We start from the raw sequence: 72,089 nt of genomic DNA on the forward strand, positions 1-72,089 counted from the left end.
CCATTGGCGATTTGCGAACTTTCAAATAGGTACATAATTCTTTTAATCATCAAATTAAAGTTAATTACATTAGTTGACTGTTATGTAGTTGAAAAAATGGAGATAATAGCAATTAGTTGAAAAGGGTTTTTATATAATTAGACTTAAATTTGATTCATTTTCATATAAAATCATAAAACAAGATGTTTATGAAATTTGATTCATTTATGACACTGATGAAAAAGTTACAAAATTAGTTCTTTCTTTTAAATTCCAATATAAAAGTTTTGCCCAAAACTTTTGCAGAATATCCATGTCCAGAAATAAATTTTGAAAAACAAAACAATATCAAACTTTTTCGCGAACAACTTTTGCAAAAATCCATTTTCAGAAAAAAAAAATTTACATTAATTTGCGAAAACTATTTCATGCGAAATCAGATTGTGTACGAAAAATTTGAAATTTCATTTCACCTAAAATTGAAACTCAAAGTGTTCAAATTTAGAAAAAAAGGAGAAAAATTAAAAATGACCATTTCATGCGTAATCAGATTGTGTAAGAAAATTGCTTTCAAATATAATTGAAAATCAAAGTGTGAACATTTAGAAAATGAGAAAAATTAAAATGATGAAAATTCTTAAATATCAATTTGTGAAAATAGAATTTAGAAGGTAGACAAGGAAAAAAAACTGAAATCATATTATACTTTTCGGTTACAATTTTGGGATCATAGAGAAATTACTAAAATCCATATCAAATACTATTATAAATTACTAAAATGAATAAAACCAAAAAAAAAAAAGAACATGACGATATTTAGTAAAGAACATCATACTAGCATTGATTATAAAAGAACATGCGCATATAAGACTTGAAAAACAAAAAATTATTCAAAATCACAAAAATGAATAACAACATAAAAAGAACATGGAAGAATCTTATTCACAAAATGAAGGTGAACTTAAATACTAACTTGCATTTTTAGTTTGTTTACTACTTAGTATTAGGCCTAAAAATATCATCGCAAGCATCGCGTGTACAAAAGGCTAGTGTAATATGTTGCAAGCTTGCATTGTGTGTAGAGGTTTCTTTGAAACTTATAAATAGTATCTAGTTTGGAGAGCATATGCTTTTTGACTTATTAATGTCATTTTTTTCTAATTTTTAAAAATTCTTTTCATTTAACTTATTTTGACTTAATTATGAAAATTTATGTTCAACTTATTTTGACTTATTTTAAAATAAAAAATTAATATTCATATATGTTAAAATAAGTTTAATTGTGTTCAAAAAATTTCCAATATTATAAAGGTTGTAATAGTTTCAATAATAATAATAATAATAATAATAATAATAATAATAATAATAATAATAATAATAATAATAATAATAATAATAATAATAATAATAATAATAACAATAATAATAATAATAATTTTTAATAAGGGTAATAAATATATTATTTTTTCCTATATATTATATTACAAGCCATATTGTAATCAAACACATGATTAAGAACGACTAAAAAAGAGAAACCACATAAGTCTCGAATTCAAACAAATAACCAAGAATACAAAATAAGTTATAAGTGATAGCTTATTTGATACTAAGAAATCAACAAACATTTTGGCTTTCGAACAAATCAAGAAAAAAAGGAAAATAAAAAATGTCATAATATAACATTGGAGTAATAATGGGGGTAGAATTTATAGCCATATTTATGATTGGGTAATATACATATTGGTTTATACTTTATACCAAGGAAGCGGAGGTGGGGGACTCATCTTGTCACTTTGACGTCACAAATGTGAATCCCGCTATCTACTTATATGTTTGAAAGTAGGAATTTCCTTATATCTCCCTATTCTCAAGCATTGCTGACTTGTGTAATTGGGTTGGCTGACATGCAAGAGGTGCTGATCCAGTAGAGTCCTTGTTCTTACCAAGGGGTCCTCAATAAGGCCCAAAAAAAATACATATTGGTTTATTTCGAAGTAAAAGATGCAAAAAGGCTCATTTAATAAACTCAAAATCTCAAATTTTTTACTTGGTATCAAACTCTTATGCTTATTTTCCTATATATCTCACACTATTGTATTCTTTCTTAGTGTGTGTAAGTTTTTGTCGCACTCTTGTACGTCATATGTTGTTTGTATTTTTCTCAAATTCTTATACTTTTACCCTTATTGGAAACAAAATTTAATTTGGAAAAAGATATTATCGTCTGAAATGTATCTGGGAAGTTCTTATTAGTAAAGTCGACTCTGTATTCATACTTCAATAAATTATTATTAAGGATACATTATTATATTATTGTTATACTATACTCGTATTTCTAAGGGAATTCATATTTTGGTTTTTTCACCAGGTATTTCTGTGATTTTCAAAATTTATGGATTAGCCCTAATTTTAAAAAAATGCACCAGGTACTCTTACTGTTTCAATAAAATGCATGAAATACCCATAATGACTAACGGTGTGAAGTTTTCGTTAGTCATTAACTCTAATTAAACCTAATCCTAACCCTAATTCTAACACCTACCTCTAACCTTAACCTTGAACTCTAACCCTAACCCTCCCGCCACCCTTCCCCCACCCTAGCAGCCCAACCTCCCACCACCGTACCCCACCCTCCCACCACCCTCGGCATCCCCCCTCCCCTAACCCAACCCGCAGCCACCCTCCCTTCACCCCACCCTCCCACCACCCCCGTACTCGCAGCTTCCCCCTCCCCCACCCTTCCACGGCTCCACTCACCCTGTCGAATTCCCCCCTCTCCCCCACCCGCTGTCGAATCCCCCCCTCCCCATCCCGTAGCGGAATTCTGGCTGCGATACAGGTACCCTACTTTTGATCGATTTTCGTCGGAGGTTTGGTCGATTTTGGTCGGAGAAATGAAGAGATGGCTGGTGTTTTGTAGCCCAGTTCGAGGGGGGTGGCGATTCGACAGAGGGTGGGGGATGGGGGATTTGATGGGGGTGGGGGGAGCTACGGGAGGAGGGAGTTGCGGCTACGAGGGTGGTGGGAGGGTGTGGTGAGGGGAAGGCGGTTGCGGGTGACCGGGGGAGGTTAGGACGACTGCGGGGGTGGGGGAAGGGTAGAGGGGGCAGTGGTGGCATTTGGTGCATTCTATTGAAACAGTAAGGGTGCCCGGTGCATTTTTTTTAAATTAGGGCTACCCCATGAATTTTGAAAAACCACAGGGGTTCCTGGTGAAAAAACCCTTCATATTTTTAGTATACGGTTTTTTCACCATATAACTCTGACAAATTTTTTTGCACCATATACCCCCACTTTTCAAAGAATACGTTCACTTACCCTTAATGAATAACGGCGTTAAAATCCATTAGTCATTAACCCCCTAAACCTAATTAACTAACCGAAAAATCTACCCCTAATCACTAATCTAATACCCTAACCCTAACCACCCTCCCACATCATACCCTTTCCCCCGCTGCACCACCACCCCCAACAACCCTCCTCCCCACCACCCACATTCCCCCTCCCCCGCAGCCCCCTTCCCCTCCCCCCTCAGTCCCGCAACCCCCTCCCCCTCCCCTTCCCCCAAATGTCGCACCAGCCCCCCATTCTCTTTGAGCAGACATATGTGAATTCGCGATTTTTGTGGGATTAGTTCGTGTGGTAGGTTCGCGAGTTCAAGGAGGTTGTTGTTGGTTTGTAGTGGTGGCGATTTTTTGGGTGATGTGTGGGTTCATGGTGGTTCAGAGGGTGCTGCGAGGGTTTCAGGAGTGTTGTGAAGGTGGTGTGAGGGTGGTGCAAGGGTTTTAAGAGTGCTGCAAAGGTGATGTGAGGGTTTTAAGAGTGTTGCAAAGGTGGTGTGAGGGTTTCAGGGGTGTTGGAGGGTGGTGCGAGGGTTTTAGGGGTGATGCGAAGGTTAGGGTATTATATTAGGAGTTAGGATTAAAGGGGTATTTAGGAGTTAATTAGGATTAGAGGGGGGATTAAGAGTTAATAACTAACGGTATTTGACTTCCATTAGTCATAAGGGTAGGTTGATGTATTTTTTAAAACGTCGGGGGTACATGGTGAATTTGAAAACTCGCAAGTAGAGATGGCAATGGGTCATGGACCCAACCCAGACACGTTAGGGCCCAACCCATTTATAAGGGTTTGGGTCTGGATTCCGAAAAGCATGGATCAGGTTTGGGTCCGAGTCCACATATGTTAGACCGACACCCGACTCGCAGACCTATTTACATATTAGATTTTTTTTACCTAAACTCTAAGGTTTTATGAGTTGGGATTTTGTGAAGTCGTTAATGTTGTAACTCCATCTAAGACTTGTAACTTTATAAGCTCTAACATTTAAGATTTTATGAGTTAATTTTTAAAATTTTGTTTAGATAATGCTTTAACCATGGATACAGGATCTATATATATTAGGGCAAAAATTTTTAATTACATATATTTAAAAATGTGATGAAAACTCATAACTAAAAAGGACCTATTTAAGACCCAGTTAGAACTCGTGGACCCGCTAAACCTAGCGGATCTCGGTCTGAAAGATCTAGACCCAACGGATGGCGTGGGTCTGTAAAAAACGGGTATGGGTCTAGGTCCAGGTGGACCCCCCCCATTGTTATCCCTACTCGCAAGATTATATGGTGCAAAAAAAATTTGTCAGGAGTATATGGTGAAAAAAATCATACTTTTAACCTATTTTAATTAGAGAATGTGGGCTAAGGTTGATTAAATTATTGTATATCTTTTGCCAAATGAGGAGTATCATAAAGTGAATATAACTTTATAGAACATGCTAAAATGGCAAGTGAGTAGAGCTTCACAGAAGAAAGGAAGTAATGATTAATAGTGATTCTCAACTAAATATATAGATTACTTAATTGAATTAAAATATATAGATTACTTAATTGAATTAAATAGTACTCAACTGATTTTCAAGACTACGTTTTAAATATATGCAACATTGCTTGGAGGACATATCTCCAACACAATAAGGGCTAGAGCTGTCAGTTTGGTTGATAAACTGCTGGTTGAACTGAAATAATTGAAATTTGAACTAATAAACTGAACTGGGATTAACGGTAACTGAAATCAACTGAAAAATGATAAACTGAAACTGAAATAAACTGTAAATAAAAAACCAAAACTGAACTGAAACAAAGTGTAACTGAAAATAACTGTGAAAAACTGAACTGAAACCGAAACTGAACTGAAACCGATTTAAATTGAAATTGTTAGAAACGAATTTCTAACTCTAACAAACTGAATTTACATATTACCTAAATTTATGCTAGTATTCCAATTCACGAAATTTATGATGATAGTATTAATACTCACATAAATTTATGATGATATTATATTATTAATATAAGGTTATGACATTATCGCTATATTTCATGATAAAATGATATATTCAAATCTATTAAACCTTTTATTTTATTTCATTGAAAATTTGAGCCACAACACATTTGAAATAGATCGTATAATAATTTCTCATGACATGATCTTTTTAGAACAAAGATTTTACACATTTACCATTCTACATTAAGATGATTTATATCTACTATCTAAATTAGTCTTTAATTTCACAACATATCCTTCACAAATTGCATATCAAAAACCTTATACTAATATTTAAATAATTTTTATTAATAAACTTCAAGTTGAAAATGTTATCTCAAACCTTTAGGTAGTTTAAATGCTATGGGCTTTAAAGAACATTCACACTAAAATTACTATAAAGAAAAACATTTCAATAAAGAGAGAAAATTAGGACAAAATTTCTAATTTATTTAACCTCTAATATTCATACTTTACAATCTAAACTAGCTATACAAAAATCATAAATTAAATAAATTACAAGAAAGATAAGACTACACTACATCTACTGCCCTTCCATTAGACCAGCTACCTTCCTCTCAAACGCATGCCCCAATCTTCTACTGTTTCTTGCCAATAAAAGAACAAAAACACGATTAGAACACAAATTTTTAAACAACTTGATATAGAAAAAACCACTTGATATAAAAAAATAAAGCAGACAAATTACCTTAACTTACCATTGCCATTGAAAAGATTAATAATATATTCAATGTATTGGGCTCAGATCAGATAACAAAGATTCACAAAACTCGAAAGCCCAACTTTGTTACATGAAAAATATCGTCATCGAGCACCGTCCCAAATTATTCCCATAACGAATCAATTTTAGTGCATCTAGCAAGGAGACCTATGGGCATCTCTTTTATTTAAACCCAAAAATACCCAAAAAAGAAGAGTTCCCAAGCATAGGAATCCAAGGGTCACAACCAAAACTGATAGTTTAGGAAACCATTCGGGACTTTATTCATCAAACTCAATAGATTATAGGGACAACATATCTTTATCGAAAACCAGCTCAAGGGAGAAAGAGTAAATATACCATTACGAATAACCAGCCCAACAAAACAAAATGGGCATATTCATCAAGCTCAACAGAATAACACCACACCGTTAACAAAACCCAAAATACCTCAAAATGGAGAGTTCCAAAGCATAAGAATCCAAGAGTCACAACCAAAACTAATGGTTAAATAAACCATTCAAGAAATTCTTCTTCAAACTCAACAGAGTACAAGGACAACATTATACCAACTTAGATAACCAGCCCAACAAGACAAAAGGGCATACACCTCACGCCAAACAGAACAAACAACCATTATAATCCAATACCATGGCACTGAACCAGCCAACCAATGAAGTAAAAACAGGCCCAACAGAAAAAAAAAAAAGAAAAAGAAAAAAAAAGGGGCTCATTAAAGTCAACACGTTGACAGCTACCATCACCAAAATAGACCATAAAAAGATTATATTTATCACCACTTAGTATCCACCAAAAAAATGAGCAACCAAAAATTGTGAATATCAAGTGTTAGCAACTAACACTTGAGCACATTGATAATAAATAAAACCCACTAATCAGTAAAGTGGGGACACCATTCAACAATCTGGTGATAAATCTAATTTGTCAGAAACATCATCTTTAACAACCTCAAAACACTCATCAACCTCCTCTTCTTTTAAGTATCAAAATAACCAGTTTTGGGTTGTCACGAAAGCCTCAACATTTTTGGGAAGGAGAGATGACCTATATTTGGTCAAAACTCTCCCACCCATGCTGAATGAGGACTCCGAAACAACCGATGTAATAGGGATTACCAAAATATCCTTGGCCATCCTAGACAAAACAAGATATATAGAAGCAGAAGACTGTCAAAACTTAAGGACATCAAAATCAACGTCACTGCGTGGAATCAAGGGTGCATTTAGATATGCATCTACACCACTTTCAGCATTGGAGCCACTATAATTATTGGCCTCGAATTGCTAAAAAAAAAACAGAATAGATATAATAAGACAACTTATTCACAATATTTACAAAACAAAAAAAACTTAATTGAACAAAATAAACACCTGAATCATGCTAGCCATTGTTTGAGTAAATGTAGAACTGGGGTAAGAAGTAGATTAAGAAGTCGTAGAAACATTGTCATATAATTTGTAAAGCTCCACAAATGCATTATAAACAACTTTTACTTTTCTCTCCATTTCAACTCCCACAACCAAACAACCAAACATGCTTTGAACAAACTTCAACTTATAGCAAGGATCAAGCGAAACAGCAATAGAAAGCACAAGAGAATAATCAGCCCAATACTTCTCAAATTTTTTCAACATTTCCTTAGCCATTTCCCTAATACTATCAACTTCATGAACGTGACCTAAATCTAATAATCTTTCAATTGCAATGATATTCTTAAAATATAAATTAGCAGTAGAATATTCAGAACCAGAAAATAAACAGTAATATGGTAAAAAGGCTCAAGAAAATCACAAACATACTTTACAATCTCCCATTCCCCTAGAGTTAGTCTATAATCAAAAGAGGATTCTTTAATAGCAAATAAATCAATAGCCTCTCTAGCTTGGAGAGCCCTCATCATCAATAAATAGGTGGAGTTCCATCTAGTGGGAACATCCAACCTTAACTTCCCCGAAAACGAAATATGAGAATCAACAACACATTGTTCAAATTTTGTCAACCTTGAATCAGATCCATCAATATGATTCACAGCACAACGTAACTTTTTCACACAATCATCAACAACATTCATGCCAGCTTGCACAATCAGATTTAAAACATGGGCACAACATCTCACATGAAAAAACTTACCATTCAAAGGTAAACCAGAATGAGTATGCAAATCATATTTCAACCTAGTTATCATAACATCCATAGAAGTAGCATCATCACATGTCATTGAAAATGTTTTGCCCTCTAACTTCCAATCCTTAACCAACCCCAAAACAAACATATATATATCAATACCTTTATGTGGTGGGGGAAAGTACTTAATATTCAGAATATGGGATTTTAAATTCCAATTATTATCCACATAATGCACTGTCAAAGTAAGATAACCACGAGAAGATACACCAGATGTCCAACAATCACATGTAAAACATACCCTACTATTAACCAAAGACAGAGATGTTTGCAAAGTAGACTTCATATCATTATGTTGTAAATGACAATACTTCAATATTGTATTCCTAGTAATGAGTCTAACATTCGGATTAAGGTAAGAATGCAATTGTCTAAGATTCTCATGCTCAACTATTCTAAGTGAATATGCATGACACATAATAGCTTCGGCAAACATTTTACAATAAGTCTTTTGATCAAACACAAAACACACATCAGGATTTTCAACTTTGTGCTTTAAATAAGCGTGAAACTTTTCAATGTGATTAGAAGCGTTAGAAGTACCATAAGAAGGGTCAGCACAGTATTTAGCAACATTGCAATACTTACAAGTTGCCTGAGGTATAACCTTACCATCTTTACCTTCCACCATGGAGAAAGTGTGATGAGCCCATATGGCTGCCCTACGCTTACCTTCCGGTGGAGACTGCTTTTTCCTTTTTTGTTTGCTTGACACAACAGGAGAAGTCTCAATTGTGGTCCTATTGGACCCAATAGTCTCAATCTCCTCTACAAACAACAATAAAGAAAATCAGAAATGCATAACATAAATAAAACTGAAAATGAAAAAACCTAATACAAAAATATATACCTTGAGAAAAACCAGGTGGATCAAGTGAATCAGGATCCATAATTATGATTCTGGAAAACATTTAGATTCGTCAAGTAACAACCATAAACAAAATTCTAAAAAAAAGCAGATAAATGAAATAAATAAACCTAGGTGAAGTGAGACTAGGGCAGTCTAAACAATAGCAAAGACAAAAGATTCAAAAAAAAAACAAAAAAATGAAATAAATAAGCCTAGGTCAAATGAGACTAGGGCAGTCTAAACAACAGCAAAGACAAAAACTTTAACAAAAAAAACAGATAAAGACATAGGTCAGGTCAGATGGGTCCGGGTCAGGTCAGATGGGTCCGGGTCAGGTCAGATGTGCCATAAAATTATAACCATATAATGTAATTCAAATTTAATAAATTTAATTTCCAATTTATAAATCAAAAAAACCTAAAGTATGATCTAAACATTCGAATCAAATTATGTAAAAAAAAAAAAAACAACAATAACATATGCCATAAAAAACTAAAAACCCTAAAACGTTCAGATCTAAAGCAGAAATAAATATTAAATAAACAACCCCAAAAATGTTCAGATCCAAGACATAGATTATAAAATATCAACTGAATATTCTTTAATATATAAATAAAGCAAAAAGAACATAAAAGTAAAAAACCTTAAACATTCATATCTAAGAAATAATCCTAAAACATTCAGATCTAAGACATATATAAAATATCAACACAAAATTCAATAAATTCTTTAAAAAATAAATAAATTTACAATGACATATGGCATTAAAAATAACATATGGCATAAAAACTCTAAAATGTTCAGAACTAAGCCATAAAACAAATTAAAAAAATCCTAAAACTTTCGGATCTAAGCAATCTAGATAAATTGTCGACAGAAAATTCTATAAAAACAAAAAAAATAATTAAATAGCCATAATATTGCATGAAACATGATGGAAACTTTAAAAACCCTAAAACGTTACAGATCGAAGACATAAAATAAAATAAAAATCTTTCAGATATAAGGCATAAAGAAACCAAAAACGTTCAGATAATATAAAGCATGAAATTTTAACACAAAAAAAGCTAAAACAAGGAATATACATAACCTTCCTTTAAGATTGAAGCCTTCAAACGCTTAGCCGTTAGCCCCACCGTCGTTGTTTCCTCGCCGTTAAATCCGTCGTCGTCGCCAAAAACTCAGCTTCGCTGTCGTCGCTGCGCGCCAGAAAATGTGGAGGAATTTTGTGTAGATTTAGAGATGAGAAAATTGAGAGAATTAGGGCATAAATTTCGACATTGAAATCGAAATTGGAAGAGGATCGTATTTTGATGACAAGATTTTGTTCAAGAGAAAGAGATGAAAAGATTTTGTGTGTGAGAGAGAGACTCAAAGATTTGAGACATGATAAATGAAAAGATTTTGGGTGAAAGGAATTGAGTCTGAGCACCTTGAAGCTCTTGAGTTTGAAGGACTGAATTGAGTCGCCGTTTTAGTTAGGGTTAGGTCAAATAGAGAATGAGGGGAAGAATCTGAATGGGAGTCTTCCATATATAGTGAGGGTCTTCGGCCATTAAGGTTAGGGCAACAGTTGGATTCAATTGAAATGGGCCGACCCATTAATTACATAATATTTTAAACGGTAGAATTTGTTATTTAAGTCTTTAAAACATCATTATTTTAAATTATATTATTATTATTATTATTATTATTATTATTATTATTATTATTATTATTATTATTATTATTATTATTATTATTCAATAACAATTTGTTAGTTGTTGCATACCATGAATTAAAATAACGATTAATTTAAATGGTGTCTTGACTTATTTAATTAAACTTTTGGCTTACATTAATAAATTGATGTTATCTGATAACATATTGTTTTATTTCAATTGTATAACTTTAATGAGTTCATTGACTTAAAACGATCAAATTACATAGACCGTTTTTATGTTCAATAGAGAATACAAAGTATATCATAGTATAAAGTATCTTTAACATAAATGGTCAATGTAAACAGAATACAAATTGTTTCATAATACAAAGTATCTTTACCCTAAACAGTCCATGTAAATCATATACAATACACCAATTAACTTATCGACTTATATCAATATATAGATCTAATGCAATAACAGTAATTCAGTATACTTTGGTCTTGTGCAATAACAAATTGTTTCAATTTGTTTAAGTGTTTAGATGTATTCGCATATATAACGTCTAAACAAATAAGGTATAACAACTTCACTTATCAACTTGTTTTGCTTTAGCAATATGTTTTATATTTGCGACACATAAAGCTCGACCAAGGTTCATTTTGATAGATCATTACCCTTTTCAGTTACATTGTAAGCTTACATTGATACATTATATAATCGAGTATCAACTTGGTTCACTTAAATTAAATATTTGAAATTTAAAATAATTGTAACTTATAAACGATCAACTACATTGGAGTGTTCTTATCTTCATTTATGTCATCGTTTCACATTAATACAATATCTAATAACCTTATACTAACTTGTTCAACTCTTTTTGTTTGTTATATAGTGACCGAATAAGACTAAATAAATCACTAACTAACTAAATGGCTAAGTCTAATGACTCTAATAAATAGTCTAATCATTAATCAGTATGGACTATAGACTTATAAATTATGATTGTTAATTATTAGCTGGTTTGTGCTCACAAAGAAGTGAAGAACAAAAGTATTTTATCTTGATTATCGAATGTCCAACCTTCAAAGTCAAAACTATAATCCGAATTTGATAAATTAGTGATTGATCATTATTCATTAATGATTAATCACTTTAAAGTTTAAATCTTTAATGTATATCAATATACGTATTAATGCATGTTTCGACATGTTATTGAGTTTAACTTAGTCAATAATATATATGTATTTGCCAATAATATATATGTATTTGCCAATAATATAAGTTAAGTCTTAGTTTAGTTTAGTTACTTTTAGCATTGGTAATTTAAGTTTGACATGTTAATTGTTGTAACTTACGATGTTGTAACTTAATAAGTAATCTAAGTACTTACGTAGAATACTATTATTATCTTGAAATAAACTTAGGGTACTGTTTAAATAGATGTTTTGAGTTTCAATATGAATTTAACGTATATACGATTAACTTAAATGGAGTATTGTTAGATTAACCAATCTACTGAGTTACATCATTCTACATTTGTCGCAACTAAATTAGATGCTTTCGGTTCCAAAATGAACTCAACTTAAAGATGATTAACTTAAGTAGAGTACTGTTATTATCTTGAATTAGCTTATCGACTTACATTGATACTCTCATTCCAATAACAATATGTTTCAATTTAAGTAAACGTTTTGAGTTTCAATTACTTTATCGACTTATGTTGATACATTCATCTAATCTAATATCAATTGTAATTTCTTTTAGTTTGGCTAAGATACGTGAGTTTCAAATTGAATATAACTTGTTAACGACTAACTTAAATGGAGTATTATTGTTATATTGATTTCACTTATCGATTCACATAGATACCTTGAGCTAATCCATGATCAACTTATTTTACGTCGATTATAGGCTTTCAATTTTCAAATGCATAGAGCTTAATGACTAATATAGATATATTAATCCATTAAACTAATACAGTAAGAGTAAGACATTAACATAAATTATTCCAAATCATATATATTAGTAATAAAGTACACTTTTACCGATGCCACTTTCATTCACGTTTTTATGAAGTACAACTGTTTTTTTGAGGCAATTGTGGAAGTGCCGACAACACTTATTTGTTGCATTAATTTTTAACCGGACCCGAAAAAACACATGGCCAAAACCGACATGAAGCTCAATTTTTCCCGAACAAATACAAGAGTGCGATTAACTTCTACCCGAACCGATGCGATTATCGCCGAAGTTATGTGGTTTTCGTCAATAACTGAAATAAACCGAAACGAAACTGAAAATAACCGCAACAAATTTCAACTGCTATGGATTCAACCGTTGGTTGGTTTAACTGTTTGTTAAAACTGATTTAAACTGCAACTGAACTGAACTGAAAATGGAAAGGAAAAAAAACGGAATTAAACTGAACTGAAAAGTTTGCTAACTGAACTGAACTGAACTGTTAATTATTTCAACTGATACAAACTGAACTGATATCAACTGAACTGTTTAGTTATAACCATAACTGAATTGTTGAACTGAATTGACACCTCTAATAAGGACCCACATTATTACTTACATTATAAATGTATCTCATTTTTTTTACTACAATAAGATCATACAAGAATGTCTTGTTTTATCCATATTATTTACTTACAATATAAATATGCAAGTTTGTTTACAAAAAACCTCGAGCTTATATGGCAAGGTTTAAACTTTAAACTAGTATTTGAGTCCGGGCGTTGCCCCGGGTGGTATTTTTTCCGAACTTGATATGTATTTTTTTCATTCACATTAAAATAAAATAAAGAAAACTTAACATTTGAAAATTACAAATATAATAATGTGGACATTCAAAGCATAATTAAAAGTTGGTTGAAATGGTAATTATGCTCTATGTAATAGTAAGATGTCATGGGTTCAAATCTTGTTGCAAGCCAATTTAGTTTTTTAGTTGACATGACATATGTACATATTGGACAATTCTAGATTTCTAGTACAGTAGAGGTGTCAAATGGCATGCAGACGTTGTCAGACACGCTTTTTAATATATTTGTATAGATTTGTTTACCTTATGAAGAACAACTATTGGTATCATTAAGGGTATATGCTTTATGATTTTTTTTTTCATGAATTGTTGGAGTAAATTATGTGCCCAATCTCAATAAATTGTCTTCTATATATAATATGGTACCTAACTTGGATCACTCAAAGAATTTTACTTTCTTCGTTAATACTTAGGAGTTAGGATTGATTGAGTTTATATGGAGAAGCAAATTCGATACTTAGGAGTTAGGATTGATACAAAAAACTCAAAAATCTACAATTGGACTAGTTAAAAAAAAAGCCTCAAGGGGAAACGAGCTTCTCTAAGGGACCAAATATTTAAATTGTATTAGTAGATTTATGCATTTAACATGAACAATTTGGTTTTGTATTTTTTCTATGGTTTTTTCTGGCATTTTCTAATGCTTTTATAGAAATTATTAACTATTAAGTACAAAAAATTTATAGGCTTCTTTTATTTTTTTATTAAGTTAAAATGTCAACTTGGTGAAGAAAATAAGTGAAGTGTTAAGTTATCAAAACTAAAAAGATTTGGTTTCAATCATATAGTTAACTCAATTATCAAATAACTATTAACAATGTGTAGTTACTAGGATTCCAACACACAACCTTTGAAATGAATGTGAGAGTTTAATCACTAATCCACTATAATTTCAATGCTTAATAATGTTTCAAAAAAAATAATAATAAAGTCTTATAATTATATGTAATTATAAAGACATAGCAGACAACCAAGGATGTCTTGGCCTAGTAGTTAAGATCGAGGTTTTGCGAATGATAAGTCGAATATCCCTCGCCTTCTTTATACTTTGTATTGTGTTCGTGGCTCATATGGATCAAAAAATAAAGACATAGACAAGTTTTTTGATCTTTAACCCTTTTATTAGATAATAACATTCTATTACCCCAATTCTATCGAAATTTTTATTTTTGTCCCCCAATTTCTTGAAAGTTTGTTTTAAACAACTTATCATGTCATAATGTCATTTTCCAATTTAGCACTAGACATAATTGTAACACTCCGATAATTCTCTCTTTTCCAAAATACGTACTTTTTCAATATAAAACTTAGAGAATCATTAAAGCATTATCGCCCGCGTGATTACGTATCAGCTTATTTAGAATTTTACAGCGGAAAACATATAACTGAACTTTAGAATTAAAATATAATAAATAATGAAATAACTTTAAAACCAAACAACATTGTTAACCTTACTTCAAACCAAACATAAATGTAAATGTATCTACTATAAAACAATAAATAATCAATTTGTTACAAAAGCTCTCCATTCTCAAATCCCCATGTTGCAATATCTGCACATCTGTAGATGTCAATGCACTAAAGAATCTGCTCACCAAGAATGGGTCATCGCAAGATCAATAAGGCAAAGCCATGATCAACACATACAAACAAAGCACGTAATCAGCAAAGCTGGGTAATACATAATATAAATAAATATTCCTAACATGATACTAATAAATATAAGAAGTGATAAATAACAACTTAACAATTTAACAAATCTGCAGATAACTTTTACTGAACTAAACTTTAACAATCTTTTTATTACTTTAATGGACTAGTCATTGGACCAAGTTGTCTCATCTAAAACCAGCCTTCCCTTTAGAAGACGAAATACGGGCGCGACTCCTTATTCCATAATGACGTACGATATCGAGGAACCTTTTAAAATAGGAACGTGATCAATAATCCAATTTCCAGAAAAAATCATGACACGACCACCATGAACCCCAACTCCTGATTGTCCAACTTTATACGTGCGCTAGTCTAAAGTTTATTAATATCCAAATTTCACTTTACATGATTTACCAATTATTACTTGTTATGCTGAGACACAAGCAATACACTTAACATATAATAATCAAACATTCACAACTTTATTTATTTTTACATAGGATTAAATAAGTGATCATACAACTTACAACCTAAGATTATTTCCTTCTTTATTTCGATACTTATTATTTATTGAACCTAGCCAACAACCAACTTACCTTTCAAAGGTAGAAATTATCAACTTACCAATAATGCCCACAGTCCTCATAAAGTAGTGAAAATAATAATGTAAAGGAACACACGATTCAATCATGATCCAACTGATAAATATATTAATTTCTCCATGTGAATTAATAAATAAAGTTCCCAACCAACATGATTGCATCAATCTTCCATACAAACATGATATGAATCTCATAATTAAATCACATACTTAACATGTTCGCACACATGCTTGAAACATGTAAAATTCAATCACATAATAGAAATCGTATATGAACTCACAAAATTCCTATACTTACATAACTTTTCCTCCCTAAAATCATGATACTAAATCAAACAACACATAGGTATATGCGTACCTTGTGTAGAGAAATTGATAGGCCACTTTTAACAACTTTAGAAGTCGCCTATAGAGAAGTCTCCGCCTAAAACAACCAATAAAATTTATAAACAATACTCCAAATGAATTCCAGCAACTTTAATATACTTTAAATTTCCTTTAAAAATCTTTAAAAGTTGTTTATATCATCAAAACTTCGGGTCTGTTCTCTTCGGCATAAAACAGCTGGACTGAACTGAACTGAATTGAACTGAATTGAACTGAACTGAACTGATCTGAACTGATCTGAACTGATCTGAACTGAATTGAACCGAAACGAATAGTGATATGTGAGAGTAAAAGTATTGTCAAGAGCTGAACTGAACTGATCTGAACTGATCTGAATTGAATTGAACTGAACTGAACTGATCTGAACTGAATTGAACTAAACTGAACAGAACTGAACTGAACTGAAAATAAGGTGGGGAGAACAGGCCCTTCAATTACTCATATTCCCTAGCATAGTACTACTATATTAGTCATGAAAACCCATAAAACTCCATTCATAACAATCTTTCTAAAAATTCCAACAACTTATAAGTTATTAAAACTTCCTTTAAACATACTTAAACATGCTTAAATTCATAAGTTAAATCAATTTCATACTACCTCCGTTTCCTAAAGATCTCCCCTCTTTCCGTTTAAGTGCGTTTCCAAAAGATCTGCCTTCATTTACTTTATTCCTTATTTGGAATTTTTCCCCCCCTTTTTACCCTCTCATGTCACTATCATATGTTCCACCATTACATTATTAATTACTTTTACTCCCTTTCTCTCTCCTACTTTGATCCATTTTTATTTGTTTATTTATCTTAACCCCTTTATCTCTCCTACTTTGCCCATCCCACGCAATGGATCTTCCTTGGTATCTGTAGGAACAATAACAAGGAAGATCTTTAGGAAACGGAGGTAGTAGTTTATAACATGCTACTATGATTTTCTAATCTTTAATTACACCCTAAAAATCCATGCTTTGATAATTAAAAATTCAATTTAAACATAATAATCAAATCCGAATTTATGTTCTTTTAATACATAATTTATATAATCATAAATTCATCATTAAAATAGTAAATTAAAGCTTCGAATAATAATTAGTACATAAACAAAACATAAAAACATAATCTTTAATCAAAACTTGAGAAAGAAGAAAAGTAATCAAACCAACACAAGAAGAGAACAAGAGGGAAAGGCGCCGGCAACACCCAGGGCAGCGGCAGTAGCAGCAGGTCGACGGTGGTGTTAGTATTTGATGCGGAGTTATGGTGTTTCTTGGTGAAGAAGAAAGAAGGAAGGAAAGAAAAAAAAAACTCACATGGAAGGAAGAAAGAGAGTGGCCGACTATTGTGAGTGTAAGGAGGAGAGAGAATATTTTTTTGTGGGTAATATATTTGGGCTTAATGATATTTATAGGCAAGCTTTCCTTTTGGGCTTAGGAAAAGGCAATTGGATCATAAGTAGGGATGGCAATGGACAGGTTCTGGGTAGGGTAAGGCTAGACCCATACCCTATTTTTTGAATGCAGACCCATACCCGACCCATACCCATAGGGTAAAGTTTTTAGGACCGGTACCCGTACCTGCAGGGTCCGATAGGATCTGGGTAGGGTCTAGGGTCTAAAATGGGTCCAACATACACAAAAATTCCGTGTATATTATGACATGTATATGTAATCGTTAAGCACAATTTTATATATTAATTTTGCAATTAGCTTCTACTAGTTCTACACTTCTACTTCATTTATAAAAAAACATCACATGCAATTAGTTCTACACTTCTACTTCATTAGTTCGCTGGTGGAGAGTGAGAGATGGAGAGTAGAGTAAGAGAGTAAGAGTAGTGTGAGAGAGATATTGTGAGTCTGATAGACGTGAGATTTGCAGCTAGTAAGTGAGGGAGGGTCATGATTTTAATTTATAGGATCTACTAGAAGTTGGAAACTTATATTTATATCTATATTTATTTTAATTTTAAAAATAAAAAATATATATTTTATTTAGATAGGTCTATGTGTAGGGTCTGGGTATCTGAGGAGTGGACACATACTCTACCCTTACCCGATAGGACCAAGACCCATACCCTACCCTCACCCATAGGGTCCAAAAATTAAGACCCATATCCTAATTTTAGGGTAGGGTCTGGGTAGGGTCTGGGTAGGGTCTTGGATCCATTACCATCCCTAGTCCAATTTAAATTTTTTTTTCAAATCCAATTAATTAATATTTCAAATATTATTCAAAGCATGCCTTAACAAAATATATTTAACTTACTTAAACCTTTAAAATAATTCCTTTGACTTTCAAAATAGTCAACCTTTTAAATAAATAAATTATTTCAAAATAAATTATATATATATATATATATATATATATATTAAAATATATTTAGAAAATTCATAAATTTACGGGGAATTACAATATTATTACGAAAAACTAATAAAATAAAGTATAAAATTTATGAATCTCTATTACATAAGGGAAGGGGGGAGCAATGGTGTCCACTTTTGAAATGCCTATTTTACCCTCTTTCCTTTCTAAACTACAAAAGGAATGTCAATACCAAAATCGGGGTTCTAACAAAGTCACCGGAAATTAGATTTCAACATCACTCAGAAATCACTTATATCAGGAAACTTTACAAATCACTCATAGAATTGAGAAAATCACAAAAAATCACGAAAAACACGAAAATCACTCAAATGATCAGAAACTTTACAAAAGCAAAAAATTAACTTATAAACTAAAACTAATATACTAGGACGTCAATACATACAAAAACATTCATAAAACTCACTTACAAATCATTGTTCTCAAAAATCATCATCTCTATTATCTTTATGATATAAGGGAAGGGAGAGCTATGGTGTCCCCGAATGAAGAGACTATTTTACCCCTTTTCCTTTCTAAATTACAAATTCACTTACAAACCAAAGGGAAATTCAAATAAAAATACTGGAAATAAAATTATAACAATTACTCACAAGTCAATTAAAATCATAAAATTGCATAATTTACATTATATAAATCACTCAAATGAGTAAACTTTACAAAAACCAAAAAATTAACTTACAAACTACAACCAATACACTACAACGTCAATACATACTCACAAAAATTTGACTTGAAGCCCAAGTGTTCACTTTTTTCACAATACTCCCTCCGTTTCCTAAAGATCTTCCCTCTTTCCGTTTAAGTGCGTTTCCAAAAGATCTTCCCTCTTTTACTTTATTCCTTATTTGGATTTTTTTTTCCCTTTTTACCCTCTCATGTCCCTATCATATGGTCCACCATTATATTATTAATTCAATTTACTCCTTTTCTCTCTCCTACTTTGGCCCCCTTTTATTTGTTTATTTATCTTAACCCTTTTCTCTCTCCTACTTTACACACCCCCACACCCCACACGTACAAATGGATCCTCCTTGGTATCTGTAAGAACAGTAACAAAGAAGATCTTTAGGAAACGGAGGGAGTATATGAAGTAGTATACTTAATTCAAAAACCAACTAAAAAATTATAATATTAGAAATCATAGATAAATTCAATAAAATTTCTATTTTGTTCATAGAATTTAACTTTGAAAAGTAAAAAAGAGAGACTGGTGAGAGACTTAAGTGACACAGACTAAACTACTAAATTTTGTAACTAAAAACAATTATACTCTGTATGTTTAATGTCAAATTATGACTTTTACATACGTCGAAAAAAATCGAGTTTTTGTCTTAAAAATATTCAAGCACGCATCGCGTGCAAAAAATGCTAGTAATAATATATTTGATGATTTTAACTTATTTAGAACATATATATATATATAGAGAGAGAGAGTCGGGATCCGGTGAGGATAAAGAGTTATGTGAGAATAAAATAATATATGAGAATAAACTACAACCGTTAGATCATACAAAACCTAACGGCTGCGATTTGCCCAAACCACCAACAACAATACCATTCTTTTCGTGGCAACATTTCAATTGAAGCGTGAACAGTACCTTTCACATGAAGAAATTGAAGACTCATACCTCTCACATCGATCTATTGATTGCAAACAAAAATCTGAAATTTTTCTAAGATCTTACATCAAGTCACTTTTGGTACTGCTCATTCTTTTTGAATTTTCAATCATCATCAGGGACGAAGTAAACCTAATTCATGGAATTTGAATTTTTTAGAATTGATGTACTTGTGTTCTACTCTTAATTCACGGATTCCCTAATTATAAGCTATGTTTCCACATCTTTTATTCGGAAATTAGGTATTTCATAGACTATACTTGATGGTGATGGAATGTTACTGGACTTTTGTTCATGTTCTTCTAGATATATCGTTTTGTTTGTGGTTGTGGTTGTGTACTGCTGAGGAATTTTGTTAAGTGGGTTGCTTTTAAAAAATTTGATTTCTTTGTGTTTTGTTTAGCTGGGTAATGGTACGATTAGATCGATCAGTTCGGCCATGTTCATCATATATTACTATATGTACATCAGTGCACCACTACAAGTACATTAAATCTCAAGGACATTAATAAGGAAATAATAAGTACAAGTTGGGAATTTATATTTGGATAGAAGGAAACCAATTTATTAAATGAAAGAAAATGTTATAGAGGTATTGGAAGAAAAGTGAAATGGGAAGTTTAGAAGAGTAATAGTACACTACAAATGAGGTAGAATAATATCATGGAGGTCTCTTTAAAACATAATAAAATTGTAGGTTCAAGAACGGTAGCCTATCTAGTATCTACGAGCTAGCTAGCTCAATATGCTTCCGTCTTTCTTTTAGAAAAAGTTAGTTAGCACTTTTAGTTAGTTAGCATTACGATGGGGCTATTAGCAAATATTACAAATACCAGGTAACTTTCTGGATAATATCGTCAAATCATTGTGGAGAAGATCGTGCTCATCTTTCTGGATACATGCTTGAAATCAGTTGTTACAGATTATGTCAACATGCTCTGGCGGTTGGCTTCTTGTCTTGTCTCATATACTATCTCCTGGTTTTTTTTTTAACTGGTCTTGTTGATAAATGATGATGCATCTCGGACCAAATGACACTTATTTGTTTTCTCTAAGGCCAACTAAAATATATGATTCTGATAAACCTAGTGAGAGTTGGATTCTTTCATGTATGTCCAACAGTTGATCCAAACTAGACTTTTTTAGGATGTATTGTTATTGAGTGAGAGTTTCAACCTTCCTTTCCCCTGTGATGTATGTACAGGTGGTATGAAGGCCAAAACTATAGATTTAGTAATATGAAATAGCATAAATTCAATCTGAACTTAGTTATGAACTCAATTAGTCGCTTATCTAAATTTTGTCATGTGGAAAGCTTTGTACTAGAAGTGGCACTAGAAGTGGAAAAAGGATAAAGGGAGAGAGGGAGAAGGCAATTGAGCAACATCAAAAGAAAAAGAGGCTATGCAGCGCTTGTGGAGAGCTTGGATACCATGACCTTCGAAATTGTCCGTCAAAGATACCTTCATGATCTAAGGTAACTACAAACTCATTTCTATTATGATTTTATCGATTTCTAGTATGTTTATCGGTCCTTAAATGTTACTTTTACTTGGTTCACATTACTTAAGGTATGATAGAGTGGAGTATGATAAAAAAAACAACTGGTATACTGATGTACATCAGAGATGGCTTGAATGTACATCAGAGATGGCTTGAATGTACGTCACTGATATCTTCAATGTACATCAAAGGACCTATGTTCTGAGATATGTATATCAAAGGACCAATGTTCTGATATCTTCAATGTACATCAAAGGAATATTGACCATATATTCCCACTAATATATAATAAGAAATTTAGTCAAATGTGAAATATTGTTTGTCAATGTGCACATGTTCAAAGTATCCCGTATGAAGCAGGAAGGAAAATAAGCATTCATGTTGCTTACCTATTCAAGAAATTTGACTTCATTGAAACCTGTTGCAATTTCTGAACCCCATAAATATCCTGAAATGTTTTGTGAGAATAATCAGCCAGTTTCCAGAACAATATAACCCAGGGGAAATTGAACACCTGCTGAACCATAAAATTTATCAAGCCATTACCTGAGCTCTATTACGAGACTGCATTAATTTAGAAAGAGAAGACAGCAGTGTTTGATCTTTTTATCAGTTTGGTTTCGGCATAGAATACATCTCCGAGTAGAATGTAGGAGCTTTAGCTAACAGGAGAACTCTTATATTAACTTTGTACTTCCTCCGTTTTTTAATAGTTGTACCATGTTCACTTTTGACACTATTCACATCCTCTACTTTGACCCTCTTGTATTATGTATAGGTAAGGAACATGTCCCGTTATGTATTTTCATGAAATAAACTTTTTCGAATTTTCAGTTATGCTACTAATGCTCAAAGTTGTGCATTTGACATACGTGCCAGATCTTTTGTGGTACAACTATCAAAAAATAAACATTTTTTTCCTTTGGTTTGCTTGCCTAGTCACTTGATCATTATAAAGCCTTTAATGTAATACTTATGAGAAATTTTTGTTCATGAATTGACCTTTTATAAAACAAGAGTTGTTCATATGTAAGTCAGTGTTGGGATTCAGGATAAAGAGGGGTGCAGAGCTAGAGTCCTATCTAGGGAATTTTGTTTGGAGAGTGCCTGCAGCTAGCTTAATTTTCAGTTCACTAGATGATGCTACCAGCTACCTTTATAGAATAGAATATACAGTGGATGAATTGGTATAGGAATGATACTCAAAGCAGATACTAGATAGTATCCACGAACGAGTTACAATATTTAAGATGGCGTTTCTAGCCTCTAGGCTCACGAAGAGTGGTTACACAGTTTATAAGATATGATTAGATTTTGCTGCAATACATTTTTACATTTATGTATAACTAAATTTTACTTTGCTCTTTTCTAAAATTTGTGAGAATGGATTGATTGTTGGGAGACTGTAGTCTTATTTCTTTTGTCATCCCTTTCTTCATTTAGTGACTTAAAACCTTTTAATGTGATTTTTCAGGAATTGCTTAAGAAACTTGACAAGCAGATTTGAGTTCTCTCAAAGGTAAATATTCTTATTGGTTGATAATTTCAGTTCCTTATTTTGATTGCTTTCCTGAACACCTATTCTTAACTTATGAACTTCAAGTAAAAAATTAAGTTTCAACTGCAGAAGATAGCTATATGTATCTTGCTTAATTTTTTCTTCTTATTTTTAGCATATTGAATATCAGATAATGTTTTTATTTTTTCTTCCCCAGTCGAGCTAAGTCACACATGAAGTAGCATGTTCTTTCTTCAATTTTTTTCTTTTGCTTTTACTTGTTTGATTGTAGATACTCATAACCTTATACTCTGTACCATGGTTGTAAGCTTGTAACTAACTTTTTGAAAATTGGTGTTTGACCTTTCGATTTTATTTGGTTCCATTTCACATATGACATCCATCAAGGTAAATGAACTAGATGCATAGTACATAATCAGTTACTATTGTTTAGTTTGCCAACTTTTCTTTTTGCTTGTTTTTCCTTGATAAATTATAAAGTTGATCCCTTAAAAGAAAAGATGATCATTTATTTAGGCATGAGTAAGAGACTAGCAAAAGCCATCCAAAATTTAGCAATGACTGGCCTATAATGTTGCTAATTACCTAATAATATCCACAATATTACGTACAAATCTTTCAGATCCCGGTTTATTACAGTGAGATCACTTTAGTCAAACGAAAAAAATAACATCTTTGAAAGTTTTACAGGAGCCGCAATTTTATTTTCTTCTTTTCTTTGGTTTTACAGTTGCTCAAAATGGATGACATGGAGCAGTGGAAGGCCAAGCTCTTTTCTTGATGCGTATTGATTTTACAGTTGCTATGTAGCATGTAACTACAATTAGGACAAATTTTACTTTTATTAAATGCAACTGCATTTTATTTATAGGCTACAAAGAGAGTATAATTCAAATTTGGTCACTTGTCTCTATTACCAACTTACAGTGTTGTCGTTGAAATTCTTTTTTCGCTAGACAATTAAAGAAGACTATACAAATAGGACATCTTAAAAATGTCTATTTTGAGACATCTTAAAGTACATCACAGATGGATTGAAAGTACATCACGGATGGCTTGAAAGTACATCACGGATTGCTTGAAAGTACACCATTAAAGTATATCACAGATGTAGATTTTTGTGATGAATCTCCTTGATCATTTGTTGTAGAATGGACTGGTACAACCTCGTTAATGATTGTATCGGCATCACTTTTGATTCGGATAGGAAGCAAAATCCTTCCAAGCCCAAAATTTTCGGCCTTTATCTCTGCCTTACGTCTTCTTCTATAGCCTTAGCCTTCCAACAACATAGGATCGGAGCCTTCCTTTCAATTTGCGATCCTATAAATTCCACCCTATCCAAGTAGAATAACTATTGAACAATTAAAATGAATTAGTAATGATAAAAACAGATAGATAATATATATGAATATGACAAAACAACATGTACATCAGATTTCTACAATATATACATCAGATTTCTACAATATGTACATCATACTTCTACTACATATACATCACCAATATCGCTTATTTTAAATATATATATATACACCTTCTATATACACCTTTTCTGGGGAAAAGAATGAAGCAAGCATATATAAACATGATCCCTTGAAAAGCATGATCTAAAAGCGTATTTTATAAATTATACAATAGGGTATATCAAAGTGTCATTACCGTGAGAAATAATAAAGATCCCGTAAAAAACCACTTGGTTTTCTCTTCCAAATCAGGATTGCATCGATTAAACAATCAATTGTATATTGACACCAATCCATCTGACTTATTTCATTTGTGTGCATGAGTGAAAACAAAATCTTGTAGTTGCAAAATTGATTCTTATGCCCATGCAAACACGAGGAAACAACAAAAACCACAAAACTTCTCTTGAAATCATCTTCGGCCCCCAAAGTAAGAATTGTCTCCAGCATTTTTGTAGTTTTAGGCCGGGCATACTTTCTCCAAACCCCATATACTCCTCCATTGTTCCAAAAAAATACTAAATTCTTCATTGTCATCATCCTTCATTGCTTCCTTCACAGCCTTAGGACCCATAGGAAGTCCAAGAGTCACTTGGACATCTTCTCGATCAATCGTGATCTTCCCATCTCGTACATATAGTGTACGACTATATGGGTCAAAGTTCTCAACAAGCCAAAGACTTAGCTTGTTGTTTAGAGCCCCAAAGTCCACATCAAGAAAAACACCAAACCCGATATCTCTTACAGCTTGTCTTTGTTCAGAACTCATATTTTCAATCATAGAGTGAAGTCCAGATGGAGACATACGACTTCCAAACTTACGAACATAATTTTTTCTTTCAACTTCCTCCATTGAAATATGATATACAAAACCAAACCTGGTGAAAATCATATAAACAAATTATATAAACTAAAAACTAACAAGTTGGGGAACACTGAGCTAGCCCATATAATTATATATATATAATAGATATTACAAAACTATCTAAAAGAAGGCAATATTATTCTTATTAGGAGACAATATTAAAGATTGTCCTCAAAATAAAAAGCAATCACTTATTAATTTCTCATTCATATTCTTATCTACAATAATTTAGTAGCTACATCATCATACACCATGAAATTATAAACCATCGTTTACAAGTTCCCCACTCATTTTCTCACTTTCAATCATCTATCAATGTTTATTAAGAAAGCAACAACCCCTTCCCTGCAAACCCGACCTTTAGATCCACCCAAATCATCATCAATACTCACCCTAGTCAACAACATGATTCATGAAACTAAAATTTGTCAAAAGTTATTATCTGGACTTTACTTAGCAATATACAACAGCAAACCCACTTGTAGCAAGTAATTGACATTTCTAGGCAAAAAGATAAGAGCACGCAAGAGTATAGTTCCAAGCTTGATATAGTTCAAACTTGAGTATAGTTGAAACCACATTTTCTCCTTTGTTCACAAAATAAAAATGGGCAGCAGCAGCAGCTAGCAAGCTTTCTACATCATACAACTATTTTCCATGGAATATCAGACCAATATAATTCAGTAGGGGGCCATTTACATTCAGTAGATTCAAATCTTCTATTTTCCATCAATTTATAGTCAATAACACTAATACTACTTGAACAACCATCAAGAGATTCTCAAAATCTTAAACCCATCAAATCACATCAAGCAAACCACCACCACCACCACCACCACCACCACCACCACCAACAACAACAACAACAACAACAACAACAACAACACCACCACCAATGAACCGCCCGTCGAAAATGAGACCCCAGTTTAATATAATTCAGGATTAATAAATGCAATCATCTACGAAATTAAGCTTAAAAAATCCTAAAATCATGAGTTTAATAAAATTCAGGATTAATAAATGCAATCATCTACGAAATTAAGCTTAAAAAATCCTAAAATCACGTTACGAAACCCTCAAATTCGACAAATTACTAAAAAATTAAGCTTCAAAATTCCAAAAAATTACCACTTTAAATATTTTTGGATCTGCAATGGAGAACATGCAATCTTGTTCGAGCTTTAATTGGGGTTAAATTGCTGGTTTTGGATGTTGTTGAAGCTTCAATCATGGATGAAAATCGCGAGCTTCAATTGGGAATGTCGAAGAAGTTGCATGAAATTTTGGGATTCGGTGGGTTTTTTTTCGGGATTAATGAGCTACAGTAGATGGGAGTGATCTTGTTTTCTTTTGTTTAATGAAATGTCAACTGTTAGATGAGAGTGATCTAAGGGTAGAGATCTATTCTCACATAATTAAGTATTCTCACATAACTATGGTATTCTCACATGAGCCTAAATCTATATATATATATATATATATATATATATATATATATATATATATATATATATATATATATATATATATATATAATATATTATGTATATATATATATAAAGGAGGAACTTTTCGAGAGCATAGAGCGCGCCACATAGGACTGACATGTCATCAATTTTTTATTATTTTTTTTTTACAAAAATAGAGTTCTTCATAGATTTAAATACATATAAGGAGTTTTGGATAAGCGAAAATTAGAGTTTCGTGTTGAATGAACAACTTAAAATATTATATTATGTAATTTGTATATAACTTTTGCTACATAATTCGGAATATTATAATTTTTGTACCATTGGATAGTGCTCGAAATATGCTTCGAAATATGATCCATATACAATATAGTTCTACAAATTATGAATAGAGCACGCCACGTAGCATTACCATGTCATCAATTATTTTTTTTTATTTTTTTTGCAAAAATAGAGTTCTACATAGATTTAAATACATATAAGGCTTCGGATAAGCGAGATAGAATTTCGTGTTGAATGAACAACGTAAATTATTATATTATATAATTTGTGTATAACTTTTGCTACGTAATTCGGAATATTATAATTTTTTTACCATTGGATAGTGCTCGAAATATGCTCTGAAATAAGATCTATATATAATATAGTTCTACAACTTATGAATAGAGAGTACCACGTAGGATTATCATGTCATTAGTTTTTATTTTAAATATAATAAAAAATAGAGTTCTACACATATTTAAATATATAAAAGGAGTTTTGAATAGGGATAAATTTACGTTTAGTTTTGAATAAACAACCTAAATTATTATATTATGTAAATAGAATATAATTTTTGCTACCTAATTCAAACATTATCATCTTTTACAATTGGAAAGTGCTTGAAATATGCTTCAAGATGAGAACCATCTACAGTATAGTTTTATAGCTCATGAAAATATATTTAATTAGATGAATGGTAAGATATTTTTTAGTCTTTTTTTCTGATAAATATAATAATAATTAAGCTATAAGTATAGTCTATAGTGTACAACATGTTATTATATCATTTTATAATAGGTCCAATTTACATAATTAGACATACTAATTTTCAATATCTCAGCCTTAATTGCTCCACTGAACCAAAACAATCTAGTATTGCAACAAAATTTATTAAGTAAAATTTATTGTTACAACAAAAGCTAAAATCTATATCGATAAAGTTACATATATATTAGAATTTTTGATGATGAAAAAATTAGAGTTTGATTTTAAAAAACAAACTTAGAATATTATCGAAAGCTCCATCTAATCATGTTATTGTTTTTAATTATTAATTTTTTTTAAAAAAAATAGTGCTCACGATAGATATAAGGACATGTTCTCTTGTGCATAAATTAAAACAACTGAACTGAACTGAATTGAATTGAACTGAACTGACCGAACTGATTTGAACTGAAATGAACTGAATTGAATTGAAATGAACTAAAATGAATAGTGATATGTGAGACTAAAAGTATTGTCCAAAGCTGAACTGAACTGAACTGAACTGAATTGAACTGAACTGAACTGACTTAAATTGAACTGAACTGAATTGAATTGAACTGAATTGAATTGAACTAAACTGAAAATAAGCCGGGGAGAACAGACCCTAAATACAAATAAGGTGTTTTGGATAAGTGAACATTACTTTCTGATTTTAGATGAACAACCTAAATTATTATACTATGTAAATTGAATACAACTTTTGTTACAAATTCGCAATATTATAGTTTTTTTAACCATTGAAAAGTGCTCGAAATAAGTTTCATATACAATATAGTTTTACAACTTATGAAAAATTATTTATTTGGATGAAAAATAATGTATTATTTATTCTTTATTTTAATTACATGTAAAAATAACTATAAAAATAGCGTATTATATGTGGGACAATATTAATTATATCTTGGAAAATCATACTTTTAAAAATTGTGTTATATAAAGATAAAAATACATATTTATAATTTTGAACCTATGACATACCATGGTGGCATTACATGAATCAAATAATAGTTTGTCAACGACATTGGAAAGGTATTATGCAATTTACTAATTAGTTTATTCATAGAATATTTATTGTATACATAGTTATTCATGTTTATTTTTCACATATATTTATATACCATATCTTATTCTTTTCTCCATGAACTTGATTCTACTAAACTAATTGAAAAATGAAGGTTCGCATTTCTAGACTATTTGAGGTCATGAATCATAAAAAAGGAGAAAGTTTGATAAGTCTTGATATAGTCATGATGGATGAAGAGGTATATTTTTCTCTTAAACAATATTTTCGATTATTCGTAGAGGTTAGTTTTATATTTAATTAATTATATTTATGATACCGTCATTATGATCTTCTTTTTTTCACTATCCCATCTTCCATTCTATATGGGTTAGTATTTATGTGCCATTAAAAGTTGAAGTTGTGACTGACACTTATATTTTCTATAATTTTTCTATCTTGCATATATTGAATAAGTATCCTATACTTTCTTCAAGTATCATTGGAGTGTTCGTCATGTTAAAATTGTGCTAATTATGGTAGTCATACCAATTATTAGGATACTATTTAATAATAGACTTAGCTACAATATTAGTACAATATTAAAAAGTATAAAATTTATATATCGCAATAAAAAATCTAGAAATAAGAGTATAATGACAAATACTTTATCCGTTATTTTTCTACTACAACAATGGGTTTGAGCATATACTTTAAAAGAAAATGAAAAAACACAAAGTCTTAAGCGGTCTCACATTAGTCTTAACGTGAGACCTGACAACCTAAGACATATATATTTTTAGAACATGGACGCGTCTCACAATTTCTCACGATAATATTTGGCGAATTAGTTAATATTTTTGGCGAATTAGTTAAGTATTTTAGCACAATAGTTTAGAGCTAGTAATCTTTATGTAGACTTCCATTGTTTTTTAGTTAACATATTCAATACATTAGTTAGTGTTGTTCTATAATTAGTTAAGATTAATTGAGCAGTATTTTGGTTTCTAATATGAACGAAGAAACAACTTTTTACAAATCTAAAATGTCAAATACAAAAGACAACCTGAAATAACTTAAAAAACCTAGCGTTTGGAGTAATTATTGTACCAATTTCAGTTTGGTTCTTGGAATTTATATTTTTAGTCTTCTCAAAATGTTCTTGCACTTCGTCTCTTTGTTTTTGAACCATATGGGTATAAAATAACCAATGTAGTTGTATTTGATGAACATCGTTCTTCTACGATTGGTTTTGTAGTTAAGACTTTGTTTATAATTGCAGTAATATTTTCGTAGACTTCTTGGAGTGCCTTTCTTGCATCTTCATTATATTGACTTTTGAGAATGAGATTGTAGAACTAATTCTCGCGGTTGCATATCGTCATGGGGTTACATTGGTTTATCTATTCATTTCTCTTTTCAACACTTTCCTCTTTACATATCTAATCCACCTTTTCCACATATACTTATGTAATATTTTTGTGATTGAACGCATGTGCATGATTCTCAAGGCATGAAAATACAACAATCCTAGCAGCATAACTATTACTGCATATTATTTAACTATTACGAATAAATTACTAACTAATAACATTTAGGTATTAGTTATATTTTTCAAATAAAAGGTTAAACTTTCAATTGCAAAAGTTAAGCTTTCGGTACCAAAAGGAATCCGATCTGTTTCTTCAAAGTTTTTGCAAGTGCAAGTTATCATCTAACAATGGGCTGTATATATTACCCTTTGTGATGAATATGTGTCAAACTCTTCTTTCACTTCAAACATGATAAACATCTTATCAGGTGAAAAAACAAAGTGTTTGTGGACATTGTCATTGCAAACTCGTGTTTAAATATTTTACTTACATCCAAATTAAACATCCAATACAAGTTGTATGTAGAGAATGGAGGAGCAAAACAGGTTTTTGGACACCTCGATGGATTAGAGAAGAAAGAGATAATAATGTTTATGTGTGATACTGAAGTTAGAGTTAATAAAATGTATTATAATCTGAAATATATGATATAACTAATATATTTAAGCGCTTAACTAATATACTTTAGCGCTTAACTAATATACTTTAGCGCTTAACTAATATACTCCAGCGCTTAACTAATATATTTCAGCGTTTAACTAATTCATCCAAAAGCAATTTAAGGCTAGCATAATTAATAGGTGCTAGCGCTTAACTAATTCAACGGTTGGTTTGATGCATGTGCGTGATGTTAGCATGACATCCGTGGTCTCATGTTAACGTGAGACCGTCTTTCCAAAAAACAGACTCATGAAAAAATAGGTAATTTACCATAAAGGTTCGGAGGTACCTGTTAATTAACAAGGGTAGAAGATAAGTAAATCCTTAATAATATTTCAAAAAAAAAGTAAAATAATTGATTCTCTTTTTGGCTGGAAAAGCTCGAATTTTTTTTTAACCATATCTAGAGTGGAATCCATCTCAATTCTAGGCAACTCCTCTAGTGGAGAAAGGAAAGAGTAGACGATTTCCGTCGTCTTTCTCTTTCTCTCTCATCATTCTTTTACTTTTCTGAGTTTCCATTATACTAATTTCTTTCCAGTTTTTAACTTTTTGCTTCGCCAAAACCTTGATTTCAATCGCTTGCTTCATCACTCGATGTTCAAATTCTGGTACGTGCCTACTTTATAATCCATTTCTTAGCTAATTTGTCGATTAATCCAATTCGTTTTAATGAATTTTTCAATTTTTATCATTTTTGATTTTGTGTATTCTTCGAATTGATTAATTGATTCTACTTTCTACTGTATATATGTATGAGATCATAGTTGGAGCTTATTAATCATAGCAAAATTTTCAAGAAATAAAGTTTTTAATGAATTCAGAAGTAGATAGAATTTTGGTATTAGTAGGATAATTGATGTTTCTGAATTAGATTACAGTGTGTTTGGAAACCGTAATACTGTTTTTTGTGGTGTTTAGAGTACCAAAAAGAGGTCAGTGATGTAGATGGGATAGGTTCAATACGAGGGTACCGCCCTACAAGATTTTAACAATTAAGCTAGCTGTTAACCACAAAGGGTCGATACTATTGTCGAATTGTGAATATCGCTATTAGTTAAGTTTATATTGTTGGCAATCGGAATGAAGACAATGAAGTAGGGGTTAATTATGATGTACAAGGTCTGAGAGGAGTCAAGTAGGGGTTAGAATAAGTTGGTGGATTTGAGAACTTCGTAAAGGACAGAGGAACCTTTGAAAATCTCGAGTTGTCTTTCGTTCTTGCTGTGGGAAGTAGAAGACCATCTTTCGGCATAGGTCTTTGTTTGTGAATATTCAGACTTATTTCTTGCTTCTCTTTGGTTATATATATTGTGTTGTGCACTCTGCACAATGCTTTTTCGTGAGTGTTATGAGGATTCACGGTCCTCTTCTGACGTGATATTGCTATGAAAAAGGGAAAAAGTTGTCGAGGGCATTGAATATATGGTGGATTTTGCCATAGAGAAGTATGCTAGGGTTTGTGGTATATGCATTTTTTTATATCTGTAGATAGGATGCTCAAGAAGTTTACCTTTTTGTTTACTCGTTTTGGTTTGTGTGATGTCAATAGGTCAATCCTGCTCCTTTTTTTTTTCTTGTAGAAAAAAAGATCCTTCCTTCTGCCTCATTGCTCTTATCGGATTGTTGCCTGAACTAGAAGGAGCATTTCTTCTATATATATGTTTATAAAATATTCTGAACGAAATCTGTCTCCGTAATCCATTTCATCACTTGTATTTGGAAGTTGTAGGTCCCAACTCAAGAAACATGAATGGTTTTTTTTATTTTGTATGGGTATCATGTTTATGAAGGCATAAGATGCACATACAATGACCGCAAAAGTGATTTTTTCTGGATGTATGTGTCTTGCGCTTATTAGAGCTATGAGACAGGAAACCAATTTTTGTATTGCATTATGAAGTGCTGAAGCTCTTATGAAATTGGCTTTTTGCTACCACGGCAGTTAAGTGGATTTCCTCGCCTCATGGCTTATTATATTTGCTAGTTGTTAGTTTTTGTTACAAGGGAGAAAAGCTTTTGGGTGTTGTCCTGCTTAACGTTTCTTCTCGTTTTCTGGTAACAGAAAACTAAGGAGTATTTCAGATTGGGAGTCTACGGTTGAGGATGGGTGGGATAGGGAAGGACATCTTATTTTCCATTCCTAGCTCATCTCTCTGAATGACTTAAATCTAATGAATCTCCAAGTGTTATCACTATCAGTTTTTGGTGCATGATCCTTGGATGACTTTTAATTGCCATCGAGGCTACCTTTTGACCTAGACCGGGCAACCTTTCCGCATTTTACCTATGAAATAGTTTTTGGTCTCAGAGCAATGCATGAAATCTAGTCTGTCAAGAAGCGAAATTAAGTAAGATTTGAAAATAATACAGGCTTTGATTACACGAGTCCCTCTATTTATCTCTTTCGATCTCTCAATACGGAAGAAAGATGAAACAATAGAGGTTAGGCAATATCACATAGGCGATTCTAGTAGTGGAAATTTGAGGTTTACAATTAGGTAGAGGGTTAATTTTAGGGGCAACAATGTCAAGATTGTTTCTTTACCCTGCTTTTTCCATTATATTTTGTACCGTACTTAATGATGCTGATACATTACATGACATCATTTCACCAATTGACTTGGTCAAAGTTATTAAAATTGCGATTCAAATCTTAAAATCTTACGATTTTACGATTCAAATATGGTACACGATTCGATTCACGATTCTAGACGATTTTTTTGACTAGCGAAAACCTCACAAATTTAAATTGTGCTAACGAAGCAAGTAATAGATATATGTTGTTAGTTATTGCCAATATAGTGGGTAAACTATTCCCCCCCCCCCCCCCCCAAATTTTTTATGTTTTTGAACTTATAATTTTAGCATATTAGATGAAGATTGAGTGTAACATCTTGATTGTACGTGTTTGTAGAATCTTAAGATTTTACGATTCGATTCTAAAGGTCGTTTCCGACTCAATCTAGAATCTCGATTTTAACAACTTTGGACTTAGTGGTTAAAACCTCTGTTACCCGGACTCGGCAAATTTTGCCATATACCGGTGTCGGTACGACAAGACACCGACACTAGTACGAAATACGTGTCGGATCCGGCAAAGTTCACTCGGACACGGCGGCTCTAAACCCTAGATTCTCAAACCCTAGAATTCGAAGATGAGAAGAGAAGAAAAGAAGAAGAGGAAAAGCCGATAACTCACCTTGACTCGCCGACCGGAGCTTCAAACTCGCCGGCGAAACTTCGAACTCGCCGGTAAGTGTTTTGTCTCTTCAGTCTTCACTTCATTTCCTTCTCTCTTCTCTTCTTCTCTCTCTTCGATCTTGTTTAGTTGTTCTGTCTCTTCATCTTTTCTTTTTCTTTTTCTTTTTCTTTTTGTCACAAAGTGCACGTGAGTGCGTGACTTGTCCTTTTCTTTTCTCTTTTCTTTTTTCTTTTTTTCTTTTTTATTTTCTTTCTCTCCTTTCCTTCTTCTGTTCTACTTTCTTTTATTAAAATATTTTTTTTCTTCTCAACAATACCTTAATTTTATTAATATATTATATTAAATAGACAATTATAAAATATAAATTAGCTAATTAATTATTAAATTTTATATTATAAAATATTATTTTCGCGTACCCGTACCCGTGTCCAAATTTCGGACGGAGTCCCCGTGTCCTGATTTTTTGGAATTGCCGTACCCGACACTCGGATCCGTACCCATATCCGACACTCCTAGCCGAGTCCAGGTAACTATGGTTAAAACACTTTATAAGAACTTGGAGGTCTAGGGTGTGAGGAGTGATTGTTATCTTTTTGAACAATGATTAAAATTTCAAAATGTCAAAGACATTGCCAAGTTGTATAAGCAACATGTCATTGCGAAGTCATATCAGCAACACGTCATTGCCAAGATGGAGGCTCCATGTGGCGGAGTTTTGTGAAAGGCAACTTGTTTAAAAATATAGTATCTATAATCATGTTGTGACTTTTAATGTCATACACAGTTGATTTATGATAGTCTAAGCTGGAGGAATAGTTGGTTTTTCTCATCCACTTTTTCATGCACAATATCTGATTGTCGTCCTTATCTTAATTGCTGACAGGGGATCTCATGACCAAGAATCACAATCTCGTCCACAGGAGGCTCCTCCACAATCATGGTACCCTCCCTTTGTAAACAATTCCCCAAGTTATTCTCGACCATCAAGTGCTGGTAGCAATGCTTCTAACAGCTATAATCCGCAGAGGCCATTTGAAAGGCCACAGTCCCCTTCACATGTCTCACCTGCTGAAGCTGCTGGAATAATTTCATCATTGAAGGACAAGAGGTAATCATCCCTGTCTCTCGATTTTCTTATTTAATACTTTTTGGCTGTATTAAGTACGCGGGCGTGATTGGCCAAAAACTAAATTGGCAATATTTTGTTTGGAGTTTGGTAGTTCCATCTAGCCAAGTGGTTCTGCTAACCTAGTGTTTAAGTCTGGGTAAATTAGCTTACATGAAGGCATTATAGCTTATAGTAGACGGTGAATAAGAAAACAATCTAATATTATAATGCAACCCTTAGATTTTACTTTTCTAATTTTCAGTTTACTAATATGCTAAGATTTAGGGGATGCTTGGATTGGGGACGATGCATTAAAGGGGTAATAGAAAAAAAAATACAGGGAAAAGGTAGATGGAAGTTGTGATAGGTGAGATTAAATATTAAAAGTCCAAGGAGGGGGAAATTATTTCTGTCATTTTGGGGTAATAGTTACCACACTCTCTGAGGGTAATGCATTGCCCCCAATATGAGGGCAATAGTTACTCCGTTCCATCTCTCATTCTTTGTATTATCTACATCATTGCTTCTATTGCCACCTCTATGTATATTCGTTTTTTCAGTTTATCTCCATTCCCCCTTAATGCAATTTCACAATCCAAGCATACCCCTAGTCACATGTTAAACCCCCTATATATGTGTATTTGTACATAATAACACACATGAGATCAACAAATGTTTTCGTGGGAACACATATTTTGGAATGACTATAATAGGCAGTAGGCTTAAATTATTGTAGACCTGCTACTTTCTCTAATGGGAAACCACCAACAGATGGTAGAATTGGAAACTTGGGGATATGAACTGTAGTTGGACCCTTTTTCCCTAATCTTTTTGGCCTTGTTGGTATATTTTGAAATTGAGTTATCTGATACAAAGGCATAAACCCCCCATGATCATTATTGTTTATGTTTGCCTAATCTCCCTTCTTTTGCTTGCTTAAGAGTTGTATTGATTTGTTAGGTAAATTTGTCTTTTTGCATGTGGGGTAGGAGAAAAGTAGAGAAGGATTGTGTGTGCCAAATTAACTTAAAAAGAAAGTGCAATCTCTTCGGGACAATCCAAAATGGAAAATTGGGTTATTGGGCAAAAACAGAGCGAGTATTATTTCCTTTTTTTTTTCGAATGCTGAAAATGACTTGCAAGTAGATGGAGATTGAATATTTCATTTAATGTTCCCTTCACAACTGTCTGTATCCTGTATTTATGAACTGTAGTACAGAAAGTTGACGAATGTACTTGGGGATTGCACTCTTCCACTTCTCTGTGTCACAATATTATGTGAAGATTACCTGTATCAGAATATTTCTTTACTTATTGCTTAAGTGAAGTTTGCTTTTGGCTTGGCATGCTGTATGACATGAATCCTGAATTAGGTAGACATTTGTGGTGAATTCAATCATTCATAATGCCCAAAAGCTATGACATGGTGAGCCATTTTGAATCTATGTTTCCTGGATTCCTGGAGAAAGACTTCCTTGGGTAATGTTTTGTGAGTTGTACATGGCTTTCCTCTTAGATCTTTTATTGTTTTTCACCTAACTAATTGTATACTACCTTCATTGGATCTTGAGGCTTTGAATTTTATTGAAGCATTTGAATAATGTGGTTGTGGACTAATGATTCTGCTGATGCTCCCTTTTTTGCTGTTTTGTAAATTGGAAAACAGAAACTGTGCATTAAACTGTCGTTTCCATTACAGAAATATATTGGAAATCCAGAACTATTGTAGGTGAAGTTTTGGCTGTTCTAGTATACTGTATACCTGAAGTATATCGCTGAAAAATAGTTCTATCTACCCACCTTAGTGTAAATATCCACCAAAATTTACAGGGACTGGGTAGAAAACTCATCCCTGCTCTAGAGAATAAAGAAATCTAGAACTTCTGAATAGACTTTCATATCTATCCGAAATGATAGGTCATGGGGACTTCAGTATAGTCTGGATGTCTGAATATCCACTGGATGATGATAAGTTGTGGGCTTTTTGTTTCGGTGAAGGCTAATCATAAGGAAGTTTTTAGGAGTTTAACCTTTATTATATTAATCTGAACTTTGATGCCCCTCAACTTTTGTCTTGCTCTTACCATCTGATTCTTTGATGTGTCTAGTTTGTTGAGGGTTTGCTGCAACTAAATATTACACTGATATTCTCCCATCACTATATTTTGAATGACTTAGTTATTCGGGCTCATCATTTTACTAGTGCCTATATCTGGTACTCGATATTCAGATATGTGTCTTGACACTTGGTGCTTTAGTTTGGACTAAAATCATACAAAAAATTTCTTCTAGAAGTGACACCTAGACTCTAGGAGCTGAGTAAGAGTAATGTAAAAGTTTCATGTTTCTAAAGCCCCAGGTAATAATTGAAGAGTTTTTGTTCTGAGTCTGCTGGAAATTGCTTGTGGCTTACCCTATCTCGGGTCTGGCAGATGTAGGTGAAGAGGCTTAATAGTTGCTTTACAATCCATACTTTTGGTTTCTCTAAGGCATGCTGTCAACTAACAAAGTCTTTTCTGTTAGAACCGGCCTGCTTCAATTGTTGCACTTTTGCTCTGTGTAGGGCCCTAGAACCTGGAAGGTTGACAATACAAATGGCTACAGTGTCTTCCATGATATGATTCCCCCCTTCTCCCATGTGTTGTGTTTGTTTCTTTGAAGGTCTTTTTTCCCCTAGGCCCTAACCCATTCATATGTTACTGGCTTACTGATTTTGTGGAATTGTGGTTGGTGCTTAATTGTAGTAGCTGGGGAGTTTCATTAGTGTATCCTACTTTATGTACTGCAAACGAGTACTAATCTTTATTCCATAAAATAAGCAGAAACTATGTATGTGACTGGATGAGGTTTGTTTTAATAAGAATCTTTACGATTTCTTGAATACATAAGTGAAGGTTTTTGAGATACACTAGATTTGAATACACTTCTTTGAATTGGGAGGAATATGAATATATTACTATCTCACTATCCTGTTCAAGATCATTGCTTTGTCTCCAATATTGTATAACATATTCCTTTTCTCTATCCTAGCTGATGTTTGCTATTGGTCTTCTTCGTTTTCATATTTGGAGGAGTTGGTTTGGAACAGCCAAGTGTCCCCTTGATTTCTGATTTCGGCCATTGTTTTCTGCTAGCTATGTACAATGCTACTATAAAATCCAGCTTCTGACCTGCATTTTAGGTTTTATATCTTAATATTTAGTGCCCATTGACCTTCTATGGAGAAGAAGACCTTCCATGGCTAAGCTGCTATACAGCACACCATATACCTGCTAGTTGAGGCATATTGATAGCTGGGGGAGTGCAACAGGAGAGTATGATCATTGATCAATGACTGATGGATCTCCTCAAGTGGCTTTGCCGTTTCCGTAAAGGATATAATTGAAAACTCGAAGTTGCATGTTATTCCTTTGCTGCAATAAATCCTGAGGGAAAAGTGTTGTTAAATTGATACCGTCTGTTATTTTATATGGGACTGCAGGTTGAACCAAAACAAAATATTTTTTCTTAGTAGGGTTGATCCATTGGACATAGATCCAATGGCTCAAGAAGGGCAGTTTCACTCATGGCAAGCCTTCTCAAGCAGCTTTTTCAAATTTTTTGAGTCCTTGGAATTAGTTCTTCCATGTCAGTAGTTGATTATTATGCCAAAATAAAGACGTGGGAGGAGGAAGCTTATTGAAGAATAGTAATGGATTATATCCTAAGGGGTCTTGGGAGGTTTGTGATATCTGTTTTGCACTTTCTCAAAGGGATTTCAAGGGCTAGGGCACTATCAATTCCCCATCTTTATAATTGAGAGCTAACAACTAGTAAGAACAAGTAGTTCTTCTAAGTTAAGATCGGATTTTATGATTGTGACCTGATCTCGTTACTCATTAGTTGACTTCCATCTTTGCTTGCAGCTGATGTATATTTACTTTTCTTTCTTGCATTCTAGTGTTGATGAGCTACGGAAACTTTTGACTGACAAAGAGTCGTACAACCAATTTTTACTTGCTCTTGACCAAGTCAAGGCTCAAAACAATGTGAGTGATCCAGGATGCTTTTTTTTCCACTGTCATGTGTTTGTTTACTTTGTTGATTTTTAGTGATTAAATCTGGATATAATGATGTCTTCATAGTCAACTTCCTCATATGCTTAGTTCAGGGTGCATCTCTTTTGTGCTCCATGTTCTCTGTGTTATGTTTGCCTTTGAAACCTAATAAACTTAAATTGTTAGACTTTTGTTCACGAGGCCCTATTTTAGATATATTTTGATTACTGCTCGCTGCCTTTGCAAATAAAATAAAAATTTCTGCATATCATTTAAAAGGGTAATATGTTCAATTGCATCATAAGCACATCAGACTAGTTATACAGCTCGGATTGAAAAGGCCATGGATCATGAATCGACTGTTTGCTGTGGCAATTTACTCTGTTAATTATTGCAAAGCATTGCTTCAGTGTGGAAGTTGTGTTTTGAATAATAGTGAGTTGTCTTGTCTCCTTGACCGAGTTGCTCATGTTTACATAATATGATGATTCCCATTGTTATCCTGTCAAAATTTTCAACTCCAGAAAGCATTCTCTTGCTACTAAGAGATATACTCAATAGGAACTTCTACGTCTAGCACTAAAGTTGTTTTCGACATTTGAGACCCAGGTTACAGTTTCCAGATATCTTTCCCATTTCTTAACTGTTTTTTGTTTGTTATCGTAATAATTCATTTCTGTGATAAATGATACAATAAAAGCGAAGACAGAAGAGCTTAAGCAAAGAAATATGAGACAGTGAAAGTGAAACTGAGACAAGTAAGACAGGAAAAACATAAGGAACCAAAAACTGAATGAGGTATAAAGAGAAAACCAAAATATGGAGATAGATATAAAATAAAATTGAGAACGTTCTGTGGAAGATGTAAAGAGAAAACAAATGATTAGCCTTGAGAGCACCGTAAAAGGAGAATAAATAAAATGTTTTAAGGGGGGGGGGGGGGGGGTTTGTAAAACCCAAGGAGTAAAGTAAAAGGAATTAAGCTAGATAAAAAGTCAATTCATGTCATTGGCATAAATTCTTTCCCTCCACTTTGCCTTATCCAACGCCATATTTTCTTGAATCCCAAGTAGACTCGTATCACTCTCACTTGACGTTGTCCAAGTTTTCTTAGGTCTTCCCCTACCCCTTACAATCCCATCACTTGCCACTCTTCAGCATAATGTGGTCTCCGTTTGATATGTCTAAACCACCGCAGGCGAATATCTTGCTCTCAGTAAATGCAACCCCTACTCTCTTCCCAGTTATTTTATTCCTCATCCTCTGATATATGTCTAAACCACCTACTCTCTTCCCAGTTATTTCATTCCTCATCCTCTGATATATGTCTAAACCACCTCAGGCAATTATCTTGCTCTCAATAGATGTAACCCCTACTCTTCCCAATTATCTTATTCCTCAAACCAATTTTTTCTTGCATGTCTACACATCCAATGTAACACACACATCACCTTATCATGCCTGTTTCTTAGGTGAACCCTTCTATGACTTTGAAGTACTTGATGTTGCTTTTAGGTATCTGACCTGTTTAATTTCTTATGACTAGGTAAGAGATGAATTACAGAAAGAAATGCTCGAGCTTGCCCGTAAGTCAATAAGATGTTTTTGATACAGGTCTTGTTAAAAGTTGTTAAATACCTTTTAATGTTCTCTATATATTGGTTCTTTCAGGATCGAATATGGATAAAGAGCCACAGATGGTGGAGCTGAGGAATCAAGTGAGTTTGATCCGTTTATTATCACAGAGTTATTTAATGGCTTTTAATGTTCGAAAAAAGATATTGTTGAAACCTTTTCTGATAATTATTGTTCATCTTGGTGTAGTGCAGAATCATCAGGACGACTGAGCTTGCTGCAGCCATGGAAAGACAAAATGACTTGGAGAAGAAAAATGATGATCTACTGAAGTGCTACTCTTCAGTGTCTCTTATGCACAGATTGGAAGGTAATTAGTAGGACGCCATATATTCTTTTTTCACCTAATAGAAAGAAACACATCCTCGTTACTACTATGATCTTTGTTGGACAATGAATTTGGTATGGTCCCTTATAGTTTGTTGGAGGTCACACGTATCAGAAATATGTTTTCTGTTTTATGTTTTAAGGATCTGATTGTGTCCAACTCTGTTTCATCTTCATACACATAAAAATAGCGTTTTATTCCTTCATATTTCCACGAAATGGCCATAGAGATTATGATGAAATCAGAACACTCTAGAATATGTTAATGTGCTCAATATTGCTTTGACAATTTTGTACTCTATACTGTGAAACGTAAGCGACCAATATAGTTCTCAAATCCATGATAGTATACTGTTGGTACTTGGTAGTAACAGATATCTTTATCCCATAGATTATATGTGCAAAGTATCGTCACTTGGGATTATTTTCTTCCTCACCTTCCCTTTGTTTATCTGTTACATTCACTAGTCAAATAGAATAGTAACTTTAATGGATTTGGTGAACATTTGCTGTAATATTGAGGAAAATTACTACCAGCTTTACCATGTGTTGTTCTAAAATCTTATTCGTTCCATGATGTTGTTTTGCAGAGGAAATGAGGAAGACAGATAAGGAGTCTGACGACCTTCACAGCCAGTTCCTTGATAGGGAGATTGAGCCTGTGGCTTTTCTCCAGAAATACAAGAAACTACGAGCTCTGTATCACCGGCGGGCAATGACGCATCTTGCTGCCAAGACATCTCCAATGCCATGAGTCCATCTGATGCAGATGTTTGGTATGTTTATATGTTTATTTCACATGAGTTGGTATCTGCGCTTGCTCGCATGTGAAAATTTGTATCTGTATCTTAACATTCAATCTTTCTTTCTTTTCCTTTCGTTGGTTTAACGAGTTTGGTTTATATGAAATAATGACCAATAACAACTGTTTTTTGCCAAGTGCTATATATCTATACATATATATAATTCATGCATAGACTTCTGTTGTTACCTGGGCTGCCTGTGTTGCGTTGCATTCTCTAAACGTAACCCCTTCATACCATATTCAAACTCTTCCGTCCATAAATTTTTTAAAATATACAATTTTTTTGAGTAATTTTACCTATTCTGGGTGAAGTGATTCGACGTATTACCATGGCATTGACATATTATTATTAGCTATTTAGCGAGTAAGACAAAGGTGTTAAGTTTGAACAAGAGAGAACAAGTTTCAATTCAGGAGTAATTTGTTCATCCTTCCGGTTTCTTTGTTCTTCATGTGGGTCTTGTGTGACGTCTGAGCAGGATTTAGGTAATAAATTGGGTGAGAGTTGTTATTTGTTAAGCTACTTTGGCATCTTGTTCCTTCGAAGCAGAGTATATGGCTTGCCTTAACCTATCAAATAAGCAAACTTGGAAAGTTATTCCTTAATTAAGTTCTCTCTAATTGTCTTTTTTACTATGTCGTCTTAAAAAAAAAAGACCATATATGGTGGATCTGGAAACAACGAGCACATTAAGAAGGAACCTTTTTAAAGACATACATCTTTGATGCTTCATTCTTAAGGTTCCACATTCAGGTTTCCTTGTAATATTTGGATCAGCTATCTCCTAGGCTTGAATTTCTTGAAGGGTCTATAAAACATGTTTTTCCAGAACCATCCAAAATTATCTGTACTCTAAGGGTCTGTTTTCCCCAGCTTATTTTCAGTTCAGTTAAGTTCAATTCAGTTCAGTTCAGCTCTTGACAATACTTTTACTCTCACATATCATTATTCATTTCATTTCAGTTCAATTCAGTTTAATTCAATTCAGTTCAATTCAGTTCAGTTCAGCTGTTTTATGCCGAAGAGAACAGGCCCTAAGAACTATTCATAAAAATAACTACAATAAAATACTCCCTCCATTCCAAAAAATATCGCTATACTTTCCATATTCGGGTGTCTCAAAGATAAGATCAACACTTACTAATATGGTAGTGACCTAGAATAACTTTGTACTTCTCTCTCTCTCTCTTCCTTGATGGTCTCTAGTCTCTACTATCTCCTGCCCATCTAGTTCTCTAGCCAAAAAATTCACAAAAAGGTAGGAGACTCACAAAAGACGAGAACACTATTAATAAAATGCGGGGTACTCAAACTTAGTATTACATACGTACTGTACTTGTTTTTAATTAAATGAAGATAGATCAATTTACATAATATAAAGAATTTTATAATACCATTGCAGTATTACATGCAACTTTATGCTGTTAAGATAATATTATAGATTCTTGTATATCATCAAAACTAAATTGAATGTCAATTCTCATCACTTATGTGGATATAAGTAAATTCTAAATATGATTTACATGCTTAATATTTAAAATTGGATACAATACCATATGAGGCACCAATTCCCAATTCATGGCTGCAATAAATCTAATTCCATAAACTAGTGATCATAAAAGATAGGATAAACGGGAAACTCTTGGTAACTAATTGTTGAAAGATTTTTAAAAACTCCAATAAAGACATTTTTGTAATTTGACAAGATGGAAGTACCAACTTAGAGTCAAGTTGGTACCAAAATCTCCACCTTGAAAACAAGTTAGAAATTTGGTCAAATCAAAGCTCTAGATGTATCCTCAATGACTTCTCTTGATTTCTGGAGAAGTAGCCTGGTCAATTTCTTGCTGCTTCAGATAGTACGTATGGACCATCATGATGTTGGTTAAATCAAAGCACCAATTTTCCTTCACATTGTGCAAGTTTGTGGTTAAGTTGGGTTAAATAAAATTTGGCCCACATTAACCTAAAAATCTCTACTTTGGACTAATTGTTGTTTACATATCGTATAAACACCAAAGGGAATTATGCAGATATGTCACTATAACTCAACTGTTAGAAAGATGTGATATGCTGGGACCTGTTTTATGAAGGAATTGACGTCGAACTGTGGTTGTATGGTAGAAGCCATAATTGAAGACCTTTGCAAGAAGGAATTGACGTCGAACTGTGGTTGTATGGTAGAAGCCATAATTGAAGACCTTTGCAACACAAAAATTTCTCTGTCTGATGACATTTAGAAGTTCATAAACACATGTAAATGTTTTAAATACTCCACCTTGAGTCGAAATCTTACACCTTTTAGAATTAAGAGTATCCAAAAGAGATGATGTTTTGCTTCAAATCAGGACCACAATGATCCAAAGTCCTTATCCCTCATTTGTCTTGATTCAAAGGAGTCAATACCATGATACTTGCAACAAGAACAATTACCCATAGAAACGAATATGTTCTTCACCGATTTAGAATGATCGTTTTGAGAACAAACATGATCGGTGCAACCAGATTCCAGCACCCAATTAGGAATTCTAATAGTTCCAGGAAAGTAGACAATAACGGATTCTATTTCACCAAAATCGGCTTTTGCAGTTTCCTCAATTTTTTTGCTCGTTTTCTTCTCTTTCGAGCTTTTTCTTTAACTTTAAGCAATCTGAAACATCACATCCATACATTTTACAATATGCATAAATTATTAAATTCATGCCCGTTAGATATGGTCAAAGTTTTAGTACTTATTTTTCCATATGATCTCCCTAGCTCCTATACTTAATCATTCAACGTTATGATTGGAGTGCACTTCAAGGTCAAATATCTATTTTGGGAGTAAACGAGATTTAACATCTTCAAAAGATAAAGTAACATTATTACCGTGTAACATAATTTTCTTAAAGTGCTTGTACGATGGAGGTAAGGAGATGATTAATAACAAGGCTTTATCCTCATCTTTAATTTTGATATCCAAATTTTCAAGATCAATAATAATAGAATTGTATTCTCTAAGATGAGATTGGATAGAGGTACCTTCATCCATCCGAATTGTATAAAGTCTTTCCTTTAAACGGAGTTTGTTAGCAAAGCTTTTAGTCATATAGAGCGACTCGAGTTTCAACCATAGCCCTGCAGCCGTCTCCTCGTGTAATACCTCATATAGTACCTCCGTAGTTAAACATAGTTGGATAGCTGATAATGCCTTTTCATCCATTTCTTGCCATTCCTCATCAGTCATAGTAAGTGGCTTTTTCTGCTTGCCATCAAGTGCTCGTCTTAATCCAATCTGTGTCAGAACGGCTTTCATCTGAACTTTCCAGATACTAAAATCGATCTTGCCATCAAATTTTTCAATCTCAAACTTCGTAACCAACGACATTTTTTAATGTCAAAACACTCTAACCAACCTTGACTTATATACTACTTGTTTTGTGAGTGCTAGTACAAGCAAATTAAAGAGATATAGATTAAGCAAAATAATAAAGTTGGAAATATGAAAAGAAAAGTAGTAAAAATGGACACACAATATTTCACGTAAAAAGAAACCTCTAATAGAGGTAAAAAAAAATCTATAGACAACGAGTATTTGAAAATCCATTATATACAATAGGAGACTAGAAGAATTACAATTAAAAGGGTGAGTAGTATATTATAACTCTTGCTATAGTAAAAAACTTACAAATGAATAAATAAAAAGATAAATAGTGAATTAGGGAAATTATAGTATACAAGGAGGAATGTTAGAAAGGCTAGTGTAGTATGTATGGCTCTTTGGATTGGGAAAGTTGGTTGATCTTGTACCCAAATGGGATGCCCGTCTTCATATATATAGGTGAATAATGGCAGTGCAAAATGAGCACAATTGATTTGGATTTGTCTAGAACTCTCCATCACCATCACCCACGGATCTAATTTTTGCCGACATAATGCTCTAATTTTTTTTTTTCACAAATGACTTCTCTGGATTTCTAGAAAAATCGCGACGTTGATTAAAGCAAAGCACCACTTTCCTTGATATTATGCAAGTTTGTTGTTAAGTTGGGGTATTACAAATCTAATTTGGGCCACATCAACCCAACACCACATGCTCATAAGAATAATGTCCGTTCAAGAAGAAGAATCTATAAAATATATTAAAAAATAGGAAAAATGGATCAGAATATCCCCAACTTTGGACGGTCCGCTTTTAATACCCCCAAACTTTGGATTATTTTTAAATACCCCCAACTTTGGGGGTAGTCCGCCAAAAATGCACCATTTACCTGTTATGACCGGATGAACTGGTAAACCAAAAACCCCACCCCCTCTGCTCATCTCTTCTCTCCTCTCCTCATCCCCCACCCCCAACCCCCACTGCCACCTTCCCTCACCACCATTTCTCTCTCCTCCCTACACCTTCGTCACCACCTTCATTCCCACCAACAACCACCTCTAATTTCTCCCTTCTTTGTCTGTTCTCGACCACCTTCAACAACCACTTCGCTCTGTCGTCTTTCACCTCTCGCTTCGGTGCTGCCTCCTTCTTGAAGGTTGTGGAGGCTCTCTCTGGGTCTCGTACGGTGGCAGTGAGCAGTGGTGGGTGGGCGGGCATTCGACGGGGTGGTGTGGAGAGGGGGGATGCAAGGGTTGGGCTGGGCGTGGAGGGGAGGGGTTCGAAGGTGGTGGTTGGGCTGGGCGTGGAGGGGAGGGGTTTGAAGGTGATGGTTGGGCTGGGCATGGAGGGGAGGGGTTCGAAGGTGGTGGTTGGGCGTTTGGGGGGGGGGGGGAAGGGGTTCAAAGGTGGTGGCTTGGTGGCTGGGGTTGGGGAGGAGGGGTTTAAAGGTGGTCGCTCGGGTGGGGGAGATTCCGGTGGGTGGCTGGGGTGGGGATGGGGTGTGGGACTGGTGGGAGGTCGTGGTAGTGGTGGGCTGGTGGCTAGGTGGTGGTTGTAATGGAGGAAGAAGAAGTAGAGGATGGAATAAAAAAAAATTATCTTGTTAACAAGTTACAAGTCATATGGGTGCATTTTTGGCGGACCCCAAAGTTGGGAATATTTAAAAATAATCCAAAGTTGGGGGTATTAAAAGCGGACCGCCCAAAGTTGGGGTTATTCTGATCCATTTTTCCTAAAAATTATTCTTAAGAACGTATATATATGTCACGTGTCATCTCATTTAATAACATTCTATCCATGTCTTTTTCATATGGTAAAAAAAAAAGCATTGTTAACATGAAGATTCAAAAAAAAAAAAAAAAAAAAAAAGAAAAAAAAAAAATCCACAACCTCAAGTATATATATATATGAAAGAAAGAGATTAAACCATCACTCCACCATATTATTATTACTTATTTAATCAAAAATTAATGATGATATATGAATGATTTTTTTTGAAATTCATATAATGAATTACATGACTTATTTTAAATGATTCAACATGATTCAATCTCAACAATATATTAATTCCACCATGTGAATTAATAGCTAAAGTTCCCAACCAACATTATGCTTGCATCAATATTCCAAACAAACATGATAATCAACTCATAATCATATCTCAAAATCAACATGTTTGCACACATGCATAAAACATGTAAAATCCAATCTTACTAGAAATCACATATGAACTTACAAAGTTCCTATACATAATACTACAATTTTTTCTTCTTAAATCATGATACTATATCACATAACACATAGGTATGTACGTACCTTGTGTAAACAAACTGATAGGCCACCTTTAATCACTTAAAAATCACCTATCGAATAATCTCCGTCTGAAACAACTAATATAAATCAAAATCAATACTCTAAATAAAATCCAGCAACTTTAAAATACTTTAAATCCTCTTTAAAAATATTTAAAAGTTGTTTTTACCATTAAAAATCCAATTAATTATAATATCTAGCATAGTACTACTATACTATGAATTAAAATCCATAAAACTCCATTATTAAAGCCAATTCTGAAATTCCAGCAACTTATAAAATTATAAAACTCTCTTTAAACATACTTAAACATGCTTAAATTCATAATTTAAAACAATCTCATAGTTTAACATGGTACTATAATTTCCCAATATTTAACACCCTAAAAATTCATGCTTTGATAATTAAAACTCAGATCAATCGAAAAATAATAATCAAACCTGAAATTTTATTCTTTTCATACATAATATATATAATTCAAGATTAATCATTAAAACAGTAAATTAAAGTTATTAATCATGATTAGTACTAAAATAAAACATAAAAACATGATTTTTAATTAAAACTTAGGAGGAAAAACAGAATTAAACCAACGAATCAAGGAAACAATGAAGGACAATGCGCCCGAAAAATACAGCAGCACCGACAGCAGTGATGCACAAGGAGGGTGGCGGTTGGCGGCGGTTGTGGAAGTGTGGTGACGTTTCTTGGCGAAGAAGAAAGCATTACTTGAAGAAGAAGAAAGAAAAATTGGAAGAAAGAAGAAACAAAAAGAAAATATGAAAGTAAGAGAGAGAAAGAAGGGGGCCGACTGTCTAGGAGTTTGTGAGGAGAGAGAAATTATGTGTGGTAAAAATAATTGGGTTTAAGTATTTATAAGTAGGATTTTCCTTTTGAGCTTAGGAAAAGGAGATTGGGTTTAAATAAGTTTGATGATGAATAGGATTGATGAATTAGAACCCTTAGCATCAATAGAAATCCTTTTCCTAATCCACTTAGAATTTGGGTTCCTCTAGCCCATTTAAACTTTTTTTTTCCAAATCCAATTAGTATTTCAAATATTTTTCAAAGCATGCCTTAACAAAAATATTTTAACTTCCTTAAATCCTTAAAATAATTTCTTTAACTTTAAAAATGGTCAACCTTCTTTAAATAAATAAATCATTTCTAATTGAATTAAATTTAAATATAAATATATAAATGTTAAAATATATAAAATCCATAAAATTATGGGGGATCACATTTAGAACATCCTATGTACTCTCCCGTCCCAAAATAGAGTTTCCATTTCCCTTTTCTCACGATAATTTATGCAAGTAGAATATTAGAGGGATAATAAAGATTTTTTGTTTATTTAAATAAATGTTGTATGGGAAAAGATGATTTTAGGAGAGAGAATGGAGAATAATTGGTGAAAGAGCATTAATTGTAACATTTTGGTTGAATAAACAAAGAAAAAAAACAAAATTCAAAAAGCAAATAAATGATGGGACACGGTTTTTCTAGACAAATTACGGAAAAATGTGGAACTAAATATGGAAATGGGAACTATATTTTGGGACACCTAAAATGGAAATGGGAACTATATCTTGGGACGGAGGAAATACTATTTTGTTTTTTTTCTTTTGATTTCTTTTTATGGAACTAATACTTCCTCCGTTTCTTTTTACTCGCTACACTTCTCATTTCACGAACTCCTAGGCAATTTTTGGAGAAGAGAGAGGTAGAAAGTAAAAAGAAAAGGGACCCATGTGGGAGGAGAAAGATAGAAAGAGTTTATTGCCCAAAAAAGAAGTGTAGCTAGTAATGTGAAACTTCCCATAATGAAAAGTGTAGCGAGTAAAAAGAAACGGAGGAAGTATATGTTTTATACATTAGTTAAAAATTATGGTCAAGATTTAGCATGTGGAATGGGGAAAGTCATATTGTTGCAATTAATATGGGACACATGGAGTATTTTTGTAAGAGGTGCTATACATTATATAAAACTAATTCGAATGTAATTCACCAATGGGGAAACTAATTTTTTCTCTGTTTAAAAATATTTTGACATACTTCTCTCGAGATGCTTATGTTAACCATTAATACTTCTAATTCTTTATAGTTATAAATTATAAAAAGCTGATGATATTATAAAAGTTTATATCAAAACGAGTCTAATAAGATCTTATATGACTATACTAGCAAATTATGAACGCGATGCATGCCTGTTTTTTTTTTTTAAAATCTTCTTCAAACATAAATTGCAACCTTTTTGAGCATAAACATGGTTAAAATTTTGAACATTACACGTTTTTTTGGCTAAATTTTGTAGGTTATAAGCATCTATTAATTAACCCTTTTTTTAATTTGTTTTTACTTATTTTTTATTTTAGGTTTTTAAAATTAAACTTGATGAACAATAAAAGAGTATTAAGTTAATCTTTTAGGATTTCTTATATAGTATTAACATAGTCTTTTGTGTATATAAGTCATTTTGCTTTGTTAATTGATTGAATTTTCTGATTTGATGCAATGCAATTAGGGATGGCAACGGGTGGGATTTAGGTCGGGTGAGCCATCACCCGCATCCATCACCTGGTTAGATCGACCCTCATCCATCCATCCGTCACCTGTTTACTCATCCCCCGAAATCCATCCATCCATCACAACCAGGTGATTCGGGTGGGTCGGGTGATTAACCGGTGAAAAATCTATATATCGAATTTAGATTATAACTATTAAAAAAAAATGTACCCAATTTTCACCTACACTTTCCGAAATCATAAATAAATATGCCGATGATTTTAGCATAAAGAAAAGGTGACGTCGCACCATACAAGTTTTAGGAAGTCGTCTTCACAATAATAAAGTCTCGACAACAATATTTCAACAATACGAGTTTAAAAAATACGAGTTTGAATATAAAAAATTAAACGGATGGATAATGGGTCGGCTGCTTAACCGGGTGATGGATCATGTGATGGGTGAGAAATGGTCACCTGCATCCTACCCGGATCCGTCACACGGTTCACCTGTCACCCGATCTTCATCCATTTATTACGTTTTTTCACGCTTTTATTTAAACAGGATGGAGCGGATTACTAGATTTCCACTAGATATTGTCATCCCTAAATGCAATACTTGATTGTGTTTGTGAAATGATTGATAAACTATTTGATTGATGTAACATTTCTTTTTACTTTTTTTGAGCATACATGTACTAAATCTTATATCAATATTTCTTCTTTTGGTGGTATAATTATAACTTGATTGCCTTAATATTTAATTAAGTTAGTTTTTTAATGTTATATTTGAGTTTGACTTTTATTTTTCTCTTTTTTGATAGTAGTTGATTTACTAATTGACACTTAAGTAAATTTATAAGCAGGGACACCATTGGTCCCCTTCCCTTATATATATAATATAAATTTTCTTTACATGTAAATCTCAAAACATAGTCAAAAGAGAGCGTGTTAATTGTGAAAAAGTCAAAACCGTGTCAAGTATTTTGAAACAGATGATGTATGTATATAATATTTTAAGGAAATTTATTAATCAACATGTCATCTTCGCAAAGAGAAAATGACAGCTTATATGGAATGTGTTATATCAAGAACACCCAACTAATTTTTTTTTTTGATCCATATGAGCCACGAAGGCGGTACAAAGTACAAAGAAAGGGAGGGGGGATTCGAACCTGTGACCTATCGTTCACAGCACCTCAATCTTAACCACTAGGCCAAGACATCCTTGGTAGAACACCCAACTATTTGACTTAGTTCAAGTTGCACCATTGTTTGACATGCTCAATAAACGAAGTAATGTTCATATATGAAGAGCCACCTTCTTCCACTGCCTGATTTGCTCTCTCTCCAAGCTCTTGTGCTTTTCTTCTTCTTTCTTGTCCTTTCTCTCCTTCATCCATTAGTTGGTCTACAACATCCTTCACACTCTCTCTCTTCACATAAATCCCATCATTTGCCTCCTCCCCCCATTGCATAGTGACCTCAACTCCTATTCTAATCCCAATTTTTAGTACTTGAACTATTAACTTCTCATTGTAAAATTGTTCGGCAAACATTGGCCAAGTAATCATAGGCACACCTGCACTTACTCCTTCCAAAGTCGAGTTCCATCCACAATGAGTCATAAATCCTCCGGTCGCGGGATGAGATAATATTAATACTTGAGGGGCCCATCCCTTGATTATTAGTCCTTTTCCTTTAAGCCTATCTTCAAAGTTTTCATTCTTTACCCACTTCTTTATTTCTTCATTGTAATCAACTTCTCTAATAATCCAAATAAATGGAGAATTTGACGCTTCTAGGCCCTTACCAATCTCAATCAATTGTTTAGGCAGCAAATGACATAGGCTACCAAAACAAACGTATATAACTGACTTTGGCTTCATGGTGTCAAGCCATTTTAAGCAATAATGCTCGTCGATAGAGGTCATTTCTTCATAGTCTTTAACCTGCATCATTAACACCAACTCAGCATGTTACTAAATACGGAGAAAAGAATTTATTGGTTGACAAACTCATGGTTGATTATACACATGGGTCACCTATATATGTTACTTGTTATATCAAGGATGTCTTAACCTAGTAGTTAAGATTGAGCTGATGTGAACGATAGGTCACAAGTTTGAATTCTCTCCTCCTTCTTTCTACTTTATATTATATTCGTAGCTCTAATGGATAAAAAAATATGTTACTCGTTATGCCAAGTTATTTTCTACCCTCTATTTTCTTAAAAATTAATTAACACATTCACTTCTTTTAACATGCGGCCAATAACAACATTAAAGATATGTTATTTTCACTGACCTAAGTGAATATGAAATGCAGTCTTAATTCCTAATTGGAACTGATGTTCCGTTTGGTTACGCCTGATCTATTTAGACGTGATAAACTTTAATTTTTATTTTTAAGGCAAAACCAACACACCCTAAGGAGCTTCGTTGTTTTAAAAATTATTCTATTTGTTTAGATATGAATTTTTAAAATATTCATTTTTAATAATTCAATATAAATAGTTGGATATATAATGGTTAAAGAACAACATTAAAAGTGTGTTATCTTCACCGACCTAAACTAAAATCTGAAATGTAGTCATAATATCTAATTTGGAACTGATCTATCGTGACTTGACCTTTTGGTTACACCTGATCTATTAGACATGATCAACTCTAATTTAAATTTATTTTTCAAAGTAAAAAACAACACACTCTAAGGAGCTTCGTGATTTTGAACTTGTTTTAATTTATTTGTTTAATTATGAATTTTAAAATGTTCATTTTTAATAATTTAATATAAATAGTTGGATACATTAATGATCAAAATTTAGTTGTATGTGAAAAAGCTAATGTTGCATGTATTACCATTCTATTGCAAAGAGAGAGTGCGCCAACACACAAGACATTTCCCATCGCCACCTTTTGGTATGACTTAACATAGTCCAACTCAAGCTCTTCAAATGTGTTCACCAACAACCCTTCTGCTGATATTTCAGCTTGCTTAAATTGATGGCGAATATCTTTCAAATCAATACCATCATCACCATGTGAACTACTTGTCCTCATCATCTTAGGCAGTTGAGCATACGTGAACTCTATTTTATCCGGGACATCCGGGACTAAAAATGGTTCATTATCATACTTTACATTTTCATGCACTTTGTGAAGCATCATCTTGTGAGAGCACAAAAGAGTGAAGCAAGAAATACCTTGGTAAGCAAACCTTGGAATATTAAACTTATATGCAACATCTTTAGTCCAAGGTAGGCTAGAAATTATACAACTAGGCCTTGGATCAACTTTTTCAAGGTGACTTTCTAATGGTGCTTGTAATAAAGAGCTTGACACAAGAAACTTTGTTTGCAAATCAGGAGATGGAAGACTATCAAGGTTCTCGCATCCCTCAGGTAGCCCGGCCTCGTTGCATGGAAAAGGAAGTGGCACAAGCTTGATGCGGAGGCGGCCTGAGCGTATGGCGCGATCGACGGTTGCTTGGTAGCGAGCGGCGTTAAGTGGGGTGGTGATAATGGTGATAATTAGGCCTCTTTTTGCTAAGATCTTAGATAAATCTATCATGGGGATTAGATGGCTTTGAGACATTAATGGGATAACAATGACATGAATTTGATCAGTTGATGCCATGGACGTACAAATTAAAATGAAGAGAATGAGAGAATGAGAGGTTTTTGTTAGAGAAGTGAGTTGGAGTAGTGAAGTTATTATATTTGGTTGGCTAAGATAATAGTAAAGTTGAGGTATATATGGTCACTACTCACTAGCTAGGAGATGGGGTAGTGTGTGCAAGACTGATAATGCTCAAGTCCAAGGTTTTGTGATGTAATTGCATACGATTTTTTACATCGAAGATTGGTTGTGATGCACAAATATGGTCCTATATGGACATCTACTAGCATTTTGGCTTTACTTGGTTAGATGGAAGTTTCTTTTCCCCCCTCTCCTTTCTCTCAAAAGAAAGTTTAGTGGGAGGAAATATTTAGACAATTTTAAATAAGTTTTGGCAATTACAAATTAGTCTCTATATAAACTCAAATAACTTTTGATGGTTTTAAATAAGTTCAGATACATTTAAAGAAGTCTAGAAATAAAATTCAACAAGCTTAAATAATAATAGATAATTTTCAGTTAGTTCATACTATAGGTTTACATCACAGTTGAATAGAGCACTAATATCGGAAAAAAAGTTCCCTAATATTGAGCCCAATTAATCAAGTGATAACTCTGACTGACTTAGAGTCTCAGACATCGAACCTCCTACCGAAACCTTTCCCTCATTAATTACATGGCTCGTAGTCTCCCATCATCAGATGTATCAATTATATTAAAATTAATAGCAATATAATATGTCACATAAAATACATAAAAATAATAATGCATTACTCGGAGTACCTATATATTTATATTTGTACATCTTATATTTTGATGATTCAAATAAAGTATGTCACATATGTGCAACAAATGTGCTTGATCGAGAACGCATAGTTACATGCTCCAAGAGCATATATAAAAGTTTGCAGTTATATTCTAAATATGTTATGAGGCACCCTCTCATATTATGAGTTCCATGTATCTGCTACTTGGTCTAAAAAAGTAAATCGAAATTCAATTCTCATACATCTCTGCTGATTTTTACAGAAAATTATCTAATAAATAAATTTTGTAGAAGTTCTTCAAATCTCAGCTTTGAAACAACTGCGACGTGTTGTGTAATAAACTAACCACCAGCTTTTTATGAGTTAACCAGGAAAATGTAATGTTCCTATTCTCCTCAACAATTAGATTAAGATTACCCATATTAGCTCAGTAATCACTCGAGCCAATATAATAACAATTCATTAATAAGATAAATGGTGCCATGATCTAATATGATTTAGCTTCTAAAGTCTTAAATTTGTAATGTTGTAAAAACAACATCATATTTTTGAAACTTATATAAAACCATATATTGGAGAAATGAAGTATACAGAATACTTGAGCATCAACATATTGACCGACTCTTCTTATTCAGCATTTTATATGTAATTATTTATTATGTACGAAATAGAATGGGTTGAAAATAAATCATGCGTGTTAATGCACATTTGGATTTGAAAACTTATAGGTTTCTTATTCCTTTTAGCGCGAGGGTAAAGTAGCTTTGCTTGAAGACAAAACTTATGCGCTGTTTTATTAAATTCCTTATTCGACCAATAATTTTGTGATTAAGTTGGATTCGAGACAAACCCTATTACCCTAAGTTAAAGGCAAGATCCAGATATGCTTATTTAAAGGACTAGCTAGCTTGTGCAACACTAAAATACAGACGTCCAATCAAGTATATACTCCTCAGTTTTAAAATAGTTGTACTGTTTGCTTTTTTTACATTTGCCAAGACGATTTTCTATACGTTAATATCTCTAATTGCGTATAATAAGTAAAAATTATAAAAAATATATTTGAAATCCTCGTATTTAGACGAATTTAACAAGATCTCATTGATAATATTTTCTCTTATATAATGATTAAAAAAAGCTTGTCAAAGCTGATCGATGAATAGTGACCAAATGTCAAATGGTGCAATTATTTTGAAACAGACAAAATATTAATGAAGTGTACACAATGTTTTTTAAAAGAAAAAAAATAAGGAGAAGAGTCTAGAGCTCAACTCTTACTATTGCTAGTAGTGATGGCCACTGGTGCAGGCTGGGTGTGCCACACCGTGGGCTGTAACGGGCTGGGCCGAGATTTCACAACCCAGGACTGGACCATGAAATTCATGGGTTGGGCGGGCTGGTCCGCAGGCTGAAAAATCATGGCCCACACCGGTCTGTTATCGATTTTCACGGTTCGGGAAGCGGTTCTGGCAGTTCGTGGGTCTAGTGGACTGGACCAGGCTGGCGAGCCGACATGAGATTTTTTTTTTCAAAATTATTTAATCATTGAAATTATTCATTATTGTTACATAAAATCTTTAAAATGAATTAAAATATATACAATTATTAATATTAATAAATAATTTCATTATTTTAAAATTTGATTGAATTATAATATATGCAATTTGATTAAAATATACACAATTTGGTTCAATATCTACTTGGACTGGGCTGGTCCGATTCATGGGCCGGGCTGGACCGATTTCGTGGTTCGGGCTGGGCAATTTTAGTAGCGGCTTTTAGTAGGTTGGGCTCAAAAAATCTGGCCCACGACCCACACACCAATTTCACGGTTCGAGTTGGGTTGGACCGGGCTTTTTGCAACCCGACCCACACGGCCCACGAGGTGGGCTAGGCTGGATTGGCCCGCACGGTTAGCCATCTCTAATTGCTAGGTTAGTTCGGTATTTGCCGGTCGAGTATTTGAGAGTAGCGGTGATGCAAAGGAATTTGAAACCTTTTAAAATATGAGATCTGATAAGTGTTGTATCAATAAGTCAAGTGTCACTTAATGGTAATCTCTAAGTGAGTTGTTAATGCCTTAAAACATATTTTCTAATGCCTGCCTTAATGGTAAATCTCTAAGCTACTCCCTCCGTCTTTTTTTATTTGCTACAAGCACTTTTTCACAAAGACCAAGGAGGGAGTGGGGACCATTGACATAAATGGAATTAACAAAAAAGCAAATAGGTAAATTGTGGGACCTATGTATTATATATGGAAACATTTACAAAATCAAGAAGGGGGGTGATGGCAAATTTGTAAATAAAGTGTGGGACCTATGTACTATATATGGAAATAATTGCAAATGTAGCAAATAAATTGAAACACCCCTAAATGACAAAATGTAGCAAATAAAAAAAGACGGAGGGAGTACTTAATAACTTAGCGGCATTATGAGGCCGGCATTACTATGTTTTTTTTGTTCGGAATGCACAGAACTACTTGTCCTAACTCCTAGTGTCTGAAAAAGATTTTGCATGACCTTTAGATATTGATATCATCATATCAAACCGCATTAGTCTCTTCGTGATTGGAACTATATTTACCCCTCTAAATTTTTTTGACTAAAGTATTAAACTAGTTTCGAAATGTTACATGGCAGGATAACTTTAGCACAAACCTAAATGGCCTTTAATCCTACCATCAAGGCCATAAATGGAGACATTTTACTAATTTTACGTGATACACCATTACTGGAAAATAGTATAGTAATTCTTTTAAGAGATTAGTCTCATGATTGAAGTATATTGTATATATACCATCTAATTGACTATGTCACCAAAATTTCTAGTATAAGACTATTATTCAAAAAAAATTAGCCTCCAAAAATTAATTGTGTTCTATCAATTAACAACAAAATAGAGGGAGATGTAGTAACTCAGTGGAGTATCACCCCAACTTTCAAGGAATTCCCCATGATTCGAATCTTTATCCCAACAATATGTTAGGGCATTCACTTGATGTGGTAGCACTGGGTCTTTAGGCCTATGTCTTCTGGGTTATTTAGCCTTGTACCCATCCTACGAGCTGGTGTGGCTTGCAGGCTAGTAGCCTAGTAGAAGTTGGTCTAATTATCTTTCCTAATAATAAAAAAAATTAGCAATAGACACAATATTAAAATTCTTATTGGTTATATACTTATATTATACTTCATAGGCGGAGCGAGCTGGCGGACATGGGGACAAATGTCCCCCACTTTGACAAAAAATATCACAGATTTTTTTTAAAAAAAATAGACTAAAGAACTACAGGTTGCAGTATGCAAAACAAACCAAAACAATAGAACGAAGAGAGGAAAATTGAGAAACGTAGGAAGGAGAAAAATTGGTCCCCTGCCGTAATCCAGCCACGGTCACCGCAGCCGCAGTCCGCCTCCAGTCGTTCAGTCACTGCCCATAATGCCGGTCAGTTGCCGCTAAGTGAATTGTTTTAATTATTTTCTAAACCCTAAGTTTAATTTCATTTTTTAGGTAATTAATATTTGTTAATTGTAGAGTAAATTCACTTGTAAATTATTATTGTTACTGTTGTTTGGTTGTGATTATGGTTGAATACTTGAATTTATTTGTTGTAGTTCATGATTTCTTGAGTTGATTTGTTGTTTCATGTTATTTAAGGTATATTTGGTTTGTAATTTGTAAACTGTAAATATGAGTTGATTTATAGTTGACTAGTTTGATTTGATAATGTAATTGATTCATGTTTATCAATTTAATCGGAAAATGTCAAGTGATTCACATTCACCTAATACAAACAAGTTCAAGGTTAAGAGAAAACAACCCGATATTCGACAATTTATGTTTAAAAGAATGAAATTCCAAGTAACATCTTTCTATTCACCCGTTCATAATGAGACTTTAAGCATTTTGGAATTTCGGATGTATAACATTAAATATTAAACAATTTGTGTTATAGTATTTTCTTTTCTAAAACTTTCTCTGAACGCCAGATGTCCATACTCTGTCCCTTAACGTTGAGAATCATGGCTCTGTCACTGTTATCTTTCTTATTATAGTTCATAAGTAATTAGCCTTGAAATTTCGCGCCTCCTTCAATGTGACAATGCATGCACCATACATATGTGTGCCCTTATCAGAAACATCCATTCTTCTTTCACATAATTAATACTCTTTTTTTCCGAGAAACACTTGGCGTCTCATCATGAGAAGTCAAAATAATCTCTTATAGGTACCAAAGTAAGAGTTACTATATATATCAAAGGAGGTATTAGTGATATCAAAATTTAAATTCGATACCAAATTACTATACCAAAAGAGGTATTAGTGATACCAAACTTTTGAAATTGATAGCAAAGTAAGTATAATGGGTGCCAACGTAAGTATAATTGGTACCAAAACTCAAAGTTGATAACAAAGTTCACTTACCCTAGGTACCAATATAAATGTTATTTTGGTATTAATACCAATTTTACTGAATCGTGGTATAAGTTAGTACCAAAGTTCGGCGTATATTTTTTGTTTTTTTTGCGCAAAATATCAAATGTATCAAGCGTACCCCTGTGAGTAGGGGTGAGCAGATATTCCGGGTACCCAGACCCAGACCCGGTATGGTCCCGCTGGGTCCGGACCCGATCCCGATCCAACTTGGTCCTGGTATGGGTCCAAAAAATTGGACCCAGTTGCATCCAGTTCCAATTCTGGGTAGGATTTTGTCGGACCCGGTACATGGTGGGTACCCAGTTTAACCGGTTCCAGCTCTGGGTACCCGGTTGGAGCGGGTCTAGGTCCGGGTATCCGGTACTTAAAATTGATTTTTTTCATATACTCATATAGAATTGGTAATAGGATAATAGTGGTTAAGTAAAAAGTTAGTACTTAGTAGACCCTTAGGCCCATTTAATTTTTTTTTTTAAAATTTTATAGCTCAATTAGCCCATCTTAGTATGTTGTTAAACTTACAACTGAGTACCCAGTTCTGAACCTGGTACTCACCGGGCCTGGGTCCAAAAAAAATTTAGGACCCGATTTAACCAATTCCAATTTCAATTCCAATTCCAAATTTTTAATACTCACTGGGTCCGGATCTGAGAGGCCTAGACCAGCTCTTTCTCCCCCACAAATTTACAATCCTTTCCTCAAATCGGCATCAAACGACTCAAAATACTGACAACATAAGCAACTCGCTAACGTTTTTTAAAATCGTATTTCCACTTCAATGAGGTATCGTGTTTGATGCTCAAGTCATAAACAGCTCAAAAGGCCATAACATACAAGATCTTGAGTTACATATATGTGCAAACATGGGTACCGTGTATCTAAACTGAGTTTGTTCTCCCTTAGTGGGCATGTAAGGTGGCCATTTAAAGTGTGTCCCGAGTCTATTACAATTTTTTATCACTTAAACTTATTATTTTTTAATTTTTAAATTTACATTATTATTCCATATATCAATGTCCTAGACTCCTAGTACTTATTATTAGTTGAAAATCAGTACGTGTTCCAATCGATATAATATAATTTGTCACTTTTTAATTAAATACAGATGTAAAAGGAAAATTACAACTCTATAAGTTCATGTTTTCTTTTGAGGAGTGACTCTTCAAGTATTTATTGTTTTTTTTAAGGACAAATTAACCTAGTTTTAAAAGTCATAAATAAAGACATTTATTGTCAATAATTGATATATCAACTTCATATGAATATTTAGGGAATAAATCTTGATTTTTTCTCATGAAGATACACCCTCTTATTTTCCCCTTGCCGCTAATATGAGCCCTTGGTTTTAAAATGTACTAGCATTTTTTGCACTCTATGCGTGCGTGTCCTATTAATGTATTTTATTTTTCTCAATTAGTTATTCATCAATGTTATGAAAAATTGATTCGAAAATACATTTATAATTATTGTTAACTTTTTACTATATTTTTCTTAAATCAATGTTTCTTTGATTTTATTAGTTATTTGTTCATTCCCAAGTAATGTGTGTTATGATAAAAGGGTGTGGGGTCTTGCTCCTGATGGTAAGTATTCTGTTAAGTCAGGGGTGGAGCTGCTGCAAGGCCTTAGTTGTCAGCCAGCTTCTCCTTCGCCGTTTAGTTGGATTTGGAAGTTGAATATCCCTCCAAAGATAATATTTTTCTTATGGAAATTATGTCATTATAGGCTACCTACTAAGAAAAGATTAGAGTTAAGTCATGTATTCCTGCCGATGGAGTGTGTGTTTTGTAATCACAACTCGGAAGATGTTGCGCATTTATTTTCTAAATGTCCGTTTATGATTGATGTGTTTGAGGAGCTTCGTGAATTGATGAATTGGCCTATCCCTCCTTTGATTGAGGATGGTGTTCCCTTTCATGAGTTTTTTCTTTATTTAAAATCTTCTTTCTCGTCGTCTCAAGTGGAGTGCTTCGTTATTGTGTGGTGGTTTGTGTGGTATGCGCGTAATGGGGTTATTTTCCGCCAGGATTCGTCTTCCCCTCGAAAGGTTAGTATGATGGTCAAAGCTTTTGTTCATAATCTTTCTATTTCAGGATCTGTGGTAGCGAAAGTGGATTCTAGTTTTTCGCTCTCGACATGTCACAAAGGGAAGAGGTTCATAAGGGGTCAGGTTGTTTGGTCCCCCCCTCCGGCCGATTATTTTAAGCTAAATTTTGACGGGACAAAGCTGGCAAGTGGGCAAGCGGCTTTTGGGTTTGTTATTCGTCATTCTGAAGCTTAATCCAGTTGTGTGGTGCTGGGAACTTAGATGTCGATGCCTCTATTTTAGAGGCAGAGGCTAGGGGTCTCCGGGAAGGTCTTAGAGGGACTAGGTCTCTTGGGATTACCAAACTGATGGTGGAAGGTGATAATTTGGCTGTTATTAATGCAATTAAACAGGTTTGGAAGATCCCTTGGATGATCCATTCTATTATAGTTGACACAGCAAAAGATTTGGGCCAGTTTGAAGATGTGCAAGTGAGTCATGTTTTTAGGGAAGCTAATGCGGCAGCGGATTGGATGGCTCATCGTGGGCATTCGACGATTTCAACAACCTACTGGTTTGATGTTCCTGATTTATCTTTCGCTGTAATCATCTGCAAGGATGCTTTAGGGTGGCCCAAATCTTGGGATCCTCCCTAGTTCTTTCCTTTCCTTTATAAAAAAAAAAAATTAGTTATTTGTTCATCATTATTCAAATATATTATCAAGAGAAAGAAATATACATTATAAGAAAGTCTGCGGTCAACTAAAGTGGAAGAATTTATTTATCAGGTTCAATTGTCGAAAAGAGTTTGATTTATATAATAGAGATAACCGAAGAATAATCAACATTTAGGTTTTAAAATATTATGAGTATAATTATTAATATGAAATTCAAGTTTTAATTTTTTTTTCTAATCATGTCAATCAAGTTATATTATCAATTTAATTTTTGAATAAATTTTTTTCGCACGTAGGTAATAAGAGGAAATCATTCTCCTTAATTTAATATTTAATTGAAATTTAAAATTCGATTTCATTGTTAACTTGTTCAATATATATGGCAAGTAGGAAGTAGAAAAGATTTATATGACAATTTAATTTCATTAAGGGTATATTAGACCTTTTATGAGAGGACACCATCTTCCTCCCCCCTTCACTTATATAATAGAGATAGTTCAGATACAACTTTACCTTGTCTGTATTACATAAGCCAAGGGTGGAGCTATAGTGTACCCTCTTGAAAAGATTGATATACCCTTAATCTCACAAAATAATAAAGAAAAGATTTTCTTAATTCTTTCCTCATTTACAAATATGGGTAATAAGGAAAGTTATACAATACCAAAAGAATTACATAAAAACGTGGAAAAACAGGAAACTCACAATTGAAAATATAAGCTGATGACTGAAATCAATTTTGAAACAATTATAAAAGCAAAGATTTATAGAGATCATTATTATCTAAATTAGCACTTGTAATAAAAATTTCAAATAACATGCATTAACAAACCATAAAGAGAATTAAGAAACCTTAGAGAGTATTCACTTTTATTTACTTTTTTGGGGTTCACAATCAGTTGGGATAATAAATAATTAAAGAGATGAACATACATCATCAGATAATATCAATTTATATATTTTTTTATTGAAACATTACTCACCATATTATGCCTAAAAACATCAATTACCCAGTGAAAATAAATCGAACTACTACTCATAAAATGCGCCTATAAAGTATATGTATTTTGAATAAATAAAAAACATAACAAAGATCATTGTTTAAAAGGAGAGTTATTGAATTATCTACCATGTATAAGATAACATGCATGTCCTATCACGATATAGTCCTTTTTGAAAAACATTACTCTTTACCCTAAAGCAATGCAAATAAAATCATAACACTCATCAATATTCAACATACATATTACACACTTAAGTTAGTTTTTTAACACTTATTGATGTTAATATTAATATTAATATACTGTCATATGCATCGTGTGCATATAGTGCTATTTTTGCTTATATGAACCTATCTGAACTGATTTGAACATATTTTTGCTGAAAATAACTTCTAATAAGTTGAACAAAACATAGCCTTTATTGAAAAACCTGTCAACTTAAACTATTATAATGAGTCGATGCTACATGTATTGCATGCATGTAAAACTAACTACTCGATATTATGAAATATCACAATGAAAAAATTATCGTTGCATGCATCGCGTGCTTAAAAAGCTACTAGAGTTTGATTAGAACTATAAATAAACTAATATGAACCCGGTGCACACTAATTAGTGTGCACCCGATCCATATCACGTGAGTTTAGGATAGTGTATATTGATATGATATAGTGTATGTTAAAATGATATAGTGTATGTTAAAATGATATGGTGTATGTTAAAATGATATAGTGTACCTATGTATAATATAGTATATCTATTTTTGATATAGTGTATGTTTCTGTAATGCGTTTAAGTAAATATTCTCCTATACGATACAGTGTACCTAGTTATGATATAGTGTTCCTATAGGATATAGTGTACCTAATTATGATATAGTGTATCTCTGTATGATATAGTGTATCTATTTTTGATATAGTGTACCTATGTATCATATAGTGTATCTATTTTTGATATAGTGTATCTATTTTTAATATAGTGTATCTATTTTTGATATAGTGTATGTTTCTGTAATGCGTTTAACTAAATATTTTATAGTGAGTACTTCTTAACCGGTCACGTGCCTGGGCCTGGTCCACACTATTTTTAGTGTGAACCAGGTCCATGACGAATTGTTAGAACTATAGAGGATCCACATGCAGAATTTGCTATTTATAAGCTAGCATCTCTTATGTACAAAATCATCTAGAATCTATAACATATAGATTGTCCTAATTAAACATAGCAAATATCTAGTACATAATATTTCCTAAACAAGTTATACTTATAGCACATAATATTTTTGAAACCCAACAATATTCTAGATAACATATTAGAAAGATGTGTGATGTTCCAATATTCCAACATCGCTCAAAATTTTGCAATAGCTTTCTTAGAAAAAAGGGTGCCGTAAGGAAAAAATGACAGCAACGAATTCCTACACATCAACAGTAGTTTATTTATGTTAATATAATTATAGAAAAATCTTCCTCATTTTATATGTATTATTTTTGGCAGTTTATATATATATATATATATATTATATATATATATATATATATATATATATATATATATATATATATATATATATATATATATATATATATATATATATATATATATATAATTCTTAATTTATTTTATCTATTTGTATTTGTGGTTAAGAACTTATGCAGTATAATACACGAAATTACACATTATAATTGTACTTTATAATATACAAATTAAGTTTGTACTTTATAAATATGAAATCCTTATAATATATTGTTAGATAGTAATCTTGTAATTATAGTAGTTTTGTATATGTTGCCTTGTATAGCCTAGTCTGTAATTCTATTTATTGATATGGAAAATCATAACCCAATCAAGGGGATTGACTATCTTACATGGTTATCAGAGCAATGAAATTTTTCCTTTCCTTCTCCTCGGACCCCGGCTGCCACATGCCGCCCACCCTAAACACACGCCTCATACCCCACCATTAGCTCCGGCAATGGCAGGCGAAACCGACAGCCCGAACTCCGATCTCGGACAGCCCACCACCAAGCACCTTCATCCAGTGTACACCGTTGGTAACATCCAACACAAAGTTTGTGTCCTCGACGGCACCAAAGTCCCGTACTCTTCATGGGTAAAGCTTTTCAAGCTTCACCTTCGAGGCTACAAGGTGCTGTCTCATGTTGATGGTACCACTCCTCCGGCGAAAACCGACGCACACTTCTCCACGTGGCAGGAGATTGACTCTCATGTCCTTCAATGGATCTATGGATCCATTTCTGATGACTTGTGCTTGCGGATACTCGAACCCGACACCACCGTTCGTGAAGCGTGGTTGAAACTTCAGAATTTGTTTCATAACAATAAAGGGTCCCGAGCAGCCACTCTTGAACACGAATTCAATAATCTCAAACTCACATCCATGTCTTCTCTTGATGATTATTGCCACCGTCTCAAAGAACTTGCTGATAAACTTTCCGACGTTGATTCGCCGGTCACCCCGCAGCGGTTAGTGCTTCAACTCGTTCGTGGTTTACCGGTCGAATATGACACGGTTGCTTCTTTTATTAATCAGCAGATACCGTCCTTTGAGACCGCTCGAAGTATGCTGCAATTAGAACAACAAAGGAAGGTCGTGCGTGATGAAACCGTGCCTTCCCCTGCTGCACTTGTCACTCCGGCATCTCCTCCGCCGGATTCTCAACCGTGGTCAGACCCACCACGCCCTCCGCTGCCCAAGGGTGGCCACCGCCAGCCCCGTCGGCCTCCTCGTGGGCCACAACGTGGCTCCTCTTCAAGCTCACCCTCTCTCGGGCCTGCTTCGCGCCCTACCGTGGCTGCTACTGGGCCACAACAGCCCTATTTTCAAGCTTGGGGACCTCCTCCTCCCTACTGGACCGTTCCCCCGTTCCCCTACCCCACTTAGGCTGGCTGGGCATCTCCTTGGCAACCCCGCCACCCTCCCTGGCGCGCCCCACCACCCAGCCGAGCTCCTTCACAGCAGCCCCGTGGCAATGGCCACGCCTATCTTACTGAGTTTGATGCTCTACCGGACGATTCTTGGTATATGGACACTAGCGCTTCATCTCACTTAACTGCGGATCCAGGTACTATTGTCCCTTCATCTACTTTGAGTTCTATTCGTTCTATTTATGTTGGAAATGGTAACTCTATTCCAGTTATTGGCTCGGGCATGTCTAAAATTCCTACCCACACCCGTCCCCTCACCCTTAATAATGTCCTTTACACTCCTCAAATCATTAAAAATCTTATTTCCGTTCGTCAATTCACTAAAGATAATAATGTGTCCGTCGAATTTGACCCTAATGGTTTTTCTGTGAATGACCTTCGGAATGGGACTACTCTTATGAGGAACAACAGTTTTGGTGACCTCTATCCTGTTTCTTCATCAACCACACCTTCCTCCACTCCTTCGGCTCAACTCACCCACTCTTCTCATGACTTATGGCACGATCGTCTTGGTCATCCGGGACCCAATGTCATGGATTTTCTTCGCATTAATTTATGTATCAAATGTAATAAAGGACGTGGTTCCTATCTTTGCAATTCTTGTCAAATAACTAAACACAAAAGGCTTCCCTTTTATGATTCTACTTCTTCCACTATTGCTCCTTTTGATATAATTCATAGTGATTTATGGACATCTCCTCTGTTAAGCAAAAGTGGTTATAAGTGCTATCTTGTGTTAATTGATGATTTCACTCATTATGTATGGGTGTATCCCTTCAAATTTAAGTCTGAAGCGTTTACTAAAATCCTTCAATTTAATACCTACATTCACACTTAATTTAATACTAATATCAAGACCTTTCAGTGTGATATGGGCCGTGAGTTTGATAATACTCCATTTCATCAATTTGCACTTACTCATGGTCTTACCTTCCGTTTTTCATGTCCTCAAACTTCTTCTCAAAATGGTAAAGCCGAAAGGATGATACGTTGCCTTAATGAAATGGTCCTTGCCCTTCTCTATCATGCATCTCTCCCTCCTCACTTCTGGTGAGGCTCTCCATACCACCGTTTATCTCCACAACATTCTTCCTGTCAAATCCCTTCGCTTCCGCTCCCCTCTATCTCTTCTCTACCACAAACATCCCTCCTATGATCACCTACGTGTCTTCGGTTGCTTGTGTTACCCCAACCTCTCCTCCAAACGTCCTCACAAGCTTTCTCCTCGCTCCACTCGATGTGTCTTTCTTGGCTACCCCTCCAATTATAGGGGCTATCGTTGTATTGACATATCCACTGGTAAAATCATCTTGTCCCGCCATGTCACTTTCAATGAACATGTCTTTCCCTTCCATAACCCCACTTCGACATCCACCCCTCCTTCCTCTTATTCTTTTTTGGACCCAGATTTTACCCCTCACTTCCCTCTAACTCACTCTCACACTTCCTATCCTCCTCTATACAAGCCCACGCCACATTCCACCCCTCCCCGTGTCTCGCCCATTCCCTCACCTTCTGCTGGGCCTCGGCCTACCTCACCTGCTACTGGGCCCCGGCCTGCTACTTCCCCCCCCTCATAATCCCTCCCCAGCCCACCCTCCCACAAACAGCCCTCCCGCTTCTCCCACATCCTCCTCGGCCCAATCTACTACCCCTAACCCTCCACCCTTCCATAACTCACCTGCTTCCCAACCCGCCCGTCAACCTCACATTACGCCGCACCAGCCCACCTCTCCCACTCCACCACCACCACCCCCTCCACCACCACCACCTCCTCCTATACCCAACCATCCCATGGCCACTCGTTCCAAACATGGCATATTCACCCCTCGCCACCGCCTTAACCTCCATGTCTCCACTACCCCTCACCTCTCACCACTACCCAAATCCCACCTCTCTGCCCTCCGAGACTCTAACTGGAAAAGTGCCATGCAGGATGAATATCGTGCTCTCATTGATAATAGGACATGGGACTTGGTTCCGCGCCCTCCTGGCGCCCATATTATTAGGAGTTTATGGCTATTTCGTCATAAATTCCACTCTGATGGCTCATTAGCCCGCTGTAAAGCCCGTTTGGTTGGTAATGGTAAAAATCAGCAGGTTGGTCTTGATTGTGATGAAACATTTAGCCCGGTTGTCAAACCTGCCATTATTCGCATGGTTCTTGGTCTAGCAGTCTCTCGCTCTTGGTCTATTCATCAGCTAGATGTCAATAATGCATTTCTTCATGGTGACTTACAGGAAACTGTCTATATGCATCAGCCTCCTGGCTTTGTTGATCCCTCTATGCCTCACCATGTATGTCAGCTCCGCAAGTCTCTTTATGGTCTTAAGCAAGCCCCTCGGGCTTGGTATAAGCGGTTTGCTACTTTTGTTACATCACAGGGTTTTATCAACAGTAGTATTTGTAACACCTCTCTATTTATCTACAAGCAGGGTACTGATATTGCATATCTGCTCCTCTATGTTGATGATATTATTTTGACTGCCTCTAGTACTGCTCTTCTTGATCGGATTATTCATACATTGTCTCGTGAATTTGCTATGACTGACCTTGGATCTCTTCATCATTTTCTTGGTATTACTGCTACACGTACTTCTGCAGGACTATTCCTCTCTCAGGCACAGTATGCCAAAGATATCTTAGCTCGAGCTTCTATGACTGGCTGCAACCCTGTCACCACACCTGTTGATACATCTTCTAAGCTCAGTGCTACTGATGGTCCTCTGTCAAGGACCCGACTCTGTACCGCAGCCTTGCCGGTGCCCTTCAGTACCTTACTTTCACTCGCCCTCACATTGCCTATGCTGTTTAGCAGATCTGCCTCTTTATGCACTCTCCTCGTGAGCCACATTGTCATTTTCTCAAGAGAGTGTTACGGTATGTCAAAGGTACTATTGATCATGGCCTACAACTAACTCCATCCCAGTCTCATTCATTAACTGCTTACTCTGATGCTGATTGGGCTGGATGTCCTGATTCCCGTCGCTCTACTTCGGGATACTGTGTTTTTCTTGGTGATAACCTTGTTTCATGGTCGTCCAAGCGACAAGCCACTGTTTCTCAGTCTAGTGCAGAAGCTGAGTACCGTGGTGTTGCCAATGCTGTAGCAGAAACCAATTGGCTTCACAATCTTCTTCTTGAGCTTCACCTCCCCATCCGCACTGCCACCATGGTTTTCTGTGATAATATTTCGGCTGTGTATCTTTCTGGCAATCCCGTTCAACACCAACGCACTAAACATGTTGAACTTGATATTCACTTTGTTCGCGAAAAAGTTCAGGTTGGTCACATTCGTGTTTTACATGTCCCTTCTGAGCATCAGTACGCTGACATCTTCACTAAGGGTCTGCCACGACATCTCTTTACTAGCTTTCGATCCAGCCTGAGCGTCTGCTCTCCTCCCGCTCCGACTGCGGGGGTGTATTAGATAGTAATCTTGTAATTATAGTAGTTTTGTATATGTTGCCTTGTATAACCTAGTCTGTAATTCTATTTATTGATATGGAAAATCATAACCCAATCAAGGGGATTGACTATCTTACATATATGACATTAGTTTTTTATATTGATACTTTGTAAAAAAAACTTGGTAATATTGAAGAAGACGTTAATGGAGTTAAATAAATATGTGTCAAGTTTGTAAAAAGTATAATTTTGTATATCATAAGGTATAATTTCATATATTACAAAGCTAATTTTGCATATTATAAGTTTAATTTGGTTATTTATACCATGAAAAGAATCATATATTACACAATATAATGTCGTGTATTGTATTGTATATGTTCGTAAATCATGAATACCAAAAACATTAGATATTTTCACTATAGTAAATATAATTTTAGAAGTTATCCATAATGTTTACGTATAAAATAAGTTGCCTAAAATATAAATGCAAATAATATGAAGATATCGTGTTTAACTTCATACATTTTATACTAGAATTTTTTGCACGCGATGTGTGCTTGAATTTTTTTTCGAAATAGAAACTCGATTTTCTTCAGCATAAGAGTCAAAATTTGGACATTAGACATACGAAATAAAATTGTTTTTAGTTGCGAAATTTGATTGGTTTAGTTTCTGTCATTTAAGTCTCTCACCATTCTTTTTTTTTTTTTTTTTTTTTTACTTTTCAAAGTTAAATTCTATGAACAAAATAGAAATTTTATTGATGAATTTATTTATGATTTCTAATATTATAATTTTTTAGTTTATTTTTGAATTAAGTACAATACTTCATAAATTGTAAAGAAAGTCGACGCTTTGATTTTAAGTCAATTTTTTCATAAGTTGTAGTTTGTAAGCAATTTTTTAAGTTTTTGTAAAGTTTCCTCATTTTAGTGATTTGTATAACGTAAATTATGCAATTTTATGATTTTAGTTGACTTGTGAGTGATTGTTATAATTATATTTTTGGTATTTTTGTTTGAATCACCCTTTGATTTGTAGTGAATTTGTAATTTAGAATGGGAAGGGGGTAACATAGTCTCTTCATTTGACACCATAGCTCCCTCCCTTCCCTTATATAATTATATGTTATAATTATGTGTTGTACTTTAATTCTTGAATGATAGTTTACGGAAACCTTTTTATCTTGATAATTAATCGCTATTATATAATAGAAAAAAAATAGGTCCAAATATATGTAAAAGTTTCATTATACTACCTCCGTTTCAAATTAATTGTTACACTTTGACATTTTACAGTATTCACAAATTGCACTTTGACCCTCGTTTGTGATTTATACGTGAATAAAAACATAGTCATGTGGATCTTGTTAGATTCGTATTAGTATGTTTATTAATATGTACTTTTTACAATTTTTACAAATACAAAACTAAAGATATATGTCCTCAAAGTTTTGCATTGGCATGCGTGAAAAGTGTAAGTGTAATAATTAATTTGAAACAGAGGTAGTATATAGGAAATACTATAAAAAAGTAAATAATTTTTTTCCTTGTCTAACTTCTAAATTTTAATTTCACTACAAATACACCTCTATTTTTTTTATCATGACCCACCATTAATTGTGAATGGTTATTAGTTTTAGTTTGTATGTTAATTTTGAGTTTTAATAAAGTTTCCTGATTATTTGAGTGATTTTTATAACGTGATTTTCTCAATTGTATGAGTGATTTGTAAAGTTTCTTCTTTAAAGTGATTTGTGAGTGAGTGTTATAAATTAATTTTCGGTAGTTTTCTTTGAATGCCGATTTTGATTTTGACATTCCTTTTGTAATTTAGAAAAGAAAGGGGGGCAAAATAGGCATTTCAAAGAGGACACCATTACTCCCCCCTTCCCTTATATAATAGAGATAAACATGTTGCTGAAGTGGAGCAATGTGCGGCTCATATTAAATCACACGGTAGTCTTTTTTTCCCAAAATACCACCACAAAAACATCCCAATATCTTTAAGATTTCTAATAATATTCAAGAGGTATATAACACAATTAGAAAATCAAGCTTGACTTGACTCACTTGATGGGGATTCCACCTCTTGACCTCAAGGTTAGGGGTTCGAATCCTACCAAGTGAGTGGCACTCGAAGAAGGATTTCCCTTATCATTCTCCCTTCCTTCCAAATACATGGACCTCTGAGTCGAACCTTGTGCGAGGAAAACACATAAATTATTCATGTTAGCAATCTTATAAAAAAATATTACACAATTAGAAAAGTATATTCTCGAGATTGTGCCCAAGTTGATTTGAATCTTAATGTAACAACGATAATAGCATATCATTCATGTCATAGCTTCCTTTTCTTAGCTGGAACGCTCCCCTCTCCCCCTCTCCCATCCCTAATCTTTTTTTTTATTTGTATCTTTGAAAAAAAATAACACATATGGGACTGTTCCTATATTTTTCCTTCTTTGATTGTTAAAATTGTCGGCAACTAACATAACATTATAATAAAGGAATTAGTTGGTACCATGAGTAATTGAAGTACATGTATTATCGGGTCAAATAAAAGTATGTGTATTAGGTTGCGAGATGTAATGTTTTCTTTTATATATATGTGGTGGTGGTAACCAAGCTTGTATGGTGTAGGTAGTGGGGAACTCAGCTTGTTATTTTAAGGTTACAATTTCGAATCTCACTACCTACTTGTGCTTGGGAGTATAGATTTTCTTATCTCTTTATTTTCAAGTGTTGGCTTGTATGGACTGGCTGACCTATGAGAGGGTGCTGGTCAGTAGGGTCCTTTTTCTATATGGTGGTGGTGATGTCGGGTACTC

The 72,089-nt window shown here is 33.8% G+C and overlaps 3 protein-coding genes across 3 annotated transcripts; 2 read left to right on the forward strand and 1 right to left on the reverse strand.

Moving 5' to 3' along the window:
* The first annotated feature begins 31,476 nt into the window (after nt 1-31,476).
* On the forward strand, nt 31,477-42,358 carry LOC104898592 (vacuolar protein-sorting-associated protein 37 homolog 1). Its single transcript, XM_010685688.4, has 7 exons — nt 31,477-31,683; nt 35,161-35,385; nt 39,326-39,413; nt 40,969-41,008; nt 41,094-41,140; nt 41,247-41,367; nt 41,975-42,358. Exons 1-7 carry the CDS (start codon nt 31,670-31,672, stop codon nt 42,136-42,138), a joined length of 699 nt encoding a protein of 232 aa, XP_010683990.2. The 5' UTR covers nt 31,477-31,669; the 3' UTR covers nt 42,139-42,358.
* Nucleotides 42,359-51,373: 9,015 nt separating this feature from the next.
* On the reverse strand, nt 51,374-54,080 carry LOC104898594 (UDP-glycosyltransferase 73C3). Its single transcript, XM_010685689.4, has 2 exons — nt 53,230-54,080; nt 51,374-52,320 (listed from the first exon to the last, which is right to left on the reverse strand). The coding sequence occupies exons 1-2, from the start codon at nt 54,004-54,006 to the stop codon at nt 51,622-51,624; spliced, it is 1,476 nt and encodes a 491-aa protein (XP_010683991.2). The 5' UTR covers nt 54,007-54,080; the 3' UTR covers nt 51,374-51,621.
* Nucleotides 54,081-64,873: 10,793 nt separating this feature from the next.
* Nucleotides 64,874-65,803, forward strand: LOC104898632 (uncharacterized). Its single transcript, XM_010685726.1, has one exon. The coding sequence runs from the start codon at nt 64,874-64,876 to the stop codon at nt 65,801-65,803; it is 930 nt and encodes a 309-aa protein (XP_010684028.1).
* Nucleotides 65,804-72,089: the final 6,286 nt, after the last annotated feature.

The sequence above is a fragment of the Beta vulgaris genome, chromosome 7, assembly GCF_026745355.1.
Source record: "Beta vulgaris subsp. vulgaris cultivar EL10 chromosome 7, EL10.2, whole genome shotgun sequence".
NCBI lineage: Eukaryota > Viridiplantae > Streptophyta > Magnoliopsida > Caryophyllales > Amaranthaceae > Beta > Beta vulgaris.

Bases quoted from the DNA above. Each gene is read 5' to 3' on its own strand.
- LOC104898594 (XM_010685689.4), bottom strand. From the start codon at position 54,006: ATGGCATCAACTGATCAAATTCATGTCATTGTTATCCCATTAATGTCT. The intron at 52,321-53,229 runs GTAATACATGCA...TTAATGATGCAG, and splicing joins TCTCTCTTTGCAATAGAATG to GTTAAAGACTATGAAGAAAT.
- LOC104898592 (XM_010685688.4), top strand. The intron at 39,414-40,968 runs GTGAGTGATCCA...TCTTATGACTAG, and splicing joins AAGTCAAGGCTCAAAACAAT to GTAAGAGATGAATTACAGAA. The intron at 41,141-41,246 runs GTGAGTTTGATC...ATCTTGGTGTAG, and splicing joins TGGTGGAGCTGAGGAATCAA to TGCAGAATCATCAGGACGAC.
- LOC104898632 (XM_010685726.1), top strand. From the start codon at position 64,874: ATGGCAGGCGAAACCGACAGCCCGAACTCCGATCTCGGACAGCCCACC.